The 72089-nt window shown below is 42.8% G+C and overlaps 1 protein-coding gene across 2 annotated transcripts; it reads left to right on the forward strand.

Moving 5' to 3' along the window:
• Nucleotides 1–21045: 21045 nt before the first annotated feature.
• BTBD3 (BTB domain containing 3) lies at nucleotides 21046–45761 on the forward strand. 2 transcript variants are annotated; one of them, XM_077485904.1, is made up of 5 exons: nucleotides 21046–21202; nucleotides 34022–34286; nucleotides 34439–34529; nucleotides 34953–35071; nucleotides 37603–45761. In XM_077485904.1, the coding sequence occupies exons 2-5, from the start codon at nucleotides 34144–34146 to the stop codon at nucleotides 38633–38635; spliced, it is 1386 nt and encodes a 461-aa protein (XP_077342030.1). In that variant the 5' UTR covers nucleotides 21046–21202; nucleotides 34022–34143; the 3' UTR covers nucleotides 38636–45761. The 2 variants fall into 2 exon arrangements, with proteins under 2 accessions (XP_077342030.1, XP_077342029.1); XM_077485903.1 differs by lacking the exon at nucleotides 21046–21202 and having other exon boundaries at nucleotides 33538–34286.
• Nucleotides 45762–72089: the final 26328 nt, after the last annotated feature.

The raw sequence follows: 72089 nt of genomic DNA on the forward strand, positions 1-72089 counted from the left end.
TAGCAATGAAATGGTAACGTTATATTTCTCTGGTCACAGTGTGTTAAAAAATAATAATAAAAAAAATAAAAAATGTAATAAAACATTTAGAAAAAATAATATTTTCTTTCTTACTGTCACCAGTCAGTGTTCCTGATCAATGCCACACCAGTTATATGATGATGCTGTACTGCACTGGTGACAGTATGTAAAAATAATAATAATAATAATAATAATAATAATAATATTTAAAAAACAAAAAATTTCATTTTCCAAAAAATGATGACAAAAAATTACAACTGCAAAAAACTTGCTATGCCTCTTACTAAATACCTTGGACTTTCTGCTTTACAAAAGGGGGTAATTTTTGGTTATTTATTCTGTCCTGGTGTTTCAGGCCTCAAGAAATGAGATAGACAATCAGTACATCAGGATTTATACATTTTCTGATCTATACCATAGTTTGTGGACTGTATAATTTTCCTACAGACTAAATAATTCACACTGATTTGAGTTATTTTCATTAAAGAAATGCAGAATACAATTTTGGCCTAAATTTATGAAGAACAATTATTTATTTGCAAAATCTTATAACAACAGTGAAGAAAAATTTGTTTTTTTTGTTTTTTTTTCATTTATTTAACAAAAAAAAAAAACCCCCAGTGGTGATTAAATACCACCAAAAGTAAGTTCTAGTTGTGTGAACAAAATGATAAAAATCTAGTTTGGATACAGTGTTGCATGACTGCGCAATTGTCATTCAAAGTTTGAGAGCCCTGAAATCTAAAAATTGACCTGGGCAGGAAGGGGGTAAAAGTGCCCAGTATTGAAGTGGTTAAATATTCTATTTGCTAAATGATTATTACAAAAATTGAGGACCAAGTACACTGCATAAGAAATTCTAGGCGATATGAATATTTTATTGCCAAGTGTTTAGTTCTACTTTAATAATAACATAAGTAATCTCTGACTCAATAGGTCATAGCAGAAATGTAAATGCTGCTCTGGTCCATAGGGTGAGAGAGCTAAAGTAGTTAATATTTAAGGCGTACAGCAATAAATGTAAATAAACAATCACAGAATTCCTTAGCGTACCAGCGTCTAACAGGACTGGAAAAAGTGCAGGGAAATTCAGCTCTAAATCTACCCAAGGAAAGACGCTATAACATTCGTACTAAAATTATAAAACTGCGAAATCAGTGGCTGAACCTCGAACACGGGACCTGCTGAGAAACAGCAGAAACTAGCACCCTCATCTCTGTACATTGGCCTGGCCTGCCAATATGGCATCCAGTTCCTGGTAAAATCTCCTAGGCCCTAACCAAGCTTTGGCTTCCCTGTTCTCTGGCCATTCTTATAGGATTTTATTTACACTTAATGCTCAAGCCCTGAAGAAAGGGGAGCTTTTTTTCCCCCAGAAAAGCATTTGTTGATCTTTACCATTAAATATTTCACAAAATCCTCCAAGTGGGATGAACTTTTGTACCAGGCACTCCTCAGTACACATCCAAAAATTTACCATAGGACAAGAACTTGTTTATGTCGCTGTCAAAGAGATAGAGATCCTAGGACCAGAACAGGGTCTACCTATACCATATTTGAAGGAAAAATCAACTTACGGTAGATGCGTTGAAACCAAATTTTACTTTTATAAGTCCATTGCTATCACACACACACACACGCATCAGGCTGTTTGCGCACCATATAAATGGGTAGAGTGACACCACACCAGCAGACTGGCCTATGTATACAACTTCTGAAATTTAATTGTGAGTAGACATTATGGGGTTGATTTACTAAAAGTGGAGAGTAAAAAATCTAGTGTAGCTCTGCATGGTAGCCAATCAGATTCTAACTTCAGCTTGTTCAGTTAAGCATTGACAAAAAAATAAAAAATAAAAGCTGATTGGTTTCTATGCAGAGCTGCTCCAGATTTTGCACTTTCCAGTTTTAATAAATTAAGCCCTATGTTTTAATAAAAGTGTGAAATCTGCTAATCACATGGTAACCCTGCACTCCTGTTCCTACTGCGGAGTCTGGGACATGAAGGGAGTTGGTGGGAGATTTACTAAAACTGGTGCACTCAGAATCTGGTGCAGCTGTGCATGGTAGCCAATCAGCTTCTAACCTCAGCTTGTTTAATTAAACTGTATCGGTACCCCCATAGGGGCTGCTAATGGCCCACCTGTCACCCTGCCCAGCCTGGAATTCACTTCCCAATACCTTGGAGACATGAACAGTCCATATGTTTGTTTGTGGTATTTTATTGAGGGAATTTAACTGAGATGCCCAGTGGAATGAACGATGGACTGACTGTAAAGCAACCAGTTGGGATGACTATATACATTTGGTTACTCCAGTCTCCTCCAGCACATCACTTGCCTTCAGACTGTTACTCTCCTTCTCTTCAGCACATCAGCTACTTCTCAGGCACAGCTAGCACTTGTTTAAGCCTGACACTGGCTCAGCCAGGCCTAAGCAACTTGCCCTTTGCAGGCAGGGACCCTGGGCCCTTCTAATGTAACAGAAATGGAAATAGGAAGTCTTTAGTGCTATCTGTCCTAGGTGGACTACTGCTCCCAGTAATTCCTCTTCAGTCCCTGCCAGCCCTCCTAGCTGCAGCTGCCCGACTTCACTCCCCGTGACATTGCAATGCTCACTGGCTCCACATCCAGCCCTGACTGTTTCCTCCTAGTCCTCTCTGGCATGCCTCTCTTTTGTCCTCCCGACTGCCCATGTCACTCACCAGCCCTCCTGGCTGCTACCGGTGGTTCCCTTCTGAAAATTTGCCTGGCAATACTAGCTCCAGCTGTCATCTCTGACTACTCTCTGTGCTTCCTGTTCAGATCCTTCTCAATTTCTTGAAAGACTCCGTCCTGCACCCGAGTCCCAGGCCCAAGGTCACCCCCCCCCCCCCAGACTGGGGAGCTCCCTCCAAGGCACTGACAGCCTAGTACTCCATCTACAGTTCTTCCACCCGACAACTCCCCCCACCTGGGCAGACCCTGTATACTTCAAGGAGGCCTGCCCGTGTCAATCCTAGTTGGGTATTGGTCAGGGCTCCCTAAGATACCCCAAACAGCTCCAGCACTCTTCCCCTCCTCTTCTTCTAGAATCCTCTTTAAGCAAGAGGGAGGTAACCATGGACTGATGCTGTCTGTGAGTCACAGCTGCTACTCTGAGCCACTCCCAGCCCACACAGATCAAAACAAACAGGCCTAGCTTCCAACCTAGGCCTGCCTAAATTTACCTGCACTTACAAAAAATCCTAATCTCTAGCACCTACCTAAGTAGGTAGGTGCTAAAACTTTGGCAATACAACCTGGAGGCTGATTGGTTTCTGTAGAGAGCTGCACCAGATTTTCACTCTCCAGTTTTAATAAATAACCCCCACAATGATGTTCTTGCAGCAGTCTGTCAGTTGGTAAAACCATAGTACCTTGCTAAAATTCAACTTGAATGCAGGACTTTATAAAAGTGAGACATTTTGAATTATTACTAACTTTATGTGACTGTCATGAGGTATATGCGCAATAAAATATCACAAAGCCTCACATTTAGCTAGAGTAGTGGAATGGTGTAGGCTTAAAAAAGAAAAACCTTGGATACAGACAGAACAAGCAGCGACAGATATCCCACTGGAAGGACTAGTGTGGATCCCAGATACAGAGGTGCCAATAGGAGTGAGAAAACATCCAACAATAGGTGAGACATTACGAATGATTAAAAAAGTATTTAGAAAAACATCTATCTCGAGAAATCCTAGTCCGCTCCTCCCAATCCTGGGTACTCCGACATTTCAACCCGGGAATAACGGATCCAAAATTCAAAACAATACGAGATAGAGGTGTTAGTAGAATCTGTCATTTCTCGGTAGAAAATCGGTTAACGACAAAAAAAGACATTGAAAGAGAAATAACATCAGAGTTAGATCCTTTCAGAATGAGGCAATTAGAAGCCTTTATTAGATCAAAATCAAAAGTATGTAGAAATATCGGCACTGACTGAGTTTGAAGAGATTTGTTTAAAAGGAGATGTACTGAGACATTTGATGTCCTATTTTTATAGTATGCTAATAGAATTGGAGACTCCACAAGAATCTTCAGTTTTTTCAGGCCTGGGAAAGAGACTTAGGGATTATGTTCTCCCCAGAACAAAAGGATAAGATGTTGCTGTTCAATCAAAAGGCCTCGATGGCAAGCAGATATCAAGAAGGGGGATATAAGATCCTTACTAGGTGGTATAGAACATGGCAATAGAAAGATTCAAAAACTCTTTGCTGAGACATTTGTTGATAGCAGCAAGGGCATGTATTCCGGTTCTGTGGAAAAAAGGTAACCCTCCAGCTAGAGCACAATGGTTTATGAGAATTGCAGAAATTCAACAAATGGAAAATTTGACAATGACAATGAAAGATCAAGATGAGAAAATATCAGAAGATATGGGCTCCCTATTTAAACTATAGACAAAGTATGATGTAAAATATTTGAAATATGGATAATTAGAGCTGGTGGATCGTGGGGGGGGGGCAAGGGGGAGATTATTATAATTTAGTTTTTGTTTTGTTTTGTTTTTTTTTGAGGGAGGGGTAAGGGATAAAGAAAGTCATATGGAACTAAGGTATAAAGTGGAAACATTGTAAGATATAGTTGATAAAGATGTTGTAGATGTATAATGAATTGTAATGTGAAATTTATGGAAGAAAAAAAGAGGGAAAAATAAAGAATTTATAAAAAAAAAGAAGAGGTATATGCTCTCTGTTTTATGTTTTTATACAGAAATAAATAAAATACATTTTACTCATCCTTATCTGGAGTAGTTAGACTAACTAGTTGCGGCAGGGACCTGTATTATATAAGATAGTGTCTCTATCTTTCACCCAGCATGGTACATTAGATGTTATGATTCCACTCTTTATACTACACTCAACTAAGGTTTTCTATCTTTAGGCCAGTCCTCCAGAGCATAGTTACAAATATTTGGCATGTAAATACAGGCCACTCCAAAAATTATGTCTTGACAATCCTGGGTTCCAGGACAGTTTCAAGCTCCCACTCCCACCGCTGGCCACAGCTAGAAGGCCTTTCCTGGATTGGACATTGGTGAACAACTCTCGGCCACAGGCTGTCACTTTGCAGATACTTTTTTTTATTTAATTCATTAAAATTAACTAGATAATCAGCTGTGCTTTGTTTTTTGTAGAGATTGTCAAAACTTCCCAGACCATACATATAAATGGAGCTGCAAGATGGTGGCAGTATCTATTATGAATTTTTCCCTGGGTCTTGGATTCTTTTTTTAATTTTTCACTTAAAGTTTAAGTGTACATCTGTGCTCGGAATTATTCTTGTTTTGCACTCCCAAAAATATTTACTTACATACAGTATATAAGTACAGTATGTATTTCAATGAATATTTCAATAGTCTTCCAAATTTTCCTATAGGTTTTAATGTCATATTTTGGATTTAATTTAAGAACATGATATCAAAGCAAACAGGAAGAATCCAAATCAATGCAGTCTTGGTAGAAAGCCAGCTGCAACTGCTGATACTTTTACATAAAATTAAACGTTCTGAATAATTTCTTATTTGACTTTACCATCTTGGGTTACTTAATTGTTACCATTTATTAAATACTGAATTGACGCCATCCACCCATGCAAGAAAAATTATCCTCTGTATAGGGTCGCCTTAAAACTGCCCGCAGTTACATGCAATGCATGTGTTTGCGCCACGTTGGTGCTGGGTTTAAGGGGCTAAAACAGATAGTGTGGCGGCAATATAGCACGGATGGCAGTTCAAAGGGCATCACATGTATAAATGAGGCCTAAATCTCAGCTGTGGTTTTTATTTTACACTTTTCTATAGACCTTGAAATTAATGTTAACCAATTGCCGCCTGCCAATAGGCAAATGACGGCGGCAAAGTGGTTTCAAAATCCTGACATCATAGGACGTCCTCAGGATTTTGAGCCGCTGCGCACCTCCGGGGGCACGTATCGCGGCGATCGTTGTTGTGGTGTGTCAGTCTGACACCCCCCAACTACAATCTTGGTAAAGAGTCTCCGACGGAGACTCTTTACCACGTGATCAGCCGTGTCCAATAACGGCTGATCACAGTGTAAATAGGAAGAGCCATGATCGGCTTTTCCTCACTCGCGTCTGTCAGACGCGAGTAGAGGAGAGCCGATCGGCTGCCTCTTCTGACAGGGGGTCTGTGCTGATCGATTATCAGTGCAGCCACCCTGAGGATGCCCACACTGGACCACCAGGGACGCCACCAGACCACCAGGGATGCGCAACACCAGGTATGCCACCCTAGACCACCAGGGATGCCAGTCAGTGCCCACAATGGATGCCAATCAGTGCCCACAATGGGCATCACTGATTGGCATGCATTATAGTTTGGCACTGATTGGCATCCATCAGTACAATGCCGCCTATCAGTGCCCATCCGTGCCGCCTATCAGTGCCGCCTATCAGTGCCCATCCGTGCCGCCTATCAGTGCCCATCCGTTCCGCCTATCAGTGCCCATCCGCGCCACCTATCAGTGCCCATCCATGCCCATCTGTACCGCCTAGCCATGCCCATCTGTGCCACCTATCTATGCCCATTCGTGCCGCCTATCCATGCCAATCTGTGCCAGCTATCCATGCCAATCCATACCAGCTATCAGTGCCAATTTGTGCCACCTATCAGTGTACATCCGTGTCGTCCATCAGTGCCACCTATCAGTGCCCATCAGTGCCGCCTATCAGTGCGACATATCAGTGCCCATCAATGCCACCTCATCAGTGCCGCCTTATCAGTGCCCGTCAGTGCCGCCCCACCAGTGAAGGAGAAAACTTACTTATTTACAATGTTTTGAAACTGAAACAAAAAACAATTTTTTTTTCAAAATTTGTTTTTTTATTTGTTTAGCAAAAAATAAAAACCGTAGAGATGATCAAATTCCACCAAAAGAAAGCTCTATTTGTGGGGAAAAAAATAATAAAAAATAATAATTTGGGCACAGTGTAGCATGACTGCTGTGCCTGCCAATCTATCCCTTCTTTGTCTGCCCCCCCCCCCCCCAACTTGCACCCACTGCTGTGAAAGGGTTTGCTATGGAGGTAGCAGATTTAATTAGGCCAGGATAGACCAGCCTGTAGCCATAATTTGTGAATGTAGGTATGATGAAGACCTCCTCTCTCTCTCATCCCCCCTTTCTCTCCACCCCCACACTCTTACCTCCCTCTCTCTATGTATGTGTATATATATATATATATATATATATATATATATATATATATATATATATGACTTTAAAATATACAAATATTTAAAGGCATAAACACAACATGTGACAGATATATACAGTATCTCACAAAAGTAATCCATGTCCTTAGTCTGCTTGTCTTCAGCAAACTGTTTGCGGGCTTTCTTGTGCATCATCTTTAAAATAAGCTTCCTTCTAGGACAAAGCCATGCAGACCAGTTTGATGCAGTGGGTGGCGTATCTTCTGTGCACTGACAGGTTGACCTCTCACCCCTTCAACCTCTGAAGCAATGCTGGCAGCACTCATACGTCTATATCCCAAAGACAACCTCTGGATATGGCGCGGAGCACATGCAGTCAACTTCTTTGGTCAACCATGGTGAGGCCTGTTCTGAGTGGAACCTGTCCTGTTAAACCGCTGTCTGGTCTTGGCCACCGTGCTGCAACTCAGTTTCAAGGTCTTGGCAATCTTCTTATAGCCTAGGCCATCTTTATGTAGAGCAACAATTCTTTTTTTCGCATCGTCCGTCCGAGAGATCTTTGCCATGAGGTGCCATGTTGAACTTCCAGTGACCAGTATGAGAGAGTGAAAGCGAGAACACCAAAATGCAACACACCTGCTCCCCATTCACACCTGAGACCTTGTAACACCAGCGAGTCACATGACACCTGGGAGGGAAAATGGCTAATTGGACATTTTCACTTAGGGGTGTGCTTTTGTTGCTAGTGGTTTAGACATTAATGGCTGTGTGTTGAGTTATTTTGAGGGGACAGCATCTTTACACTGTTATACAAGCTGTACACTCACTACTTTACATTGTAGTAAAGTGTAATTTCTTTTGTGATATACTGATATATTTATATATATATTGTGAGGGGTTAGCTCGGCAGCAGGTGTGTGTGACCCCCTGGATGGGTTCACAACACAAAATCAGGCACAGCAGACAGCGTTGTAGGTGCAAAAAACAAAAGATGCGGTTTATTTATGCTACATGCAGTGATACATATAACAGCCAAACAAAAATAAAACATGAAAATAAATCCTGGTCAGCTTGACCTCTAACTACACACTTAGATTCCCTGTCTAACAACTGAGTGCAGCCTTGTGCTGCACCAGTCCCTGTCTCTGTTGTAGAGGTTTGCCACACAGGCGTTAACTCACCGCACAGAACAGATATCACACTCCCCAGTCTATACAACACAAAACTGGTTCCAGGATGGAGCATCTCCCTAAGCATGCTGGGGTTTTTTGTAGAGGTCTTAATGAGCCCACTTACTTCAGCTGGGCTCATTAACTCTTCCCCTCTAATTGTAAAGGTCTGCATAAAGCCTGAATCTAGGGCACACATATTTCCCATCCTGGATACAACCAGGTGACTTTACCTGCATGCTGCCACATACCCCCCCCCCCCTCTTGTTTCAACCTTGGGGTTGTAACACAAGAAGTCAGACACGCATGTATCCGAGACAAAGCATCCACATTCCCCATTTTAACACCAGGGCGATGCTTAACTGTAAAGTTAAATTCTTGTAGGGCCAAGAACCACCTATTTACCCTTCTATTGGTCTCCTTGTTCTGAGCCATCCACTTTAAAGGAGCGTGATCAGTCACCAGGTCAAAGTGCCTACCTAGCAGATAGTACCGAAGGGAATCTAGAGCCCACTTCACTGCTAAACATTCCTTCTCAATCGTGGCGTAATTTACCTCATGGGACTTCAACTTCCTGCTGAGGTAAATGACTGGGTGCTCTTCCCCGTTCCAGACCTGGGATAACACTGCTCCTAACCCAACGTCTGATGCATCAGTTTGTACAACGAAGTCCTTAGAGAAGTCTGGTGAGTACAACACTGGCTGGCTACATAAGGCTGTTTTTAAGGACTGAAATGCTTCTTCAGCCTCTGGGGACCATTTAACCATGAAAGACTCTTTCCCTTTTGTCAGGTTGGTGAGGGGCACAGCCTGAGAAGCAAAATGGGGAATGAATCGTTGATAATAGCCAGCGATTCCCAGAAAGGCTCGTACCTGTTTCTTGCTGTTGGGACGTGGCCAACTCTGTATGGCCTCGACTTTATTGACTTGGGGTTTTATCACCCCCCTCCCAATAGTGTACCCAAGATATTTGGCCTCCTCCTGTCCAATGGTACACTTCTTTGGATTGGCCGTAAACCCAGCTTTCCGGATAGAGTCTAGGACTGCTTGTACTTTTGGCAAATGTGAGACCCAGTCTGTGCTATGGATAATCACATCATCCAGGTAAGCTGCAGCATATTTCTGATGGGGCTTCAGAATCTTATCCATTTCCCGCTGGAATGTTGCCGGTGCATTCTGTAACCCAAACGGCATTCTCTTATATTGGAATGCCCCATCTGGGGTTACAAACGCAGTTTTCTCCTTGGCCGACTCGGCCAGGGGAATTTGCCAATACCCTTTGGTGAGATCAAGAGTTGTCATATATCGGGCTGTTCCCAGCCGGTCAATCAACTCATCTATACGCGGCATGGGGTAGGTGTCAAATTTTGTAACTTTATTTAATTGTCGAAAATCGTTACAAAACCGCCAGCTCCCATCAGGTTTGGGCACTAGTACGATAGGACTGGACCAGTCACTCTGGGACTCCTCTATCACACCCAATTTCAGCATCCTTTGAACCTCCCCACGTATTGCCTCCCGTCGGGCCTCTGGTATTCTATAAGGTTTTAGTTTTACCCTTTCTCCTGGCGGGGTGATAATGTCATGCTCTACGCCAGATGTTTGTCCCGGAAGCTCAGAGAAAATCTCTTTGTTACGAAGTACAAACTCTTTAACCTCCTGTTGTTGGGGTTTCGATAAGGTGTCTGCTATTCCAACCTCAGGAACTAAGCAATCAGGCTGTACTTGTGACAAAGTCTCTGCGACTAGGGATTCCCTATCCCTCCAGGCTTTCAGCAGATTGACGTGATAGATCTGCTCCGGCTTTCGCCTTCCTGGCTGTCTAACCCTGTAGTTCACCTCACTAATTTTTTGAATTACTTCATATGGACCTTGCCATTTGGCCAGAAATTAGCTTTCAACCGTAGGGACTAGCACCAAGACCCTATCCCCCGGGGAAAAAGTACGGGTCTTGGCCCCACGGTTGTACACTCTCTGCTGTGCTAACTGCGCTTGGGTTAAATGTTCCTTTACAATTGGCATTACCTGTGCAATTCTATCTTGCATCAGGGCGACATGCTCAATCACACTCCTGTGAGGAGAACTCTCATTTTCCCAAGTTTCCTTGGCGATATCCAGCAGCCCTCTTGGGTGTCTCCCATAGAGCAATTTGAAGGGTGAGAAACCCGTAGAGGATTGGGGTACCTCCCTAATGGCAAACATTAGATAGGGTATTAGACAGTCCCAATTCTTTCCATCTCTATCCACCACCTTCTTTAACATTTGTTGAATCTTTTAACCAACCCATCTGTTTGGGGGTGATACACAGATGTACGCAATTGCGTCACTTTGTACAACTTGCATAATTCTTTCATAACCCGGGACATAAAGGGTGTACCTTGGTCCGTAAGCAGTTCCTTACAAATACCCAAAACAAGAGATAGCTCTTTGGCTATGGTTTTGGCCGAGGTATTTCGGAGAGGAATTGCTTTGGGATAACGGGTGGCATAGTCCAATATAACCAAAATGTACTGATGCCCCCTGGCGGACTTCATTATCGGACCTACCAAATCCATGGCGATCCTTTCAAAGGGGACCTCAATGATAGGAAGAGGTACCAGTGGGTTACGGAAATGTGGCATAGGTGCCGACTTCTGACACACAGGGCAGGAGGAACAATAATTTTCTATTTCCTTCATGACCCCAGGCCAATAGAATCTCTGCAATACCCTCTCTCTGGTTTTCTCTGTCCCCAGATGACCTCCCAGAATGTGCCAATGAGCCAATTCTAACACCAACTTCCTGTAAGGTTTGGGCACTACAAGTTGCTCAATGGTTTCTTCTGCCCTTTGAGACACTCGATACAGCAGGTCCCTTTCCATAGTGAAGTAAGGATAAGGGCAAGTCTTATCTGGGTTCACTAACTCGCCATCTATTTTCACCACATTTTCCCGTGCCTTTATTAGGGTGGGGTCTTTTAACTGTTCTGTGGCAAAATTTTCCCTGTGAACCTCAAGATCCGAAAACTCCACAGACAGCATGTTTTCATCTGAGGATGTTGGCTCCTCCCCAGTTTCTCGAGTTTCCCCCGCCAATACCGACAAGGGAAATTCAGGAGAGTCCTCACCACTCCCAGAGGAATTCTGGTCATCTTCCTGGTTTATAGGGGCACCAGTGGGGGGCTCAGGACAATCCCAGAGTTCCAAGAATTTTGGAAAATCCCTTCCAACAATAGCATCATGTGGTAAGTGAGACACTAACCCCACCTGATGAGAGAGGTTACCTTTGGGGGTCTCAAAAAACACTGAAGTTACAGGATACTCTCGGGTGTCCCCATGCACACAAATAACAGCCACCCTGTTCTTCCCAGAGACCTCTGTAGTAACTAATTCAGCTTTTATCAATGTTACCAGGCTACCTGAATCCAGCAACACATCAACATTTCTACCATGAATACACATTTTACATAAATGTTTCTCAGGTCCCCGAATGGCAGTGCATGCAACTGTCGCAAACAGCGACTGACGTCTCTCCCTTATAAAGTCACATTGCATAGGCTCATCCACAACGGGGCAATTGGCTGCAATATGTCCCTCTTGCCGGCAGCGGTAGCAAATAATCTTTTTAGCTGTCTCTTGCAGCATGGGCTTCCTGGGCTGCTCCCGCCAGACCTTAGGTAGAACTCCCACTCTCTCACTCTCTCCACCCTCACCCCTTGGAGTCATCTTACCCGCCACTGGGAATGATCTGGTCTTAGGGTGGAAAGTCCGTGAGTCCCTGGAAGAGGTGGTCAGGTTCTCTGTAGCCAAGTACCTCTCAACCAGATCCACAAGTTTATCTGCATTTTCTGGGTCTCCATGGCTTACCCATTTTTGGATGGCAGTAGGAAGAGCTCTCAGGAAACGATCCATAACAACACGTTCCACAATGTTTGGTGCGGTCAAAGTCTCTGGCTGCAGCCACTTCCTGCTCAGGTGAATGAGATCATACATTTGAGACCTGGGGGGTTTTCCAACCTGAAAAGTCCAATTATGCACACGCTGAGCCCGGACGGCCAAGGTGACACCCAGCCGTGCCAATATTTCTGTTTTTAGCACCACATAGTCTTTTGCTTGGTCAGGCTCTAGGTCATAATAAGCTTTCTGAGATTCCCCAGTTAACAGAGGGGCCACCAGTCCAGCCCATTGCTCCTTAGGCCACTTTTCCCTTTCAGCAGTCCTTTCAAATGTGGTCAAAAACACCTCCGGATCATCCTCTCCAGTCATTTTTGTCAATAAACGGCTCACACCAAAGGATGCGGTATTATTGTAACCACTTGCTTCATTGGTCTGCGGACGTTGCTGTATTAATGTCTCTATTTTCTGTTGAAAACTCTGCTCTTGCTTCTGCAACAGGTCTATAAAGCGGGCTTCAGATTGCTGCTGTGCTTGTTGCTGAGCTTCCAGACTCTGCAGATGAGCTTTCTGCTGGGCTGCAAGGCTCTTTTGTAAAGCCGCATTTGTTTGCTGCTGATTTGCATTTGCTAGAGCCAGCTGTCTCAGTATCTCCTCCATGCTGGCCTTTAAAAAAAATTGAAAAAAAACTGCCAAAATTCTCCACCAACTGTGAGGGGTTAGCTCGGCAGCAGGTGTGTGTGACCCCCTGGATGGGTTCACAACACAAAATCAGGCACAGCAGACAGCGTTGTAGGTGCAAAAAACAAAAGATGTGGTTTATTTATGCTACATGCAGTGATACATATAACAGCCAAACAAAAATAAAACATGAAAATAAATCCTGGTCAGCTTGACCTCTAACTACACACTTAGATTCCCTGTCTAACAACTGAGTGCAGCCTTGTGCTGCACCAGTCCCTGTCTCTGTTGTAGAGGTTTGCCACACAGGCGTTAACTCACCGCACAGAACAGATATCACACTCCCCAGTCTATACAACACAAAACTGGTTCCAGGATGGAGCATCTCCCTAAGCATGCTGGGGTTTTTTGTAGAGGTCTTAATGAGCCCACTTACTGCAGCTGGGCTCATTAACTCTTCCCCTCTAATTGTAAAGGTCTGCATAAAGCCTGAATCTAGGGCACACATATTTCCCATCCTGGATACAACCAGGTGACTTTACCTGCGTGCTGCCACAATATATATATATATATATATATATATATATATATATATATATATATATATATATATATATATATATATATAATGTTACCCTTGACAGGGTATTCCACGAAGAGGAGACTTGGCACCCTTGAATGTGATCTTTATTGATTTTATGGGAATTTTTTTCTGTGGCTGATTTACTAAAGGAGTAAAGCATTTTCACGTTGCAAGAGACTTGTTACTTTGCTTAGTGAATGAGTTGAATCCCTGCTGATTTATACCATTGCATCAAGTTCAAGCAAAAATCCTTTTTTTTTTTGCATTCATTGTTTCATCTGTGCTCCTTCTGATCTTGAATACCTAGCCACAGTGGTTGTCTTCTGGATTTGGGTAAGCCCTTTTGGCCACTCTCATAAACAGCCTCTTCCCTTGTATCTCCATTTTGAAATTCACTTCAACACAATGGGATGTATGCCACCAAGTATGTAAAATATATTACAGCCAGCGGAGAACATTGTGTATAGACATTTTAAATCCTCAATTTTGTATCTGGAATAATTTTGTCTTTTATATTTTTATAATAAACTTTGATATTTTAAAAGTTGCTTATTTATATATGATATTTTTGGGGTACCAAGAAAATCCAAGATTTTTACTGCTTTCTTTATATACAGTATCTATAGCATGTAGTGCCCAACCTCCCTCTTTTTACCAAATGGCACATTGTTAAAATACATATATGCCAAATTAAATTATTCCAGGAATAGAACAGTGACAATAATGTCTATTGTCATGACATCATCATGCTGCTATTAGTATCTTCAGGACCGAGTCAGAACCCTTCAATGGACAGCCAAATGGAAATATCCACCTCAATAGGCAGTGATTTGGACAAATTATGATTTCCGCAAACCCCCCACCTGGGAGTGGGAAAACATATATTAAAATTTAATTTTCAATGTGTCTTATCTGGACTAAAACAACGCTAGTATTAAGATGCAAAAAACTTGATTACAATATTAAAATGTTAAAAACATACCCCAAAGTACACGAGATGCCAAATCATTTCAAGTGTAGGAAACACATGTCCAAATTGGCATGATGGATCAACGCAATTTTTAAAAAAAATAATGCTTCCTCTGGATCCATGCCACTGTAATAGATGCTATACAGAACACTGGAAAAGATCATAATAGAACACATGAATATTACAATAAATTATTAAAACTGTTTTCTCCAGTGTCTAGAAAAAAGGAGAAAAGAAAAAAAAAAAAAAGAAAAAGAAGAAAAAAAATATATCTATCACCCCCTCCCCACAATACCTACCCCCTTTTCTTCCATTACATCCCATCCCTCCCCATGACCCAAGTGCACAAGGCCATGGGAGACAAAACAGACTTGGACCTGGCAAAACCACTCTTACCTCAATAGTCCTCTAATAGCAGGGCATACAAAGAGGGAAAACTTCCTATCAAAAGATTTCTACCTGGCCCGGGCAAATTATGTGAAAAGTGTCACTCTAAGGCCGCGTACACACGCGCGGACTGTTCGCCCAACTTTGTCCGTCCAACAGTTTCAGCAAACAGTCCGCTCAAAATTAGCATGGACGGACATGCCCACACACGACGAACGAACAGTTTGCTGAAACCGTGCGCGATGACGTGAACAGCACGTACGACGGGACGAAAAATACGACGTCCTATACACTGCATTATAGCTTTCGGCGTGAAAATCCTTTCTGAGCATGCGCGCAACTTTGTTTGACGAACAAGCCTACACACGAGCGGGCTGTTCGCTGAAACAAGGTTTCAGCGGACAGTTTTTCGGAATTTCCGAAAAACCTTGTCCATCCAACTGTCCGCTGAAACTGTCCGCTGAAAGCCCACACACGAGCGGACTGTCCGCCCAAACACTGTTCAGCGGACAAAGTTGGGCGAACAGTCCGCCCGTGTGTACGCGGCCTAAGAAAAAGAAGTGAATGTCTGTAAATAACCAACATGGAAATATCTCAGACTTTTTAAAGTAACCAAAACTGGGATTTACAAAAACATCAATATATATCCATATACTTTGAACTTTGCAAGCTCTTTCTGATGTCTCACAATCACAAAAAGTATACGAAACAGACCATCCACATAGCCAGAAATTGTTCTAAGGAAAAAAAAAATCTTCCATCTGGAAAAGAGACTACCCTACCCTACCCTCCAGCAGCCCACATGTATGGGTATAATCCTTACTAGTCCCTCATAGGTCACATTTCTTGTTATGCATGCTCATGACATATATGAGAATGGTGTACCACACGCCAAGTCATTCCCTGTAGAGGAAACGCCATGCTCAGGTCTGCCACCCACATCCCACACCCCATCCAACATGTCATTGATGTGGGCATTACAGAGGGGAACTCCATCCCACTGATGCACTTCCAAGAAAACCCAGAAGTGATTTAATCTCAAATGCATCATGCCCACCGCCTGGATTGGAGCTGGAAGTGGCGCAAACAAAGGTAGCACCATCCGTCTGCCGACAGAGCTAGGCGCAGTGCGGGGGGCACAGAAATAAGAAAACCATCTGCAACATAAAAATAACATAAACAAAACTAGACGTAGGGCACCATCAACCACAACAGTACAACATCTACATTGATCTATAATATACAAGGCGGAGGTTCAGCAGGCACCAGCTGAATTTCAACCTGTATGTAGCCCTCTGTATTTCGATCTGTATGTAGCATGGAATTGCTGGAAAACCTTATTCATTCAGCATGTATGGATTTCCTCTCACTTCTTGTTTTTGTATGGGTTAGAACCCTCCCTTGCTCTATCCAAAATGAGAAAAAAAAATTATGAAAAAAAAATTATGAAGCAATAAACTGTACGCTTAACTAGTAGCTGACCGCCGGGCGTCAAATGACGGCCAGGCGGCGCACCTATTGTGGCGGGAGGCCGTCATATGACGGCCTCCTGTTTAAACAGGATGCGCGCGATCGTGCACGCGCATCCCTGTTTCTTCGGTGGCGGCGTGTCACGGAGACACCGCTCGCCACCGAAGGGGGTGAACAGCCATTCGTTATGGCTGTTTACCACATGATCGGCCGTGATGAAGTCACGGCGGATCACAGATGGTCACACCCCGAACGTGCACGGCACATGCGCGCGATCACGCTGCGCGTGCACGTCGGTGGCGGCGTGTTCCCCGGGAACACTGCTCGTCACCGACGCTGGTAAACAGCCATTGGCCGGCTGTTTACCCACGTGATCGGCTGTGATCCTTTCACAGCCGATCACTAAAATGTAAACAAACCGCGGTAACGTGATGTCACCGGGTTCTCCTCCTCACACACCGATCGTGTGTGAGGAGGAGATTGCGGTAACATCTCGTTACCGCATACAGTGTACACCAAACATACTGATTGCCCCCCCCCCAATAAAGAGGACCTGTCACCACCCCTCATAGTACCTGTCAATCACAGTCCATCAGAGTACCTGTCACAGTCCATCAGAGTATTTGAGTACCTGTCCCAGCCCATCAGAGTACCCGAGTACCTGTCCCAGCCCATCAGAGTACCCGAGTACCTGTCCCAGCCCATCAGAGTACCCGAGTACCTGTCCCAGCCCATCAGAGTACCCGAGTACCTGTCCCAGCCCATCAGAGTACCCGAGTACCTGTCCCAGCCCATCAGAGTACCCGAGTACCTGTCCCAGCCCATCAGAGTACCCGAGTACCTGTCCCGGCCCATCAGAGTACCCGAGTACCTGTCACGGCCCATCAGAGTACCCGAGTACCTGTCACGGCACATCAGAGTACCCGAGTACCTGTCACGGCACATCAGAGTACCCGAGTACCTGTCACGGCACATCAGAGTACCTGTCACGGCACATCAGAGTACCCGAGTACCTGTCACGGCACATCAGGGTACCCGAGTACCTGTCACGGCACATCAGGGTACCCGAGTACCTGTCACGGCACATCAGGGTACCCGAGTACCTGTCACGGCCCATCAGGGTACCCCAGTACCTGTCGCGGCCCATCAGGGTACCCGAGTACCTGTCACGGCCCATCAGGGTACCCGAGTACCTGTCACAGTCCATTAGAGTACCGAGTACCTGTCACAGTCCATTAGAGTACCTAGTACCTGTCACAGTCCATTAGAGTACCGAGTACCTGTCACAGTCCATTAGAGTACCGAGTACCTGTCACAGCCCATCTGAGTACCTGTCACAGTCCATCTGAGTACCCGAGTACCTGTCACAGTTCATCTGAGTACCCGAGTACCTGTCACAGTCCATATGAGTACCTGTCACCGCCCTTCAGAGTACCCAAATACCAGTCACCAAACCATCAGAGTACCTGTCACCAGGCCATCAGAGTACCTGAGTACTTGTCACCAGGCCATCAGAGTACCCGAGTACCTGTCACCAGGCCATCTGAGTACCTGAGTACCTGTCACCAGGCCATCTGAGTACCTGAGTACCTGTCACCAGGCCATCAGAGTACCCGAGTACCTGTCACCAGGCCATCAGAGTACCCGAGTACCTGTCACCAGGCCATCAGAGTACCCGAGTACCTGTCACCAGGCCATCAGAGTACCCGAGTACCTGTCACCAGGCCATCAGAGTACTCGAGTACCTGTCACCAGGCCATCAGAGTACCCGAAAATATTCCAAAATGAGCGTGACGTCATAGATCCCTTCCTGTTTTGTGATGGGACAGGAAGTGAAGGGAAATCCCCCCAAATTAAGACAGAAAAAAACATACTTTATCCAATATGAAAAAAAATATTTCCCTGATGCCAAATATGTGGTTCTTTTGGGCTCTCGGGACATTCACAAGGTTCTTAGTAGGGATGCACCGAATGGGTTTTTTGGTGCCAAAACCGATACCGAAAATGAAAAATACACTAGGCCGAAAACCGAAACCGAAACAGCACCGATACCGAAAATGACTGTTTTTAAAAAATATTTTTATACAGGAGGTGGTCAGAGACTGGGGACATGGTACAGGAGGTGGTCAGAGACTGGGGACATGGTACAGGAGGTGGTCAGAGACTGGGGACATGGTACAGGAGGTGGTCAGAGACTGGGGACATGGTACAGGAGATGGTCAGAGACTGTGGACATGGTACAGGAGATGGTCAGAGACTGTGGACATGGTACAGGAGATGGACAGAGACTGGGGACATGGTACAGGAGATGGTCAGAGACTGGGGACATGGTACAGGAGATGGTCAGAGACTGGGGACATGGTACAGGAGATGGTCAGAGACTGGGGACATGGTACAGGAGATGGTCAGAGACTGGGGACATGGTACAGGAGATGGTCAGAGACTGGGGACATGGTACAGGAGGTGGTCAGAGACTGGGGACATGGTACAGGAGGTGGTCAGAGACTGCATGCATGGTACAGGAGGTGGTCAGAGACTGCATGCATGGTACAGGAGGTGGTCAGAGACTGGAGACACGGTACAGGAGATGGTCCGAGACAGGGGACACGGTACAGGAGATGGTCAGACTGGGGACACGGTATAGGAGATGGTCAGAGACAGAGGACGTGGTACAGGAGGCATCCCCCATTGCAGCCAGTGTGCCCCATTGCATCCAGTGTGCCCCATTGCAGCCAGTGTGCCCCATTGCAGCCAATTGCAGCCAGTGTGTCCCATTGCAGCCTGTGTGCCATTTTGCAGCCAGCCTGTGCACTGTGTGCAGGGAAGAGAGCCGCCTCCGCCGCCTGTTTGATCACAGCGCCGGGAACATCACAGCTTTCATTTCAATAGCTGTGTGTTCCCGGCCACGCGCCGTCACACGCAGCCCCTCCCCCTTGTCCGGGCACTTTGATAGACAGATCATCCGTTCAATCCTGTGGATGATCTGTCTATCTAAGTGCCCAGACAAGGGGGAGGGGCTGCGTGTGACGGCGCGCGGCCGGGAACACACAGCTATTGAAATGAAAGCTGTGATGTTCCCGGCGCTGTGATCAAACAGGCGGCGGAGGCGGCTCTCCTGCGCTATACACCCCCCGTGATGGGCGTCACCAGGGGCGGGGGCGGAGCCCTGCCCCCACCCAGGCCACACCCCATTTTCGGCTCCATTATCGGTCATTTTTCTCTTTCGGCAAATTGCCGAAAAGGGCATTTTCGGCCGATATGTTTCGGCGGCCGAAATTTCGGTGCATCACTAGTTCTTAGTGCAATAGATGTCCCAGTTTCCTGTCCCGTTTTTGTCTATTCAGTGACTTTTAATAATCGGTCACTCACCTGTCCCAGGGTCCAGCAATGCAGGCGTACAAAGCCCCCTCCCCTCCATGGCGTCAGCGTTGTGACTGTGGGTACCTGTGGCTTCAGAGCCGGGCACTCACTGCGCATGCGCTGCGGATGACCAGCCAATCTTCTGTAGCGCCGGACTCCTGAAGAGCACGCGCTATGTTTTTGTAAATTTAGTTTTTCCTAAGACCATAGTTGGGTTTTAGGGTTAAATTTAGTAAATTATGGTCTCGGCATCAGTTTGGCTGGACTGTATTGTGTTCTGCCTGGTCATAGGTGTGGGTGTCACCTTTGGCAGGCATTGGAGCGTAGTTTGGTTGGACGCATTGGGTACCAATCTCTCTCTCTGAGCCAATCAGTGGGTGCGTGTTCTCGCTGTGTATTCCGGGAGAGGGTACTTAGGGTGCTGAGGTCACGTGATTCCAGGCTGCGGTCCAGAAGTATGTTTTGACTCCCTGGTCCTCCTAACCAGCCCCCAGAGGCCCTCATGGCTTGGGGTGCGGATCCATCTGTTTACGAGTCTGGGGACTGGCTAGCCCGAGGCACAGTAACTGACAGGAGGGTTCTAAGGTGGTCCGGTGCTGTCTCGGGTTTGGAGAGGCCCAGCAACTGAAAACGCAACCAGGGGAGGACTCTTCAGAAGAGGGCCACGCACAGGGCTGGCTGCTCGGTAAGAGCCATGAAGCTAAGCTGAAAGGAAACCAAGTAAATCCGCATTCTTACGGTATCGCTGGACAAGATACTGGTACTGTTAGAGAGTTCATCATTTCATCCATCGGTAACAACTACATTTCTGTGAGAGACTTTCTGTTCTATTCTAAAGTTCTACAATCAAGTCTGTGGCAGAGACTTTGCTATACTTAAAATCACTTATCGGTTGCTAAATTCTCACCAAAAAGGGATTCATGGAGCAGACGAGCACGAGGTGGAGAAGGGAACGGTAAGCCCAGCAAAACCAGCCGCTCCTTCGGGGGTCAGTGCTACATTTCTGTGACCTGTGACGTGTCCTAGAAGATTGCAGAGAGGGGTGACCTTCCTTCCAGCTACGCGGAGCCCCCCGAGAGGAAGTGGAAGTTGGGTGCCTCTAAAAAGATGGTATTCATTCCCCCGAAAAATGACATGCCAAATGTTTTATGTCAGGGGACACCAGCGGAAGTTCCATGTTTGGGTGGAGCTCCGCTTTAAGTCTTAGTTCCCTCCGGACTACTCAAGCAGTTCTCCTCTCTCCTTCCCCATACATAGAAAAGAACGCGCCGTACGCCGGCTGCCACCCCTCAGCCAATCACCGCTCTCTTTTCAGGCATCACACACCCTACGCACACAAAGGTTGTGCTATCGTTGGCTGTATAACGCTTCTAGCCAGTCTATTGGAGCAACCAAGAGTAGTGGGCGTGGCTACCTGAAGAGGTTGTTTTTGCCTGTGTTGCGGTGTCTCCGCTTCCGGTACAGCGAGACGTCCGTCCCCGGGAGAGCGGAGGTGAGTGTGTGTCCTCCGAGGGGTTTCTGTGACGGGGCCGCTCCTTAGTGCGGGGTGTGTAATGAAGTCCGGACAGGCTGCGGCTTGTAGTCCCGGGGAGGAGGTCAGTCATGTGTCGGGACTTCCCGGCTCTCACCCGCTGCTGTGCTGCAGAGCCCCCCTCACCCCCCCATATCCGTGGCGGTGTCTCCATCCTTCACAGGGAGTTCCCGGTACACTCCCCCTCCCCCAACATGACGTCACATCACTATAGAGGGCATTCCGGTGTCACCTCTCCATCCGCTGACACCGTCCAATCAAAGCTTGTGTGACCCCCCCAATACACTCCAATCTTTGAAGAATTTAAAGCAGTCTCCCCCATAAAGTGACAAGCAGGCCTCATTCTCATTCGGTGCACTCCTCGTTCACAGGCAGTGCACTCCTCGTTCGGTGCACTCCTCGTTCACAGGCAGTGCACTCCTCGTTCGGTGCACTCCTCGTTCACAGGCAGTGCACTCCTCGTTCGGTGCACTCCTCGTTCACAGGCAGTGCACTCCTCGTTCGGTGCACTCCTCGTTCACAGGCAGTGCACTCCTCGTTCACAGGCAGTGTACTCCTCGTTCGGTGCACTGCTCGTTCACAGGCAGTGTACTCCTCGTTCGGTGCACTGCTCGTTCACAGGCAGTGTACTCCTCGTTCGGTGCACTGCTCGTTCACAGGCAGTGTACTCCTCGTTCGGTGCACTCCTCTTTCACAGGCAGTGTACTCTTTCACAGGCAGTGTACTCTTTCACAGGCAGTGCACTCCTCGTTCATTGCACTCCTCATTCATTGCACTCCTCATTCATTGCACTCCTCGGTCACAGGCAGTGCACTCCATGGTCACAGGCAGTGTACTCCTCATTGTCTCCATCCTTCACAGGGAGTTCCCGGTACACTCCCCCTCCCCCAACATGACGTCACATCACTATAGAGGGCATTCCGGTGTCACCTCTCCATCCGCTGACACTGTCCAATCAAAGCTTGTGTGACCCCCCCAATACACTCCAATCTTTGAAGAATTTAAAGCAGTCTCCCCCATAAAGTGACACCCAGGCCTCATTCTCATTCGGTGCACTCCTCGTTCGGTGCACTGCTCGTTCACAGGCAGTGTACTCCTCGTTCGGTGCACTGCTCGTTCACAGGCAGTGTACTCCTCGTTCGGTGCACTGCTCGTTCACAGGCAGTGTACTCCTCGTTCGGTGCACTGCTCATTCACAGGCAGTGTACTCCTCGTTCGGTGCACTGCTCGTTCACAGGCAGTGTACTCCTCGTTCGGTGCACTGCTCGTTCACAGGCAGTGTACTCCTCGTTCGGTGCACTGCTCGTTCACAGGCAGTGTACTCCTCGTTCGGTGCACTGCTCGTTCACAGGCAGTGTACTCCTCGTTCGGTGCACTGCTCGTTCACAGGCAGTGTACTCCTCGTTCGGTGCACTGCTCGTTCACAGGCAGTGTACTCTTGGTTCGGTGCACTGCTCGTTCACAGGCAGTGTACTCTTTCACAGGCAGTGCACTCCTCGTTCACAGGCAGTGCACTCCTCATTCATTGCACTCCTCATTCATTGCACTCCTCGGTCACAGGCAGTGCACTCCATGGTCACAGGCAGTGTACTCCTCATTCAGTGCACTCCTCGGTCACAGGCAGTGTATTCTTTCACAGGCAGTGCACTCTTCGTTCACAGGCAGTGTACTCCTCATTCAGTGTACTCTTCGTTCACAGGCAGTGTACTCCTCATTAGAGGTTGACCGATATGGGTTTTTCTCTGGCCGATGCCGATATTTAGAAATCATGATGCCGATTTTTTTTTTTTTTTTTTTTTTTTTTTTTTTTGGCCCGATAGGTTAGGCCGATTTTTTTATTTTTTTTATCCCCCTTCATCTCATAAAACCTAACAGACACCTTTCCCACTGGGACGATTTTTTTTTTTTTTTTAGGCGCTTTTGGGCTAAAAATAGCGCTTGTAAAGTGCCTGCAAAACAGCTCCCCTGCAGTCTGTGAAAGACAGAGTGCTTTCACACTGAGGCGATGTGCTGGCAGGATGTTAGAAAAAAAAAAAAGTCCTGCAAGCAGCACATTTGGAGTGGTGTACACCACTTCTCCACCACTCCTGCCCATTGATATTAATGGGCACCACTGCCCAAGCGCATGCAATGCAATTTGGCAGCGGTGCTTCACGGGCGCATTTAACCTCTTCTTCGGCCGCTAGCTGGATTATATGCGCCCCACTAGCACCTGAATAGCACCGCTAAAATGATGGTAAAGCGCTACTAAAACTAGCAACATTTTACCATCAACGCCTGCACGCTCCAGTGTGCAAGCAGCCTATAAAATAAAAACAAGTACTCAAAACTTTTGGACGAAAAAAAAAAAAAATGGACTAACTTTACTGTTTTAGTGTTGTGTTTTTTTTTTTTTTTTTTTTTTTTTTTTTTTTTATCATTTAGTGTATTCCCCCCCAAAAATGCATTTGAAAGACCTCTGCGCAAATGCCGTGTGACATAAAATGTTACAACAACCGCTATTTTATTCCCTAGGATCTCTGCTAAAAAAATATATATACTTTTTGGGGGGTCTAAGTGATTTTCTGGCAGAAAATGCAGAACTTTTACTTGTAAGCAACAAGTGTCAGAAAAGATTTAGTCTTTAAATGGTTAAACTGAGAACTTCTACACACAGGGATAACTTCATTCATTCAAGTGTAAACATTGTATCTGTCTGTTCTTTTCTTGGCAGCCTGCCCAGAGAGGAGGCAACTTACACTGACTTCTATTACAGAAGTCATTTCCAAGTCCCGCTGTTCTAAATCGGCCTTTTTATCAGCTCAATCGGCCAATGCGGATTAATTAAAAAACGGCAAATATCGGCCGATATATGGGTCGGCCGATATATCGGTCGACCTCTACTCCTCATTCAGTGTACTCTTCGTTCACAGGCAGTATACTCCTCATTCAGTGTACTCTTTGTTCACAGGCAGTGTACGCTTTCTCATTCAGTGTACCCCTCATTAGCAGGCAGTGTACCCGGCATTCAGTGTATCCCGCATTCCTGTCTGCATTGTTGGTACGTTTTTGCTTTCCCTTTGAATGGGCTGCTCTGTGTGCAACAAACGCTAAATAAGCCACTATAGCTCCTAAAGGAGATATGTATTTATTTTTTTATTGCGTTTTAGTGTAAATATGAGATTGGAGGTCTTTTTGACCCCAGATCTTATATTTAAGAGGTCCTGTCATGTAATAGAAAAAAAAAACGAGATATTTACTTTTTTTTTAATTTATTTTACTGTCAAAAAAGTAAAATAAATAAGAATTTTTTTTTCTTTTTTTTTTTTAAAGTGCCCTGTCCTGACGAGATCATGCGCAGAAGCGAACGCATACTTGAGTAGCGCTCACATATGGAAATGGTGTTCAAACCATACATATGAGGTATTGCCGCGATGGTTAGAGTGAGAGCAATAATTCTAGCCCTAGACCTCCTCTAGTAACCTATAGAAATTTTTAAACATTGCCTATGGAGATTTTTAAGGGTAAAAGTTTGTTGCCATGCCACGAGCGGGTGCAATTTTGAAGCATGACATGTTGGGTATCAGTTTACTCAGCGTAAAATTATCTTTTCACACTTTACTGTTCTTATTTTTTTTTTTAATAAAAAAAAAAATTATATATATATATATATATATATATATATAATCGTCAAACCCCGGGCGCCAGGTCACATTTGCGACTGGAATTAGCGACCTGGTACCTGGGGTATCCTGTCTCCATGCGCACACATCCGAGCGTGATCGCGTTGGGCTGCGACACCCGGCAATTGAGGCCGTGGCTTTGCGGCCTTCTGCAGTCCCAGGGTTCCTTCTGGAATCTGGCGCCTTCTTCTGGTGGCCATTGGAATGACATCCAGCAATGCTAACTGCATGTTTTCACTGCCCCACCCATCTCCTTCCCTTTACTTAGAACCCCCAAACATATGTATTTTTATTCTAAAACCCTAGAGAATAAAATGGTTGTTGCAATACTTTCTGTCACACCGTATGTGCGCAGTGGACTTAAAAGGGCACTTTTTTGGGGAAAAAATACTTAAAAATTGGGCTGTTGTCTTATTTTTTAAATTTATTTTTTATATTGGGAAAGATAATGTTACGCCAAGTAAATGGATTCCCAACATGTCACGCTTCAAAATTGCGTCCGCTCGTGGAATGGCGACAAACTTGTACCCTTTAAAATCTCCATAGGCGACGTTTAAAAAATTCTACGAGTTTCATGTTTTGAGTTGCAGAGGAGGTCCAGGGCTAGAATTATTGCTCTCGCTCTACCAATCACGACGATACCTCACATGTGTGGTTTGAACATCACTTTCATATGCGGGCTCTACTCATGTATGCGTTCGCTTCTGCATGCAAGCTCGATGAGACGGGGCGCGTTATTCTATTTTTTTTTCACTGTTCTTTTGAGGAAAAAAAATGTCACTTTTATTCCTATTACAAGGAGTGTAAAAATCCCTTGTAATAGAAAAAAAGCATGACAGGTCCTCTTAAATATGAGATACGGGGTCAAAAAGGCCCCTTTCACACGGCTGTTTGATCAGGTTCGCCTGTCAGTTTTTCAGGTGGACCTGATCGGACCCTTGGCGGGGGATATGGTGGCCTTGTGTCCCTTTTTTCTAGAAAAAAAAACGAATTTTAACTTGTAAAAAAAAAAGGCTCAGGGCTGAAGTGGTTATAATAATCAAATATGGTCTAAATATAAGAGTTGTGTGTTCTTCCTTGAATCTCGGTGTGCTTTGTGTATTTCTTCTGTATTTGTGCAGTAATCCAGTGTGACACTTTACCTCTGTGCCAGGAGCTTCCATTTACACTCTTCATGCTGTATATGTGGCTTTTTGGTGGGTGGGCGTTAAAGTAGAGAGGCTGTATATGAGGGGCCCTCAAACCCAGCACAGTTATCAGCAAGGTTCAAAAAGCACCCAATGCATACTTGCGATCAGGAGCTTTCCTATCATGTGACTGCCAATCGCAACGGTCGCATGACCCGAATGCCCATTACGTAGTTGGAAAAAAAGCTGATATTTGTAGGCACCTTCCCCCATCAGTGGTAAATGCTCTCTAACTGCCACTTTGAACAGCTTGGCCTGTTAATGGACGTTGAAAAAATAGCTGGATCACCAGGTAAAAATAAAGGAAAGAAGCCCAAAAAAAAAACATTGCAGCTGCCAAATCTAATTAACTGCTTGAGATCCGCGCTATAGCGAATGACGGCTACAGAGCGGACCTGCTTTGCCGGGACTACGTCTATTGACGTTGTCCCGTGCACGAGCGGCCTGCGCGCCCCCTCGGGGGCGTGTGTGGTGCCCTCTGTGATCAGCGGGTCTATGAGACTCGCCTGATCACAGATTGGAGCAAGAGATCGATCCCGACCCCTTACCACATGATCAGCTGTCAGCCAATGACAGCTGATCATGTGATAACAGAGCCGGTAATCGGTTATTTTTCCTCCTCGCGCTATCAGGGAAAAAAAAGCAGATCACCGGTGGTCATGAGAGGGACTTCAGTCCCAATCAAGGCAGCTGGGGCCAGCTCATCAGTGCCACCTAAGTATAAGAAAAAGTGCCACCCATTAGTGCCCATAGTGCCACCTATCAGTGCCCACAATATGCCTCAACAACAGTGCTGCACATACCAGTCTCCATCAGTGTCATCTACCAGTGCCCATCAGTGCCGTCCAGCAGTGCCCATCAGTCCCATCTATCAGTGGTACCTATCGGTGCCCATTCATGCCACCCATTCGTGCCATCTTATCTGTGCCCATCTTTGCCTATCGGTGCCACCTTAACTGTGCCTATCGGTGCCCACCAGTGCAGCCTATCAGTGCCGCCTCATCAGCGCATTTCAATGAAGGAGAAAAATGACGTGTTTGTTATAAAATTTTCCAAACTATTAAACATGATTTTTTTTTTTTTTCTTTTGCATCTTTTTTTGTTTGTTTAGCAAAAAATAAAACTCCTAGCTGTAATTAAATACCACCAAAAGAAAGCTCTATTTGTGGGGGAAAAAAAATGATAAAAATTTGGGTACAGTGTTGTATGGCCGCGCAATTGTCATTCAAAGTGCATCAGCGCTGAAAGCTGACATATGGTCTGGGCAGGAGGGGGGTTTAAGTGCCCAGTAAGCAAGTGGTTAAAGACTTAGTTCACCTTTCTTGCAATGTTTTATGTCCATCCATATTTAGGATGTAACATGAAACTTTGTCACAATAACCTTGTAGACCTCTGCATTAACATTTTCTATAGCCCACAGAGCTGTGTCAGAAATTCATAGGTGAAGGCACTCAAATCCAAGTGTAGAACAATTGTTGTGATGTCCTGACATTTGTCTGATATCTCATTCAGCCCTTTTAAGCCTGTCATAGCCCTTGTACACACGATCGGAGATTCCGACGGAATGTGTCCGATCGGCGCGTTTTGTCGGATATTCCGACTGTGTGTGGTCTGCATCGGACTGTTTCCGTCTGAATATCCGTCGGACCAACTTTTCCAACTTGCCGGAAATATTTTCCGACAAAATGCGTAGAGAATTCCGATCGGACAAAGTGCCAGGCATGCTCAGATCAAATTCCTACATCAAAGCTATTGGCTACTAGCTTGAACGTAGTCCCATCGTAACGAAATTACGTCATCACGTTCTGAAAGATCAGATTTTCCGACAACTTTGTCCGACCGTGTGTATGCAACAGTTTCGCACAAAACTCGATGGACAAAATCCGACGGATTTGGTTGTCGGAATCTCCGACCGTGTGTACAAGGGCCTAGACAAATCAAATTCTGATAGTGGTACAGGCTAGTTGTACTGAAGTCAATCTGTTCCTTTGACCCCTGACAGCGTCTATAGCCACGAGTAGTAATCATTGTACAGCCATGGTCAAATGTTTTGAGAATGACAAATATTATTTTTCACAAAATCTGCTACCTCGGTTTTTATGATGGCAGTTTGCATCTACTCTGCATGTTATGAAAAGTGATCAAATGAATTGCAAAGTCCCTCTTTGCAATGAAAATGAACTTAATCCTGTAAAAAAACATTCTACTGCATTTGTGAAGCGCGCTTCAGGGCACCCAATAGAGTCCAGCAATCGCCAGGACCGTCCTCTACAGTTGAGTCACCTGCAGGATCAGGGCACCACTAGTGCAGAGCTTGCTCAGGAATGGAAGCAGGCAGATGTGAGTAGATCTGAGCGTACAGTGAGGAGTAGACTTTTAGAGGATGGCTTGGTGTTAAGAAGAGCAGAAAAGAAGCCACTTTTCTCCAGTAAAAACATCAGGGACAGACTGATATTCTGTAAACGGTACAGGGATTGGACTACTGAGGATTGGGATAAAGTCATTTTCTCTGATGAATCCCCTTTCTGATTGGGGCACCTGGGGAAAAAAAAAAAAACCTTGTCCAGAGAAGAAAAGGTGAGTGCTACCATTAGTCCTTTGTCATGCCAACAGTATTCTGAGACCATTCATGTGTGAGGTTGCTTCTCAGCCAAGGCAGTGGGCTCACTCCCAATTTTTCCTAAGAACACAGCCATGAATAAAGAATGGCACAAAAACATCCTCTGAGAGCAACTTCTCCCAACCATCCAAGAACAGTTTGGTGCCAAACAATGCCTTTTCCAGTATGATGGTGCACCTTGCCATAAGTGATAACTAAGTGGCTTGGGGGACAAAACATCAAATATTTTGGCCAATGGCTAGGAAACCTCCCAGACCTTAATCCCATCAAGGACTTGTGGTCACTCTTTAGGAAGCAGGTGAACAAAAAAAACCCCAACCCCAGAATGGGCTGCCATCAGTCAGGATGTGACCAAGAAGTTGATTGACAGCATGTCGGGGGAACTGGAGAGGTCCTGAAAAAGAAGGGTCAACAGTGCAAATATCAACTCATGCATAAATTTCATGTAATTCTCAATAAAAGCTTTTGCCACTTATGAAATACTTGTAATTATACTTCTCTATACCGTAGTAACATCTGAAAAAAGATCTAAAAACACTGAAGCTGCAGACTATGTGAAAATTAATATTGGTGTGATTCTAAAGTTTTGGCCACGACTGTATTCTGATGGCCGGATAACCTCCCACTGTCAGAATACAATGGCACAGCAGGAGGGATTCCCCCATCAACACTGACTGTTGATGGGGGAATGGAGCCATGTTCTTTCCTTTAACCCGTGGTATTGTATGGTCTGCCTTACCGAAGGTCATACCTATGAATGTGCCTGGATTGTACTCCGACGTAAAAGTTTGACATCTTTAGTCTTCTTCTTTCAAGGAGTTTTGCACAAAATGAATTCATGTCTGAAATAATAGATGTTGGTAATATAAATGTCAGGCACCCCATATCTCCTCTGTGAGGTATCTGGGGCTGGGCTGCTTCGCTGCCTTACTAAAGGCAAATTCACTTGGCACTGCAAGTGCACTTGGAAGTACAGTTGCTGTAGATCTGAGGGGGACATGCAAGGAAAATAATATAAAAACAGCATTTTAGCTTGTACATGATTGGATGATAAAATCAGCAGAGCTTCCCCTTATTTCAGATCTAAAGCGACCGCATTTGCAGTGCACTTGTAGTGCAAAGTGTATTTTCCTTTAGTAAATCAACCCCACTGTCTCCACCATGTGTTCTGGAAATTGCAGCACACCATATCCAGATAAGAGGTGGGTACACACGACAGCAGCCCAGAGAGGTATGGTGTAACTATAATTTGTTTCCTGAGAAGAATGTGATTTCATGCCACCTCTTGTATAAAGTGCACCTTTAGGATCATGGCAAACAGTGAGACGTTTTTTATTTAACCACTTGCTGACCGTCTAACTGTAAACGTACGTCACGTTTTTTACATAAAATACCTGGGTTATGGGTGGCTGCTACTAGATGCCATAACCCCGGTATTTTTTTTTTTTTTTTTATTAGGCGGACAGCTTTCCAACTTTTAAAAGTGATCCCAGCGCAGATTTGCTGCAAGGTCACTTTTATTTTCTTTTGGGAGCCATTTGTTAAGCCTGGAAACGATCTAATGCGGTCTTTTGCTGAGCTCCTATGCCCTTGGAGGACCAGAGCCGCCTCTGACATCACTTCCGATTCTGGGGAATAAACAAAGCATTTGTGTTTTCCCTTAACCACTTCAGCCCTGGAAGATTTTACCCCCTTTCTGACCAGATCACATTTTGCTATTCGGCACTGCGTCTCTTTAAAGCGGAGGTCCACCCTAAAGTGGACCTTCTGCTCATTGGAACCCCCCCCCCCCCTCCGGCGCCACAATTGGCACCTTTCAGGGGGGAGGGGGGTGCAGGTACCTGTACAGGTATCTGCACCCACTTCCGGCGTAGATTCTGCAGAAGGTACGCCCCTTTCCGCAGAATCTACGCCCCTTTCCGAAGGTCCCCAGCTGCCTGCTGGGAAACACACGGATCCCAGCGACAGCGGGGACCATCCTTATTGCGCGACTCGCGCATGCGCAGTAGGGAACCAGGAAATTAAGCCGAAAAGCCTCCACTTCCTGATTCCCATACCCAAGATGGCGGCGGCAGCACCCGAGAGACGATTGAGAGATCGCCTTCGGGTGCCGACATCGCGGGCGCGCTGGACAGGTAAGTATCATTATTTTAAAAGTCAGCAGCTGCAGTATTTGTAGCTGCTGGCTTTAAAAAAAAAAAAAAAAAACGGCGGACTCCCGCTTTAAAGCATAAAAAAATATATATATTTATATAATATATTTTTATGCTTTTAAAGGTAACTGAGAGGTCTGGAGTCTTTTTGACCACAGATTTCTCAATAAAGAGGACCTGTCATTCTTATAAAGGCTGTTCTTACATTCTTTGTAATTTGAATAAAATTGATAAAAAAATAAAGGAACAGTGTAAAAATAAAGTAAAATGAGAAAAAATTTAGTGCACTCCGAGCTCGGGTGCAGAGGCAAATGCATACGTAAGTTGTGCCTACATATGTAAACGTTGTTCAAACCACACATGTGAGGTATCATTGGAGCGAGAGCAATAATTCTAGCGCAAGACCTTCTCTGTTACTCTAAACAGATAATCTGTGTAAAATAAAAAAAAAAATAAAAAAAAAAAGACGTTGCCTATGGAGATTTTTAAGTGCCATAGTCTGTTGCCATTCCACAAGTGTGCACAATTTTAAAGCATGACATAAGTATCTATTTACTTTATGTAACATATTTTTTCACATTATACAAAAAAATTGGTAACTGTTGTGTTTTCGTTTTTATTTTTTTTGTTTGTTTTGTTTTGTTTTTTGGTATTTTTTCCAAAAACTTGGCACTTGAAAGATCGCTGCACAAATACAGTGTGACCTAAAATATTGCAACAACCACCATTTTATTCTCTAAGGTCTCTGCTTAAAAAAAAAAAAAAAAAAAAGTGTATGTATGTGTTTGGGGGTTCTAAGTAATTTTCTAGCACAAAAAAATGATTGCAACAAATGTCAGAAAAAGTCTGTCAGCAAGTGGTTAAAATATTTGCACATTCTATTGCCACTGACTGTATATGTATCTGTATATCAGATTGCAGTTGGCTTCCTTGTTGAGTGACTGCACAGCTAATAGGATAAGTTGTATATTTATTGGTCCATGATAGTGTCTTTCTTTGTCTTTGACCACTTCAGCCCCGGAAGGATTTACCCCCTTCCTGACCAGAGCACTTTTTACTATTCGGCACTACGACGCTTTAACTGACATTTATGCGGTCGTGCAAAGAAATATACTTATTTTTTTCCCCACAAATAGAGCTTTCTTTTGGTGGTATTTGATCACCTGCGGTTTTTATTTTTTGCGATATAAACAAAAACGTGCGACAATTTTGAAAAAAACACTTTTTTTTTTTTTTATCGTGACTGCAACATTATTGCGCATACATTGGACAATTTTGACACATTTTTCTCTATAAAATTGCATTTTTTACTGTAAAAATGTCACTGTTAGTGAAGGGGTTAACCACTAGGGGGCGGGGGGTGTTAAGTGTGTCCTAGGCGAGTGTTTTTAACTGTCTGGGGGATGGGCTGTGTGTGACGTGACACTGATCGCGGCTCCCGATGACGGAGCAGACGATCAGTGTGCTGTCATTAGGCAAACGGGTAGATGCTGTTTACATCGGCATCTCCCTGTTCTTCAGCTCCGTGACACGATCGTGGGTATCACTGTGGGGCCCGCCGGCATGGTCACAGAGCTCGCGGCAGGCATGCTCACGGCGGGAAATTCAAAGTAACCTACGGGTAGGTTACTTTGCCCAGCTGTGCCATTCTGCCAACGTATATATGCCGACAGCGGTCGGAAAGTGGTTAAATTGATCCCTCTGCGCTTGTGGACCCCCTTGGATTCTAAGCCCCCAGGTCTCGACTTTCTTCAAGCTGAGGTCGCAGTTGTTGATCTCTTTTTAGTGTATGTTTGATGGGTTGTTGTGCAGCCTTTTGTAAAATAAGCTTTTAATATAAAAAGAGCCAGTGCATTCAGAGAAATCTCTCATAATAAAAGCAGTTGGCCTTTGTTAAATTAACATTACATGAGATGTTATGCAACGCTGGCTGGCATTCCTGGGATTAGGGGGAATACAGTGGTTTATAATAAATGCATTAAACAGTTAATGTGATGGCACATGATTCATTGTGAGTGCTAGTGCTCCCCTGAGACTGATTCTATTGGAGAGTTGGAGCCTCCGAAGCAAGTTCGGCAATGATGCATAAGCATTAGGTTAATCAGGGTTATCTGTGTTCGGGTTTGCACTAAAGCTAACAACATTTAATGACATGGTGACATTTTTCTGTTCCTCCTCTGCTTCTTACTTTCTCACTATTTGTCGTACAAAAGCTGGCTTCTCTGCTACAGCAACTGGCCTAATTAGCACAGTTTAGTAATTTGGAACTGCTGTCAGAGACCATTATGTTAGTTGGAAACAGAGTGGATTAAATGAAATGCAGTGACCTCATCTCCTTTTTACGAGGCAGTGCATTTCAGTACAAAAACTATAGACCCGTCTTTCGTCTACTAACTTCAAACAGCCTGTTCCTGGAAAATGTTATTTTGCCAAGGTAGTGGAGTGAGAGCCCGGCTTCTTTTCTGTCCTGTGTGCAGCATGTTCGGTGCACGCTGCATATGTATGTTCAATACCAATGCTGTTTTTTAAATGAGCACCTACAGTATATCATTTCCCCTTTAACAGAGAGACGATGTATATTGCTAACACTCTTGCTGTGATGCTTGGTCCAATCATTATCTTTGGCTTCAGCTATTGGCTCAGAGCTATTGACTGCCTGACACCATCTGCAAAGCTGCAATCTCTACTCTTCAGATCCATTCAACACACGACTTGAGTCAGCGAACGGACTATCTCTGCTTTAAGCAGAATCCGATCTTGTTAACCTAATTTAGAATAAGTGATGCAGACAGCTCCATGCACTCTCTTTTCCGTTCTTGCACATTAGGTGGCCCAGCTGTGCTGCTCGTGAAAGAAACAAAATAGGAGACATGTTTGGAATATCTTTATTACATCAAGTGCTGGATCAAACTTGAAGCCAATATTTTTAATTCTGCAAATTAAAAAAAAAAAAGGTTAAGAAAGGAAAGGGGGAAAAACAGGTCACCTTGCTACTTCCAATGCTGGGTTTTAGCTCTGAGTAGAAACTACATTTTGGATTTATATTTTGCAGAGTGTCTTGTTCTACTTGGGCTGCTCAGCTGCATGAACTAAAATACTGATGGTAGATGCCAAAGGAAAAAACATGAAATGTCTTACTTTTTTCTTGATGCTTCCAGAATCTGTCAAGAACCGGTCTAAAAAGGGCCCGAAAAAAGCGAGTTCCAGTAGCAGCAGCAGCAGCAAGTTGCCCCCAGTTTGCTATGAAATAATTACATTAAAAACCAGAAAGAAGAAGAAGATGGCTGCTGAGATTTTTCCTAGCAAGAAGCCAGCAAACAGCAATTCTAACTCTGTACAGCAATATCACCAGCAAAATCTCACTAACAATAACACTATCCCTTCCCCGAACTGGCAAGGACTGTATGGGACCATCAGAGAAAGGTAAGATTTGTAAAGTTTGTGTGCATTTGGTTGCCGTCCTGCAAGGAGCTGTGGTGTGATTAAACAAATTGTGTCTAGATCGTGTTTTATTTATTTTTGTTATTTTATTTCTTTGGGAAAGAGTTCCTTTTGAAATAATTTTACTTCTACAGAAATGCAGTTATGTTCAACAATGAGTTGATGGCAGATGTGCACTTTGTGGTTGGGTCATCTGGAGAAACGCAACGCTTGCCCGGGCATAAGGTAAAATTTATTTGTGATTTATAAGTTGCATGTTTTTTTTTTTGTTTTGTTTTTTGCCTTCATAAACTTGTAGTATTTGTAGTACCAAAAAGCAGTCTACGTTATATATGTAGATTATATATTTGGTAAGACATGGTACTCCTAGGAACCAGTGTTGGAGTTTTTTTTTTTTTTCCTGGATTGACTGCAGTAAACTGAAATTTGGTTGCTAAGAGTTACTGCTTATGCACTGCTGCATTATAAAGTGAAATATAATTATGTAACTTTAAGGCAGGACTCTTGTTTTTCTTCTTATTACAGTATTTACTTGTATGTTATGTAATATTCCCAAAGCAAAGGTTGATGCTATATAAATAGAATAATACTAGCAAAGCTTATGTCACATGGATGTGTAACTTTCCTTTTGTGCTTCCCCTTTGCCAGTATGTTCTAGCTGTCGGCAGTTCGGTATTCCATGCAATGTTTTATGGAGAGCTTGCTGAGGACAAAGATGAAATCCGTATACCAGATGTTGAACCTGCTGCTTTCCTTGCAATGCTGAAGTAAGCATTATCTCTGCATTATAATAATTTGTCTAGTTACATCAGTGCAAACTGCAGCATTCATTGACCGGATACAGCCTGCTTGATTTTCAAGTAGACTTGCTGTTTATAGCAAGTTAATGCCGGTATAAGTCTGGGTATGGGGGGGTTTAGTAATGATGTACTAAATAAGCATTTATTAAATAAAATAAAAATGTAAACATGTAATACATTTGTAAAAGTAAGTCCGATTTATATGAGAGCAGTTTGGTCTGGCATTTCTGGTCTGATGTTTAGCGGTTTTCAAAAAAGAGTTTTTTTTTTTTTTTTTTTTTTTTTTTAAAGTTTCAAATGACAAGTAGAATCTGTGCAGCTTTGTAAATCAAATATTGATGGTGGCAGCCCTGCAGTATGCTTTTTCATCACCTTCTGTGGCTGTCAGATGGCATATAATTTATTGGTCAAGTGATAACCAATAGAGATGAGTGGACTGATCTACAAATTGGCAATTACCTTATTCTGCATATTTATTATTTCAATTCCTATTTGCAGAATCTGCCTACGCATCATTATTGCAAATGCAGGGGGATTGCAGGAGTGATTCGGTGACCAATTTATCAAAAACTGGATTTATTTTTCAGATAGCTACCAGTGTGCTGGCTATCTTCTGTAAGACTCTATTGCTGTACAGTCATAAACAGTGTTGGGAATGAGGGTCTAACATCTATTCCTAGAAGCTTGATCTGGTCATCATACAGATAACCATTAATGATTAGGACTACTCTTCCTTCCTCTTCCCCCCCCCCCCCCTTTTTTTTTTCTTTCTTTATTTTGTTGAGATCGCACCACCATTAACCCCCTAGTACAACTCTGTGCTTTCTTTATTGGTATTCATGGAGACTATTCTGCATTTATCCCCGAATGTTAAGTGTTTTGGTCAACAGATAAATATTTCTAGCTCAAGTATCAATGTAGAGCTGTTGGAAGCAGCTCAATATACAAATGTGAAAGTGCAATGAAATGGTGCATGAAACTAGATCCCTGAGCACAGAGCATGCAGAAGGGAAGCCAAGGCAGAGCTGCAGTTCAAAGGGTGAGCCTTGCAATACAAATCAGTTCTCACTTCAGTTGTGAAAGCGTGGCAGAAATCCTTGCATCGTTTGTCAAACGCACCACTTTCTTCTACCACAGTTGCGATGAAGCAGGAGAGCTGCAAAGCTTAAGGGTTTTGTTGGAAGGTCATTGCTGTACGTCAAGGAGAGAACTTTGTCTTGGTCCTGCATGTTCTAGGTAGTGCAAAGAGCAGTGATGATGCCTAAAATAGAATATCCTGGAGCAAGTAATTGGATCTCAATTTTTTTTTTTTTTTTTTTTTTTTTTTTTTTTTTTGTAGTCCGAAGAGGGAAAGGTCAAATCTAATTAAACATGCAGACCAGTAGCCTAGGTTAGATGCAGGCTATATGTGAAATACTTGACTTGTGGTTGTGCCAAGTTCACCATCAATGCATTCTGCAATATTCAGCTTTAATATAAAAAAAAATTCTATCTAGTATTTTTATTTCTTAGGAAAAAAAATCCTGCTTTCTGTTTGTGTGCTAATAAGCATTTTATTCTGTGTTGTGTCCCTCCATTTGGTAGGTTTACCAGGTTTGAAAATTCTTATTTTAAAGGTCAGTCTGCCCAAAATTAAAAACAGTTTCTGATCGATGCGGGCGGGTTGAATTGTCCACCAGCTTCTACTATCTCTCTAATCTACAATGTACTGTCCATGCTTACGGGCTCCCCTTATCTTGGGAGTCTTCCTCTATTATTTGCAGTACTAAGTAAATGAAACAGAGGAACCAAACTCTTTTCCATTCACTATTGGCATCCCTGTGAGATAGGGGCATTTTTAAGCTCCCACCCAAAACTGAAATTTAACTGTGTGTGTGTGTGTGTGTGTGTGTGTATATATATATATATATATATTTATGGAAAATCTCTAACCTAAGGCTTATGACCAGATATGTCTGCAGCACTTGACTCACTAATAGCTTGATCATCCCAAAGCATTCGTTTGGGGCAGCACGGTGGCTAAGTGGTTAGCACTTCTACCTGGAAGCACTAGGGTAGTCAGTTTGAAGCCAAGGCACCACCTGCCTGGAGTTTGCATGCTCTCCCTGTGCCTGTGGGGGTTTCCCCTGGGTACTCCTGTTTCCTCCCACACTCCAAAGACATAATGATAGTTAAATTGGCCCGTGTGTGTGTGTGTGTGTGTGTGTGTATGTATGTATGTATGTATGTATGTATGTATGTATGTATGTATATATATATATGTGAGTTAGGGACCTTAGATTGTAAGCTCCTTACGGGTAGGGACTGATGTGAATGTACAATATATGTGTAAATTGACAGTGATATAATTACCTGTAGTAAATAAAAAAATCATGTTATATATGCAAGTGTATAATGTGCATAAAGCTTAGAGAGAGATATCAAGTATTCATAAATGCAGTCTTCTTTTTTCTATGTGATATTTTACCTTATTTTTGTATTTTATTTTTCCCCCATAGATACTTGTATTGCGATGAGATAGATTTGGCTGCTGACACCGTCCTGGCAACTCTGTATGCTGCTAAAAAATATATCGTCCCGCATCTAGCCAGAGCATGTGTTAACTTCCTAGAGACCAGTTTAAGTGCTAAGAATGCCTGTGTTCTCCTGTCTCAAAGCTGCTTGTTTGAAGAACCCGATCTGACCCAGAGGTGCTGGGAAGTGATTGATGCACAAGCAGAACTGGCTTTGAAAAGTGAAGGCTTTTGTGACATTGACTTCCAGACACTTGAAAGTATCCTTAAAAGAGAGACTTTAAATGCCAAAGAAATTTTTGTCTTTGAGGCAGCGCTCTGTTGGGCAGAAGTAGAATGTCAGCGCCAAGATCTACCTCCCACCATAGAGAACAAGAGGAAGGTTTTGGGCAAAGCTCTTTACTTAATTCGAATCCCAACCATGGCACTGGATGACTTTGCCAATGGCGCTGCCCAGTCTGGAGTGTTGACTTTAAATGAGACTAATGATATCTTTCTCTGGTATACAGCTGCTAAGAAACCTGAACTAGAGTTTGTAAGCAATCCCAGGAAGGGGCTTGTCCCTCAGAGATGCCATCGCTTCCAGTCCTGTGCCTATCGCAGCAATCAGTGGCGGTACCGAGGTCGATGCGACAGCATCCAGTTTGCTGTTGATAAAAGAGTATTTATTGCAGGATTCGGCCTTTATGGCTCCAGCTGCGGCTCAGCAGAGTACAGCGCCAAGATTGAACTTAAGCGCCAGGGTGTGATCTTGGGGCAGAACCTAAGTAAATATTTTTCGGATGGATCAAGCAATACATTCCCCGTTTGGTTTGAATATCCAGTGCAGATTGAACCAGATACTTTCTACACAGCCAGTGTGGTCTTGGATGGCAATGAATTGAGTTACTTTGGACAGGAAGGAATGACTGAAGTGCAGTGCGGAAAAGTAACTGTACAGTTTCAGTGTTCCTCAGACAGCACAAACGGCACTGGGGTGCAAGGAGGACAGATACCCGAACTTATTTTCTATGCCTAACCGCATACTTTTTAGGGCCTGGCGGACAGCGTGCAGTAGCTTATGGGAACATACGGAATGTGGTTTACATATATATCTGTGAGAATGCTGTCTGCATCTAGGTTTCTAGTTTGACATAGATTACTGCTGTATAGAAAGACTGTAAATGATGGCACTTTCTAAAATAGTTTATAAAAAAAAGTCATTAACGTAAATTCTGCTTAATACAGAAGATAAGATATTTTGCTAAATACATCATAAATGAAGCCTGTAAGAGTTTATATCAGATGTATCTTTTTATCTTATATCCTAAAAAAAAATTATATCTATATGATGATTTGTAAAGATCAGTAATTCACAGCAACCACCCAGATTTCACTTTAAAGTGCACCTGTCAATAAGTAAGCATAAGCTATTCAAAAAGGAGAAGACACCAGCAGGTATCAGTGTGAACTTCCTAGGCTTGGCTACTGTGTCCCACAGCGCAGTTGAATTAAGTTGTTTGGTGGGGGTGTGTTTAAGCACAGCATGTAAACCAGAAAGTCAGATGATGAAGTTTGGGACTTTCATGGTGGAGGATAGAGGAATATTAAAGCGATTGTTTACAATCACATTATAAAGGCAAACATTTTGTTTATAGATATAACATTTAGAAGTACATTATTATATTTTTCAATCCCCCCCCTCTCTGTTCTCAACTACATATGAGCTAGGGGAGGAAAAGCAACAGCACTCTGAGCTTCCCAGTGAATGGCTGTGCAGCGGGGGCGTGTCAGGACAAGTGTGATCATTGAAGGAGAGCAGCCTGAGTTCCCAGCATAGCTACAGAACTGACCCCATGCTGAGCTCTCCTGCCTAGTGTGGTTAGTTTTACTAGGAAAGCAGAGGGACTGGCAGGAATACTAAGGTTTCACACAAATTAAGCAATACAGAGAACAGGATATTTTTTCATACGAGTAAATGGTACAGCAGGCACATATCAGGAATTTGAAATGCTGGGTTAACAAACACATTAAAGCTTAACTATAGGCAATTGGCTAACCACACCTACCAACGCAGTTATGGGAGCTGTTTTACCAAAGGATTCGTTTGTCTGACCAGCCAGTTCTGAGATTTCACATTCAAAAACAACTTTTGAGGGCTGGTTTACACCACAAGCACACGCTCCAAATCCTTTCTGGATGCATTCCAGATGGTTTTATAAATTTTTTTCCACTGCACTGGGTTCTGATGCGTTCCAGTGCAGAAAAAAATACAGCAGGTCCTACTTCTCTTTTTTTTTTTTTTTTTTTTTTTTGTCTGGAACTGACTGCAGAAAAAAAGAAAACTCACTGGACTGTATGTGGTGTGAACTGGCTCTGAGGGAAAAATAAATAAATGATGAAATTGGCATTACAAAATAAAGGGGGAAGAGAAAACTCAAATATGCCAATCATGTGGTCAATAAAACTTTTAGTGGTGTAAAATGGCTCTATACCAACGCATCAATCATAGGTTAGTACATTTGTATGCAAGCAAGACATTGCTTGGGAACAACAAATGAAGGGGGGGGGGGATTAGTCAGTGGTATATAACATGGACTTCAAGATTCCTCACCCAAATGTATCGGCTTGTACTAGCCAATTCCAGGCATTATTGTATTTGGTAGGGCAACCTGTATGTACATCTTATTTTTTTTTTAATAAGGTAGGGTATGCGTTCACCTCCCGTACCCAGGTCTCAATCTTTGGTTGTGTGCAATCACTTTTTTTTTTAGCAGGGAAGAGTGTTTTGTGCAACAAAAATGTTCAAAAATGTGTCCATGGCCCTGTTTGGAAAAAAACAGAACAAACAGGTTTTGGGATCTAGAGATAAAGGAGAACCCGTATGGTCATGTAAAAAACTATGCCATCTGAACTATTGAACAGGACCATATAAGGTGAAAAAAGTGCCCGCATGTTGACCACAGAGAGGACATAGGGGTCTATAGGTGGCTTTATAGCAAGGGACACAAACTAGTCAGATAAGCCTTGTGAAAAATCTACATCTAGGTCAAACGATCAGCCAGTTCTGAGATTTACACAACTCTGCGGCACACCCAACTCTGAAAGAAGACCTAATTTTCTTTAATGCAGGTAACTAGAACCTACAGGACTTGTCCCTCTCCTTGCCTGTGAATGCACATTTTTTATTTTTTTTGGCCATTCCTACATACAGTATCGGCATGTTCCTTGTTAACACGTGAGTGCTGCAGCACAACTGGTCTGAGCTCTGCTGTACAGGGATTTCAAGAGGCTGATAACAGGTCAGATGAGGGTACATAAAATTCTGGTGTTTGGAAAAATATTTATAGTAATGCATTCATTTTTATGCTTTTTATTTTCAATTTTTTTTCCCCTGATCCTGCCTTTTTATCTGAGCTTTGTGCTAGTAAAGCTATACAAAAAGACATAATGGTGGCAGCTTACGTATCAATGAAGTGATGTATGCACTTTAATGCAGTAGAGCAGGTGCAAGAGGCTTTCTGGTTGCTATTTGTTACTGAACTTTGGGCATTGTTCCTCGCTTTGCAGAAGTAGTCTTACTGGCTTACCTGAAAACATTTACACATTCCCATGCTGTAATGGAGTAGGTACATGGGTAGGCAACCTCTGCACTACAGATCCCATCATGCCTGTATTTGTCAGGGTCTTGCAATGTCTCATGGGACTTGTAGTTTTACCACAGCTGGAGGGTAGCGGTTGCCTACCCTTGAAGTAGGAGATATTTTACCTCCTGTAAATTTATCTTATGACGTGCAACATCAATTGTGTTCCTTTTTTTTTTATCCATTTCAGACTAAATGGAGCCTAAAGAAAGTGACTGAAGTGTTTTTTTGATAGGACTAGTGACAGGATGTCGGCTGTGTGCCTCAAAATCTCTCTTCCCCAGAGTCACAACACTGGGAAATATTTGCAGCTCTCATAAGCTTCGGCTAGATTTGGAAATGTCTGTAAATGTTGTTCAGGTTTGTTGATCCTTCAAAACATAAAATGCCTAGCAGACAAAACGATGAACAACCCAAATTTACTGACTGAACAAAACTTAGTGGAGCATTTTTTACTTTGTATTTTCAGTGTGCGCGCTTATCCCATACTGTTTTAATTTTTAACACCACGGTCGATCATGCTGTGTAAGACTGCATTATGAAAGTTGTTTGGATTTTAGTTTACATTTCCATCTCTATGCTGACTGTTAATAGTCTGACTTGAAATTGAGACTGACAGGGAAAATAAGTCATGGGTTCCATTTTGTATATAACACTAACTAAATGCAAAGGGCAAAGTTAACTACATACATATTAACCCTTTTCATGTGTATTTCTCCAGTCACGTTACCATCAATCTGATTACTCCACTGAGCCCATGTGTACACCTAAGGCATAGGCAGGCTGGGTCAGCTGGAGAATGTACAATAGCAGATCTGCACACGATTGCTTATCAGTTGCCATTACAGTGGGTCATGAAATATCGCTAAACAAATTCATTACTTGGAATTTCATCCCTCTGACAGGTTCATTCATATATGGAAATCCTTTGGAACATCTATTGAAGCATGTCAGGGGGAGATTAACATAAAAACATATGCCGTACTTGCATGCACGTACGTACATGCAATGCATGCACATCTGTGTTATCACTTTAAAGTGGTTGTAAAGCCTAAACGGGTTTTACTTTGCATTCCTTGCATTAGAGTAAAAAAAAATTCAGGTAAAAGTATTGCAGGGATCGAGCCCACAGGTGTGCTATGATAGGAAGCGGCTTCCTATGGTGGCACACCAAGAAGAGGAAGAGCCAGGAGCACCTGCTGGGGACCTGAGAAGAGGAGGTTTGGAGCCCTAGAAGAGGAATCTGAGGAGGACCAGTTTTAAGTGTCAAAGTCCCATGTAGGAGTTGGCAGACACTTCTAAAAGAGCAAAGAACTATAGGCATTAATGTACAACACTAGAAAGTGCTCAGTTATGTGCTAGTAATATTATTTTGGGCACGCTGCCTGTCTGGTTCCCTAGATTTGTGCACATCTTTACTAACCTCCACTATAAATTATTTTAGGACTATTTGAATTTGAGTAAACATAACAATTGTTCTTGTGTATTACAGATTTCAAATGCTTTTCATCTGTTAATTATATTGCCTTTTTTTTTTTAACTTGTTCTCACCTAGTAACAACAGTGAGTTAAGAATAAAATTGCATAAATTGATCCTTTTGTGTTAAGCTGCGGAAGAAGAATAAAATGTGTGAGATAACACTAACAACCCTTAACCTGCTACTATACTGATTTTTTTCTTTCCTTTTGCAAACAGCTTATTCTTTTTCCTTCAGTGTAGAGCAGTAGTTTGCTAAAGATCTTTCTAATGCTCTTGGGTGTTTTTACAACTTTTCCAGTATCATTGAATGGACCATCAGTCACTGCTAGACTTAAAGGGGAGCTTCAGGTGCACCCCCTCCCCCCCCAAAAAAATTTTTTAGTCAGCTGCCACAAAAACTGTAGCTGTTGAATTTTAGTAGGGCACTTATCTGTCCAGGGATCCAGCGATGTCCTCAGCCAAGCTGATTCTTCAATCTGCTTCGGGTGCAGGCATCGGCATCTCAAATAAAGAAAGCAGGTAGTGAAGCCTTGCAGCTTCACAGCTGGTTTCCTACTGCACACGCGTGAGCCTCATGAATGGTTCCATGGTCTTCTGGAACTTACAGGGAATCTGAACTTCTGTCTCAGATCACTGCATATATCTGAGCCAAAAGTGGGAGCTGGTATCTGTCAAAACCAATTACCCCCCCCCCCCCGTGCTAAATGTGGCAGTGAAGGGGGAGGGTGCAAACAAGCAGAATTTATGTATGGGCAAGCTGATTGTACCCACTATTGATCGACTTGTGTACAACCAGCATGTCATATTTTTCATGCAATTTATTGCTAGCAGCTCTAGCTGCTAGCATTAATCATTGTGCGTTCTCTCATCTAGGAGGGATCCCCGCTGGGAGAACACAGTAGTTGTGTAGGAGGAATTTCCCCCATGAGCACTGACTGACTGTGTTGATGGTGGAATGAAACGCTATTCTTCGCACTCTATGGCCAGCTTTAGCTGGCATTTCATTTTCCTTTTACATACAGGTTAAATTAAACCACACAATATTTTAGATTGCGATAGAGCCGAATTCTAGACAGATAACACACAGTGCAAATACACATGCATAAAATATACCCGCTTAAGCATTTGCAACTCTGTTCAACTACCCTACTGATCAGAGAGAACGCACCCAGGGAAGTGATGCCATTTGTCCTATTCCGGTAAACAATTCAGCTTGTTTAAAGACCCACCCCCAACCTGTCGATTGGACAATGAAGTAGAAAATGCACACAGATTGGGCCACCCCTGTGCTCTCTCCTCCTGTCAGCATGCTCTGTGTTAGTTAAAGCACTGTGCAGTGCAGTAAAGCCTCCTCTCTTTCCAAGTAGGGCTTTGTAGAAGATGGTAGGCAGCTAATATAAGGACATCCCAATATAGTTACATAGTAAGGTTGAATAAAGACACCAGTCCATCTTGCGTGAGTGTTTACAATTGTCCCTATCCCTGTACATTGCACACTCACATCAGTCCCTACCCTCAAGGAGCCCACAATCCAAGGTCCCCATTCATATACTAGGGTCAATTTTTGGACTGAAGCCAATTAACCTGCCTGCATGTCTTTGGAGTGTGGGAGGAAACCGGAGTACCCAGAGGAAACCCACACAGGCACAGGGAGAACATGCTAACTCCAGGCAGGTAGTGTTGTGGTTGGGATTTTAACCAGCGACGCTTTTTACTGCTAGGCAAGAGTGGTAACCACTACACCACTGTGCTGCCCACAATATTTATGATTTAAATATGTGCTTCAGCAGTTTTCAAAGGCATATTCAGTTGGCTATATGGACTAATTGGTGTGCAAACTAATCTAACTGGGTTTGAATATTACTATGCATGATAACTGATGAGCCTGCCATAATTCCTAATATAAGTGACAGATCAATAGCATTGTCTGACCTAAACCATGGATTGGGTTTCGGCCACTTAGCATTCTGTATGTTATATCATTTTTGGTTAACCTATGCAAAATATTCCATTATGCTTGTATTTAATCACTACACTCCAATAACATTTGTGCTGACTGACAGATAAGTGACTGGATTATGTCCACTGTATTTGTGGACGCTATTAAGATATTTGTTTTAATAACTGGAATATCTGGCTGTTTTTAAAGGATCATTAAAACATGTGCTTAAACATGGAGACCTGCTGCCTTTCACCCACCATTCACACTACCATAGCAAGTTGCATGTGTATGTTTTTGCACATATGACAGCCATTTATTCATTGTCCATGCATTCACCAAAGCAGCTCAGGTATCCTTTTGAGCTTTGCACGTTTTAACGGTGCATTTGCTGCATGTTCTTTGCACATAGAACCATGTGTCTTGCTGTGTTTGGCGTGCCATTAAGGATGAGTGGTGCCACAAGCATGTCATGCATTTTTTTTTTTCTTTTGTGTGTATTTCGTGAATGTATTTGCGTGTGTTCACATACTACACAATTGTGAATGCAGGCTCTGCCTCCTCCCAGTTTGCACTCGCTGATTTGGTTTCTTATGTATAACATGTTTTTGTTCCTGTGCATCACTTTTAACAAATTTCCCTGCTATGTTAACATCCAAAATCACAGAAATTTATTTTACCTTTTTGCACTTTATAGTTTATAGCATATTCAGAAACATTCAATGTTTTGAAATGTATCACTAAGTTTAGTGGGCATAAATTCTAATATAATTTTTCTTTATGCCTGTATTCGGTTCAATCCCTCTCCTTTTTAATGACATGTTTAATGCTTGTCTGTGTATTTGTAACAGGCTGATAGTAACCTTTACAAAACTATACCTTTTTTGTAGTTGTGCTAATGCCATCTTGTTTTAATGCCTGTTAAAGCAGTGTATTGTAATATTGATCTGGTGTATAAAATGTTAACCAGCTAAAATTGAGTGTTTTGTAGAAGGTAACACTGCTTGTTTCCAACAAAATATGACTTCAAGCATTTTTCTCCTTTTAATTTAAATGTATTTTTTTTTCTTTCTTTTTTTAAATAAAAGTGACTTTTTTATTATATTGTGTTCTTTCAGGTTTACATCAGAAATGTCTTTTCACATTAGGTGCACGCATGTTAATAATTTGTAAGTGTTACAGTACACTTCTGGGGGTTTATGTTTAAAGAAAATTTCCAGTGCAATAGTTGCTACATGTGAGATTGCAAAAAGACAAGTCTATGAAGTCCAACCTATGTGTGTGATTTATGTCAGTATTACATTGTATATCCCTGTATGTTGTGGTCTTTCAGGTGTTTATGTAATAGTTTTTTGAAACTATCGATGTTCCCCGCTGAAACCACCACCTGTGGAAGGGAATTACACATCCTTGCCACTCTTACAGTAAAGAACCCTCTACATAGTTTAAGGTTAAACCTCTTTTCTTATTTTAATGTGTGGCCATATGTCTTATTAAACTACCTTCCGCGGAAAAGTTTTATCCCTATTGTGGGGTCACCAAGTATGGTATTTGTAAATTTAAATGATGTCCCCTCTCAAGCATCTCTTCTCCATAGTGAATAAGTTCAGTGCTTGTAACCTTTCATCTTAACTAATATCCTCCAGTCCCTTTTTATTAGTTTTGTTGCCCTCCTTTGTACTCGCTCCATTTCCAGCAAATCCTTCCTGAGGACTGGTGCCTAGAACTGGACAGCATATTCCAGGTGAGGCTGGACCAGAGTCTTGTAGAGTGGGAGACTTTTCGCTTTATCTCTGGAGTTAATCACCTTTTTAATGTGTGCCAATATTCTGTTTGCTTTGAAAGCAGCAGCTTGGCATTGCATGCTATTACTGAACCTATCATCTACTAGGACCCCCAGGTCCTTTTCCATCCTAGATTCCCCCAAAGTTCCCCCCCCCCCCCCCATGAGTAGATTGCATTCATATTTTTGCCACCCAAATGCATTATTTTACATTTTTACACATTAAATTTCATTTGCCATGTAGTTGCCCACCCCATTAATTTGTTCAGATCTACTTGCAAGGTTTCCACATCCTGCGGAGAAGTTATTGCCCTGCTTATCTTAGTTTCGTCTGCAAATACAGAGATTGAACTGTTTACCCCACCCTCCAGGTCGCTTATGAACAAATTAAATAGAATTGGTCCCAGCACAGAACCCTGGGGGACCCCACTTTCCACTCGTGTCTAATCTGAGTACTCCCCATTAATCACTGCCCTTGTAGCCAGTTTTCAATCCATGTACTCGTCCTATGGTTCATGCCAATGGACCTTACTTTGTACAGTAAAAGTTTATGGGGAACTGTCAAATGCTTTTGCAAAATCCAGATACCCCATATCTACCCACCTCTCCTTATCTAGATGGCAGCTCACCTCCTCATAGAAGATTAATAGATTGGTTTGGCAAGAATGATTCTTCGTGAATCCATGCTGATTACGGCTAATGATACCATTTTCATTACTAAAATCTTGTATATAGTCCCTTATCCCAAGAGCTTGCATACTATATTGATGTTAGGCTACCTGGTCTGTAATTCCCAGGGATGTATTTTGGCCCTTTTTAAATATTTGTGCTACATTGGAGAAAAGCCAATCAGCTGGTACCATTCCAGTCAGTAAAATTGGGAACAATGGTCTGGCAACTACTTGACTGAGTTCCCTAAGGACCATTGGGTGCAAGCAATCTAGTCCCGGTGACTTTTTAATGTTTAAGTTTTCCAAGTCTATTTCTAATTCTGTGATTGGTTAGCTATGAGAGTGCTTCCTGTTATGTGTCATAGTTACATAGTAAGGTTCAATAAAGACACCAGTACATTGCACACTCACTTCAAAACCAGAGTACACGGAGGAAACCCACACAGGCACAGGGAGAACATGCAAACTACAGGCAGGTAGTGTCGTTGTTGGGATTTGAACCAGTGACCCTTTTTACTGCTAGGCAAGAGTGCTAACCACTACACCACTGTACCACCCTTGTCATTAGGATAAAGACTGCAGTTTTGGTTACTGAATCACCCAGATTCCCTCGAGACGACTAACCAGAATAAATTCAATACCCTCACCATCCTAATTCCCTTCCTCATCCTTTATGGGGCCAATATAGTCTGTCCTCTCTCTTTTAAAGTTTATATACTTAAAGAATTTCTTGGGATTTTTTATTTATTTTTTGCTCTCCTCCGCTATGTGTCTTTTGTGTTCTATCTTAGCCACCCTAATTGCACCCTTACATTTCTTGTTGCATTCTTTATAAAGTCTGAATGCAGAAGATGATACCTCAACCTTTTTTGAAGGCCTTCTCTGCTTTTATATGCATGTTTACGTTTGGAGTTAAGCCAGATTGGACTTTTGTTTGCTCTTTTAAATTTATTAGTGAATGAGATGCACTGGCTGAAAGGAACTCTGGTTCTGGACGACTCCCCTGGTTAACTTCAGCAGAATACTGTTACCCCTGGTACTGTGAGAGACCCAATGAAACACGTGAAACAAGATGTGAATTCAAAGGATGTCTGTCTTTATTGAGCATGAATGCAGCTTATATTCAGTATAGAGCAAAAGGAGGAGGTAAGTTTAATGCCTAGTGTCTAGGGTTAACCAGTTTGTTACTTTTATGTGTATCTATAAACAGTTAGGACACCTGGTCATTAGTCACATATCTTAGCTGATTGCCTAAGGATAAACAGGATATACATTCTTAAACACACTTGACCACTGTTGACACAATGGGGGTGGGGGGGTGCTGTGCAGACATTCCCACACACCCCTAAACAAAATGGAGTCATAATGGTACATTTATATTATTACAATCCCCTTTTAAGTCATGGACATGGCGTGTCCCATTTCATTGTAATATACTCATCTTGTTTTTTCTAATATAAGCAGAGGTAAGCTCTATTAGCAACTGGGTCAGGGGTTTGAGTAGCCTGGGAAATTAGGTGCATAAGTTTTAAACAAGCATACAAAAAGCAACATCATAATAGCCATAGCAATGTCTTTTAACCATGTGCATATCCCACTGAGGCCAAACCATCCTATGTTAAAAGTGCTCCATGTCTTTAGCTAGATCCCTTGCTTCGACCTGTAGTTTGTTTACCTCTTTTCTGTGCTGTGCAATGATCTCATAATAATCGGGTACCTCTACACTGGTGTTATGTATACAAGGGCAACATTCATAGTCCTCAGTTATTTTGCACAGCCCAGTGAGTGCTAACTGTTTTCTGATAGCCCTTGTCTCCAGGTTTGGTTTTGAAATGTCATCAGAATTCTTGTTGAATATTTTAGAGTAGTTATTCAGGCTTTTCATCATATCAATACTCCATCCTGTCCCTGAGGGGAACCATGACCAGGCCATGTCTTTCTCTAAGAACAAATCTCTTGTGGCGGTGCTTGGGAGGGTACTTGGGGTGTATGCTAGCCTTCAGCAGGTGTCCTCCCTTATTGTTCCCCAATATACCCATTATTGGGATCAGTGATACAAGGCAACACCATCCCTGAGAGTCCATGGATGACATGTTTTCCCACAACAGATGTATATATTGTTTCCCAAGGCTAGCGGCTGAGTACTGAGGATTTGCTGTGCATCAATAGAGAGACCTGCAAGAGCTAGGAGTGCAAGCAACTTTCCCATCTCAGTGTTAGCATTAGTATTGCTCATACGGGTATCATTTAAATTGCAGTCTTTGATGGTAAAAGGTGTGAAGTCTGGGGCCAAGGAGAAGTTCATTTTAGTATGGATACATACCTCTCCACCCTGCAATGAATTTCCCAACCTAAAACGGCAATCAGGGAAGTGACTTCTGCTCTTGACTGGAAAGGTGATGGTGTTGTTTCTTAATGTTATTGTTACTTTAGTGAGGGTAATGGGAGGTGTTCCGTTCAGGAACGGGGTGATATTCAAGGGTACAGCCATAAGAGGGATACGTGCTGTGCTAGGATGTATCCAATATTTTTCATATCCTTTTCATATTCATATTCTAGGCAAAGCTATATTTAAATTTAAAGTGGAGTTTCACCCAAAAATGGAACTTCCGCTTTAATGGAAGGTGATCCCCTGACATGCCACGTTTGGCATGTATTTTTTTTTGGGGGGGGGGAGCAGATACCCTCTTTTTAGAGGGTTCCAGCTCCCACTTCCTCCTGGTGCACCGGAAGGGAGATCATCTCTCCCTCTTCCCTCTCGGCAATCATCTTCACAGGTCCCAGATGATTGCCTGGCCAGTCACGGCGTGTCTCGTGCATGCCCGGCTGTGAAGCCACAGCCAGGTGCCCACAGTGACTTCTGGCGCCGCAGAGAGGAGGGGAAGTTGAACAGGGCTTTGTTCCCCTGGACCCTGGGACAGGTACATGTGTCCGATTATTAAAAGTATTTGCTGACTTAAGTAACAACATTTTGTCTGTGAAACTATCAGTTTTAGTTCCCTCATAATCCGAATACACATCCCTTCTATGTCTAATAAGTGTATTAGTGATGTTATTGAGTATGCCACATATACCTATAAGGGCCCCCAAGTCTTCAGAATGATAAATATAGTGGGTTATGATCCACGTTGGTAGGAACACCATCAAAGTCATCAAGAACAGGAGGCCCAAAGCCAACCAAGAAGTCTGTGTTGAAATAAGCAAGGTCATCTTTTTCAGAGTCTTGACCACCTGCTTCACTCACTGTTTGTGGATTTGTATCACCTGCTTCACCTCTGTGCTTTATCTTGCTTCTTAGGTGTTTGGTTCACCTTCTTCACACGACTGGCATGGATCCAAGCCTGTTGTCCCTCTACCAGAATGGCTGTTCGGGTAACTGGGATCACTGTAGTCAGGGGTCCAAGTGGGTACTCTTGCTTCTTGTTACAATTCAGTTGCTGGACCACTACTGTGTACCCCACCTGGAAAGTGTTCCTGTGAAGAAAAAGGAGAGGTGCGAGCGAAAGGTTTTTCAACTCTAGCCAAAGTTTCAATCAATTTCTTAACATGCTACTCCTGTATGAGATCAATATCCCCTCTTTCAAACATTAGTGGCTGTCTGGCCCATGGGGTGGGGAGGGTCTGCCCATCAAGACCTCGAAAGGGGAGTGACCTGTGGTCTTCAAGAGAGTCATTCTTACCTCTGCAAGGACTGCAGGGAGCAATTTTTTCCATCCATTGAAGGTTCCCTGTGTGGCTTCCCTGATTTTATCTTTGAGTGTCCTATTCATTCTTTCAACTATCCCTGAACTCTGGGGGTGGTATGGAATGTAAAATTTCCAGTTAATCTTCAGTGTTTTCACTAAATCTTGACATACTATGGCTTTGAAGGCAGGACCATTGTCTGCCTTCTTATGAAGTGGGCAGCCCCATCTTGGGATTATTTCCTGGGTAAGGATTCTGACTGTGCATCTTCCTTTGTGGTGATGAACACTTCTGTCCATCATGAGAACATATCTACTATCACAAGTAAATATTCTTGTCTCTTGCCTAGTTTGGGCATGTGTGTAAAATAAATCTGAAGATGAGTGAAGGGTGTTGACGGGTAAACAAGGTGTTCGTGTTTTGCCTTGTGTGGATTTCTTAGATTGTTCCTGAGGCATGTAATGCATCTTTCAACAAATGATTTCACTAATGAGGGAAGATCGGGGATGAAAATTCTTTATACAATAAACCACATGTAACTTTCCAGCCTCTGTGTCCTATCCAATGATATTGTATATTGTGAGATAAATAGAGGTGCACTAGCTACAGGTATGCATGGTCTCCCTTCTTGGCAAAAGGGCTTTTCTGCACTCCTTCAATGTTCCATTTCTTAATGTCCTCGGGGGTGTCGTGGACCTGGAGGTCACATAAGGTTTGGTCTAAAGGGGCATTTCTGGAGTTAGGAAGGGCATTTGTATTGTGGCCTCCTGCCTATTAGCTGCTTCTTTTGCTATTCTATCTGCTAGTGCATTTATCTTAGCGATGTCATCCTGGGGTCCTGTGTGCTTTGCAATGGAGGATGGCTATTGATTTTGGAAGTTGTATTGCTTCTAACAGACTTGTAACTAAAGTGGAATGGGAGTTGGATTTACCATTGACCGCTATGTAAACCTTTCTTTGCCAAATGACTCAGAAATCGCGTACGACCCCGAATGCGTATTTGTAATCAGTGTATATGTTCATGTCTCGTCCCTCAAAGTGCTGACGGGCTCTTGTGAGTACTATCGGTTCTGCTGCTTGAGCTGACTGAAAGGGAACTGGGTTTGCTTCTAGTATTACATTGGGTAGTTGAACTACAGTATACCCCGTGTGATATGTGTTATCATTCGGCATTGAACAAGAGCCATCTACAAATGCATTTTGTGCATCAGGGAGGGCGGTCGAAGACATGTCAGACCTGGGAGCTGTATCTTGGTGTATGAGGTCCATGCACTCATGCTGGGGTACTACTTCATCTTCCTCACCCTTCAAGCCTAGTAAGGCATTTAGTATAGGAGGGGGACCAGAGATGGGCGATGTATATTTTATCTCGAGTTTTGGGTTCGACAACAAGATCAACCTTTGAGCCTCCATGTGTTGAGTGTGGCTGTTCTTTAACAGGACGGACACATTATGGGTAGTATGTAGTTTAGTTGCATGACCCACGGGGAAGGAAGTAGCCATCTCCACAATCATTGCACAGGATGCTAAAGCTCTGAGATGTACCGGCATAGGCACAACCCTTGAAAAAATGCAGTAGGGCAGAGTTTGCCCCCATGCTCCTGCGCTAGGACTCCTGCCATGGTTTTACAGTTGTCCATGGCAAATAAGTGAAACATCTTGCCATATTCAAGTAATCCAAGACTAGAAGCTGTGACCATTGCAGTTTTAAGTTACACAAAAGCATTACACATTTAATGATTCCATTTTACACAATCTGGCATGTCGATATTTGTGGTTTGTCTCAGGAGGTTATCATAGTAGGAACAATCAGGTATCCCTTGGTGGCAGTAACCAATCATACCAAGAAAAGACAGTATATCTTTCTTAGTAAGTGGGCGGGGCAGACCCACGAGAGCTGCAGACTGATTTTCCTCATTCCTTTAGAAAGCACAAAACTAAGGTATTCAACTGTTTCCAGACACCATTGTAGCATTTCCCTAGAAACCTTGTGACCATTATTTGCTAACCAATGTAACAGATCTAAACCATCCTCTTTTAAAAGAGACAGGTTGTGGGTAGGTAAAACTTAGTTGTTTATGGGCCTTAGGTCCTGCACAAACCTATAACTGCCATCCACCTTTTTAACTGGATTTATAGGTTTGTTGAAGGGTGAAACTGTCTCTTTTAAAATTCCCTGTTTAAGAAAGTGCTCTACCATCTGAGCAATTCCTTCCTTAACTTTAATTCATAATCCTCTTTTAACTTTGCCTTTGTCTTTCTTATTGCTTCCTCATAATCCTTTTCTGTACTTGGGTATTTGGTTTCCTGTCTATGTCAGTACTAGACATAGGTGCAGGATTTCTGCATGGCTTTTGCTGCTTGGCATGGTGTCCAGCCAGCAGGTGTACATCTTCTTTTGTGAGACTGGGATAGATTTTTTTGTGTATGGTGGAGGGTTGAATGGGAGGGGAGGGGCAGTTGGATCTGGTCTCTTTTTCTCTGCCCCATCCTTCTGTTTCTTATCAGTATCCTATCTATTTAGGTCTTTAGAGTGCTTCTTTTGTTTCTTACTATTTCTCTGAATCCAATAAGGGACATATTTTAACCAGTTCCCCCCTTTTCTCATGTACTCAATGTCCCATTGGAGATCACCGGAATACCATGAGAAGGCTTTCTAGTCTCCACCATATCCATGTGAAATTCATCATTATCTCCTTCTTGAGGAAATGGATCATTACTGTGCATACTTTCTGTTAACCCAGTTAGATACACAGCGGTTTATAAACTCATAGTCAGTTCCACATACTCTGGCTACGTAATCTTTACAATTTCCCCCGGCGTTTGGAGGAGGTGGAAGATCCTTTCTCTGCAACAGACCCATTATCACAGCGAGAGAAAGACTGCCTTACTTTGCAGTTTCAGTTCACACAACAAGTTATTTTATACTTCTATGAGATAGATAAGAAAAGCAAGACACAGTTATGGGCCCCGGTGGTAATTGCCTTATTAACACCAACACCTTTTCTCCTTCCCAAAATTAGTGTAGTACTACTTATTTAAACTTTACAAAGTCCTTCCTGTGGACAGGTCTACCTAATACCGCTTTATCACTTATAAGGTGTAGTCTGTCTCCTGTCTAATAAATTTATCGGTTCCGAGGCAAGAGAACAATTCGTCAAAATAAGACAAAATTTACTTACCACGGCTGAGTGCTTTATCCCAGACGAGCCCCCATTTGAAAGGAAATCTAGACGACCACCCTGGTTAATTTTGGCAGACCACTGTGACCCCCGCTACCGTGAGAGACCCAATGAAACAAAATGTGAATTCAAAGGATGTCTGTCTTTATTGAGTATGAATGCATCTTATTTTCAGTATTGAACAAAAGGAGGGGGAGTGGTAAGTTTTTAATGCCTAGGGTTAAACCAGTTTGTTATTTTGTGTTATCTATAAACAGTTAGGACACCTGGTTATTAGTCACATATCTTAGCTGATTGCCTAAGGCTAAACAGGATATACATTCTTAAACAGGGTTGACCACAGTTAGCACAATAGGGGAGGGGGTAGGTTGCTGTGCAAACATTCCCACACACTCATACACAAAATGGAGTCATGATGGTTCATTTATATTATTACACTGGCTAATGCCCTTATTTAATATGCTCTTAAAGTGAACCCATCTCTCATCCGTGTTCTTTGTTCCTGAGATTTTATCCCAATGTATATCTTCTAGCAAGGTTTGTAGTTTAGGGAAGTTGGCCCTTTTGAAATTCAGTGTCTTTGTATTCCCCTTATGTTTCCTATTCGTGTGATTTCTGCTGAAGCCAATTGACCTGTGATCGCTGTTTCCTAAATTGCCCCGTATTTCCACATCCGTGATTAGGTCTGTATTGGTAATCAGTAGATCTAGTAACTGTTTTTTTCTAGTTGGTGCCTTTACCATCTGACCCATGAAATTGTCCTGCAAGGAACTAAGGAGCCTTAGACAAATGCGTGGTTCCCTCTGCTCAGTCTATGTTTGAATAATTAAAATCCCCCATTATAATGACACTTGCACATACAATGCACATGAAAAAACACCTTTTTTGAAGACATGCTAAAGTTGATCAGGAATCTTCAAACTATGGCTCTCCAGCTGTTGTGGAACTACACATCCCAGGAAGCATTGTGAAACTCTGACATTCACAGAGGCATGATGGGAATTATAGTTCCTGAACAACTGAAGCACCTTTGTTTGAAGACACCTGTGCTAGACCATCATTATGCCTCCAGAATTGGGACTGTGGCATCTACCCCCAACTTCTCTGCTAGCGGACACTAGGGATGAGCCGAACACCCCCCTCCCCATTCGGTTCGCACCAGAACATGGGAATAGGGGACATGTATCAATGCAAGTTTTAAAAACTGCTAAAAAAACTACTAGATTTACTCTGCCTGTAAAGTGGTGCATCTGTAAAGTGGTGTATCCAAAATTATTTTTCAAAGATGTGTACGGCTTTAGAGAACTTACAAATCTACAAGATTTTAACCCAAAACAAAAAATAGCCTGCACCCCCCCAATACATACAAGGTAATTTGTGCCCGTTAAGGCTTAAAATGAGAACCCCCGACATGGAAAATACCACCCAAACTAAAAAAATATTGTGCCCCTCCCACACACTAACAAACCCCTAGCCACACACAGCAAACCAGCCCATTAAAGGGGGGTGGATATTTGGGGGCAGGAGGGGCTCGGGCACCCCAAAAGTCAACCACCTTGTTCCCATATTCACGCACTAACAAACCCCTAGCCAAACACAGTAAACCAGCCCATGAAAGGGGGTGGATGTTTGGGGGCAGGAGGGGTTTGGGCACCCCAAAAGTCAACCACCTTGTTCCCATATTCACACACTAACAACCCCCTAGCCAAGCACACAGCAAACCAGCCCATGAAAGGGGGGTGGATGTTTGGGTACAGGAGGGGTTCGGGCACCCCAAAAGTCAACCACCTTGTTCCCATATTCACACACACACATATTCAGGGGGCCAAGGGCCTCTTCCACACAACCCTATGCTGGGGTAATGGGGGGCTGCAGACAGGGGGCTTTATGGAATGTGGAAAGCCCCTTTAAACTATTGGGTACCATGTGCTTTGTGGTTGGTATTGGGCTGAGCCCAACAAGCCCCAAAGGCAGCCAGTTATGTTGAGTGCATGTGGCCTTGTATGGTTCAGCAGGGGTTGGGTGATCGCTCTTCTTGCCCCTTTCCTAGCTGGCCTTGTTGTATACTCTGAAAAAGGTTGTGGTTTGGATTGGGGAAGGCAGCTCACAGCCTTTTGAGAATGGAGTGGAGTTCCCCTTTAAAAGCAAAAGTTAACCCATGGAAATCCAAGGGATTAGAGGGGGGAGACAAGAGCATTGGAGAATGGAGTGTGGAGTTCCCCGTTTAAAAGCAAAAGCTAGCCCAAGGAAATCATATGCAATAGAGGGGGAAGGTTAAATGCCCTTTTAGGAGGAGCAAGAGTCTTTTTCCATAATTTTAACAAAGTACATGTCACATGTTGTCAACATTAAATGCTAACATGACCTATGTGCAAATCTCCTTAAAAAAATACATAGAGGTGAACCAGCGTAAAAAAAAAAAAAAAAAAAATTGTCAAGTTTACAGGTGCTCCCGTTCATCCCATGCAATTGCATGTACATTGCTTAACATTTACTAAGATTTTGGCCGCGCAGTGAACAAATGCATGTAAACGAGCGCAAGAGCCGCTTGCGCATGCGCACTGCTTACATTGATCCCACGCACTTTGTTACTAAAGTTCCTCACATCACCCCATAATATTGGCACCTCCATCTTCTGTCAATATTGATTTGGGGTTTGTTGTGCACCATGTCCATAGTGGCACACAGATTGCATTCTCCTGTGTGCTGAGATCACTATAGTAAATGTGGGCTTCGCGTTCTGTTCCGGCGCACCAGTTAGTAAATAAGGAAATGTGTGGATGGCGCACGGCTTTCGTAAATCACCTCCTTTGTGACAACTAACTGCCACAGACGATATCTGTGACATTATTACAGTGATTAGTGCCAATAATATGCACAGTCACTGTACTAATGACACTGGGCAGGTAGGGGTTAACATCTAGGGCGATCAAGGGGTTAAATGTATGCCTAACAAGTGTTGTGTGTAATATGTGCTGCTTCTACTGGGTATTTAGTTGTTTTCATTCCGTGCTTAGTAGGGAAATGAAAGACCAACTAGATTTCCTGTCACTGAACACAACTCTGTGCTGTTTAGGCTCCATGCATACTAACATTCTTCATAAGCTCAAAAAATGCTAGATGAAAAATGCTGATAATAGCATTTTTGTGCCGGATGGTAGTAGCATTTTAGGAGCATTAGTTTCTTAGCGCTTTTTAATGTACATGAAGGGATAAAAAAATGCACTGCTTGAAAAAAGCTTTTAGGAGTGTTTAACGTGGGTTTTGTTTTTTTGTTTTTTTGTTTTTCCTTTCTGCTGGGAAAATGCTCCTAAAAACTTTACAAAAAATATTTTTTTCTGCTCTTAAACGCTGAAGCTTGAAAAAACTGTTCACAATAGCTTCTAGTGTTCCCTGAAGCTCAGAACAGATCGCTGGCTGCAAGTGGGCAATCACTGGCTGTGATCCGGTGACAACATGTGCTGTGAGGCACAGCTGGACGGGGATGCAGGATGATGTAATTATACATAATTCTGCACAGCCGGCCCTCACAATGTCACAGTAAATGTACAGTGCGCATTTGGCAAATTTTTAATATATATAGCTTTTACAAAAAAAACTAATTCTATGTATTACTGTTGCTGTATATTGTGGCATGCCAGAAATGTATACATACAGGAATGTGCATGTTGCTGAAAGGCCTGTTTTCACATTTAAAAACCACCTTGTATCATTTATATTCTTATATAGATTATTATATACACACACACATTTCTATAGCAGTGATGGCGAACCTTGGCACCCCACATGTTTTGAAACTACATTTCCCATAATGCTCATGCACTTTGCAGTGTAGTTGAGCATCATGAGAAATGTAGTTCTAAAACATCTGGGGTGCCAAGGTTCGCCATCACTGCTCTATAGGGAGGCCTTTCAGAAGAGGACGTTGTGCAGAGGATGATACATTCATAGAGCAGACATGTTGCATTGTATCATGTGATACCTTAAAGTGGAATTACAACATAACACTATTGTTAAAGTGGTTGTAAACCCTTACAACACACTTTGACCTACAGGTAAGCCTAGATTAAGGCTTACCTGTAGGTCCAAGAAATATCTCCTAAACTGTGCCGAAAGACAAGCAGCGCTGTCTACGGCCCATGCGCCTCCCGTGGCGGCTCCCGTGCGCATGCGTGGGAGTGACGTCATCGCGGCTTCGCCAAATGACAGCAGCGGAGCGGCGAGACCCACGAGAAGATGGATGCGCCGGACTACAGGGGACAGCGGTGACTTCGCTGGCTCCTGTGTCAGGTAAGTGACACATAATGGACTACTATGCGATGCATAGTAGTCCATTATGCTTTACCTTTGCAGGGAATGAAAGAGGAAGTAAACCCATCAGGGTTTACTTCCTCTTTAAAGCGGACCTTCAGTCATTTTTTTCACCTTTCCATCTCGTAAATATTCTGCCTTTGTTTTAACTTTGGAAAGTAAAACATTATTTTTCTGCCGATAAATACCTTATCCCGCTTGCTTCCTCTTTCTTTGCCTGGTAATTCGTCTAGGCTTATGACATCATGCACACCTCTCTCTTTCTCACTATTGCGAGAGTTTGCCAGCAAGTACAGAATCACAGTATATATATATATATATATAATATAATATGCAAAGTGGTTTAAAGGAAGCCTTACAATTTCAAAGAGGTTTTTAATACATATTATGTGAGCAAACTTCAGTACCTCTTTAAATGTTCTATCCCTCCTCTTGCTATCTATCCTGCCTAACCTATGTAAAAAGATCTGTATACTTACCTATATTTAGTCTGCTCCAGCCTTGTGTTGGTGAGCGACAGCTGCAGGGGAGAGGACTGAATGCCGATAATGGCTGGAATTCCAAGCCGTTGTTGAGCTCTCCCTCCTCTCCCCTTCAGCCACCACTCACTGTGTCATAAGATGCGCATGGGTAAAGCGCTCTGGCGCACAGTTGTGTGCAATAGGAATGCACACAAGCACACACACAGGGTGTGACCCCTAGCTGGCCTATAAAGGAAGTGAGGTCATCCAAACAAACTGCTGGTTCGTCTTCAGCTTCCTGTGATTCTCACATCTGCTCTTGTGATCTGTATTACCCATTGTGACCCGGATTGCCTCATCGACCTCGCTGATCTTCTCCTGACCCGACCTCTGGCTTGACCTTGGACTCCCGCTTTCTGAACGTGTTTGACCCTCAGCCTGCACCTGGACTTACCTGCTATCTTCTGTGTTCGACCCCTGGCTTGTCTTTGGATTACCCTTCTGTCTCAGCGTTCCTGGTACTTGTTGTCTTCTGATCTGGACTGTATTTGACCCCTGGCCTGCCTCCTGGATTCTGCCTTTGCTACTATTGCTTCTGGACCTTCCCACGGGACATCACCTTTCAGCTCTGCTCAAGCTACCTGCTGATCTACTAGCAAGTGACTGTCCTACTGGTAGCTTGTGCCTCTTGGTGCAACCACCCTCTGTGCCACCTTCAGGGGTGGTCTGCGCCGAGTCGCAACAGTGACCGCTCTCGGCATCTTGGCCTTGGTGAGTACATTTATATGATACACTGACACAGGGGATTATGTGGCCAGACCAGAGTGGGCTAATAATACTGTCGGTAAGTATACACAAATATTATGTTCCCGTAAAGAAAGTGAAAATCTCTGATAACTGTACATAAAACTGCTGCCCCTTTAAGTGTAAACCACACAAAAGAAAATGCTTTTAAATAATAAAGTCTGGGGCTGTGTTTAAATTTAATGTGTCCATCAAAAATTTGTGAATACTTCCCAATATCTCAAAAAACTTTTTACTCAAACTCACTCAAAATTGTGCAAAAAATTTCAATGTGAATTGTATAAATGGCAATAATACTATTATTATGTATAAATATTTTGAAATATGGTGCTCAAAAATATAACAAATTATTGTGTGTATAAATGATTCAAAACTTGTTTTATATCAATGAATCCCATCTGCACGAATAAGCATAAAAAACATGAAAATGATACTGTAATCAAAACACAACAAAAATCCAAAAAAACAACAAAACAAAAAACCCTGTTTGCTGTGGAGTAACAGTCTTTGTGACCATCCACCATGCTTTAAAGAATTTTGAACGTACTCTTATTCAAAATATCTCAAGTGCTCCACCACGTGCATGAGTGGAGTGCATTCAGTCTATTGCACATGGTTCTTGATATAATTTTAAAGAAGAGCGCATTCAAAATTCTTTAAAGCATGGCAGATGGTCACAAAATTTATTACTCCACAGCAAAGTGGATTTTTCTTTTTTTTTCATTATTTTGGATTTTTGTTGTGTGTTGATCACAGTATTATTTTCATGTTTTTTTAATGCTTCTTCGTGCAGATAGGATTCATTGATACAAAACACGTGTTTATGCACAATAATTTGTTTTATTTTTGAGCACATTATTTTAAAATATTAATACATGAATGTATTATTGTAATTTATACAATTTACTTTGGAATTTTTTTCACAACTAATAGTGGATTGGAGTAAAAGTTTTTTTGAAATATTGGGAGTATTCACAAATTGTTGGCGGACACATATTCATTTAAACATAACGGCGCCAGACTTTATTATTTAAAAAGTATACATAAATATGTTAGGCAGGATAGGTAGTAGGACAGTGGAGCGGAAATGTTTAAGCATAGTTAGGTTGGAAAAAGGCCTCTCGTTTAAAGGGCACCTGTTTCTAGACTAGGGGGATTTACAGATTCTCAACAAGCCCTCACTTACAGTCCTAGCTCCAGGCACTGTTTACTAATTAATCCTCAAAATCACAACTGAGATAATCAAGTCTAGTTTCAATTACTTTCTATCAGCATGCAGCACCTTCTCCTTTGTTTGTATTAGAAGCTTAATAAGGGGAGAACTGTGATTTTAGTGCGTATGTTAGAAGGGGGTTAAAGGGATAAAAACACCTGTGTTTCGCTTCCGAAGTGCTGCCTATTCATTTCAATGAGCAGGGCGTTTTGGAAGCACTGTATACAGCGGTCCCAAACCGCCCCAAAGATGCTGCTTGCAGGACTTTTCCTAAAGTGCCACAAGCACACCACCCCAGTGTGCAAAGACACACTGAAATGAATGTTGTATGGTTTTCAGGCGCTATTTAGAGGCTATTCCTAGTGCTAAAATGCCTAAAAACCGCCTCAGTGTGAAAGGGGTCTTAATGCTGTAGACTTTGATCCCCTCCCTGCTGATGCATTTACAAAGTAAATCAAGTAGCAGAGGTCTAATTATTCAAAGGCATGTGGTATGCTATTAGACTGCCTGCGTTCTGGGCCTTGCTCATTGGTGACTTGTACAGACAGTAATAACAGAGGGTTGGTGCATATATGCAGTATTGGGGGTGCTACAAAGTATAATTGACTTCAGATCACGTCAAGTAACATGGAGTGATGTGGAGGGACCTTGGAGAGCTGTTTGGCACCCAAAGAAGAGTAAATGTAACTGTCTATTACAACCCTGGTATCTAGGCAGCAGTCAATCCCTTACCTTTGCTGCCACACCACATAAATGTGTCACCATACACAATAGTAATAACTGGCCCAGGAATACGGATGCAAATGTTTCCATTCTTAATTTCAGTTTCCTGTGTTGAGATGTTTTGAAAATCAATAATGATCCATAACTTGTGCAGATCATCACTTTTGAAAATAAAATGGAATTTCTCCAAAGTGCGATGATGTTTATTAATTGCAGTAAGCTTTTAGACAGAGAAGAAAAGCTAAATCCCAGCAGCAGAAGGATGTGTGATCAGGTTTTCCTTTTTGATGGAAAATGTCCTGAATACCTTACAGATTTTTATGGAATCTTAGTGTAAGGGTGACCTTCAAGGTATTCACACTTCAAACATTACCCACTCCACTGATCCCTTGCTGTTACCCTTTAAAGGTATGCTTCAGCTAAGCATGAACATTATGCATTTTGACCAACATGCTTATTATTTTTCATCTTTGAATTTTTCTTCGCCTGGCAGGCCTGCTAGCTAAGCCATTTGATATTAGGCGTTGCTTGGATTTACTCATTACTAGATTCAAGAGGCCTTCAAGTCCAGTCTGGTTGTGTCCTTGTCTACCTTTTATAAGATGTTAAAGATTTTCCTATAGGCATTTGTTAGCATCAGAATCTATTAAAAGCATAAAAACATGCTGAAGCACTGGCTATGGATGTCACGTACATTAGCTTTATATATAATTGTAAGTAATACACTACGAACCTTCCTACTTCTTCACCCCCTCAATTTCCTATGTATGTGAATGGGGCAGCGTTGTAACTCGGAGGCAAACACATGAATATAAAGGGTTTACTATGCTACCGACTGAAACAACAATGACAAATATAAAAGTGCTGTGATAGTCACATATTGTGAACATTCAGTATCAAAAGAAAAAAAAAATATTAAAGTGATGATAATGAAGTCCATGATGTAAACAAAGTAGGTATTCAGTAACAAAAGTAGAAATTCAAATATATGAAGATACTGTAATAATTCCAATGTTTAAAGAAACACTGCTGTGATGCCAGAAACTGATGTGCTGAGCCAGGACTTGTGACCACCCTGGTGAGACGCCACAACCACAAGAATTGGACTCTGACCAGAGCAAAAGAACCCTACTGCAGTCTCAAATCTTCTTGTAGTTGATATCTCGTCATTAAAACCTTGATAGGCACCCCTTGGTTAGAGTTTCACACTGTCTCCAGCTTTTCAGCATACATTTTTGTCAGTGTCCTTCATATACTCCACAGAAATTGCCATTAAATTAAGATGGGGAAACCCATATAACGTAAAACAGTATCAAATTTTATTAAAGCTCAAAATGTATAAAACTACTCACACTTTCAAGATAAATATGCACCTAATATGAGAGACATTCCTGGGCAATGTTAAAAGCAATCCAAACATTCAGATCTGTATAGCAACGTCGCATGCGTTAGCCCCGCCCTACACATTTCTTCATAACTGATGTCTTTGGGGGCATAAATGCCAAGTGAGCCTCCATGCTATATAAATACTCCATCTAATGGGGGATAAGCTCCTAAATTGCAGATCAAATCAAGCTTCATTTTTGTTCTAAAATGGCAACTGGACTAGTCAGCATCATTTTCATATTAAGATGGTCGGTGGAGCCGTGGCTCACAAGAAAGCCAAGCCTCATTTTCATATTGAAGATGTTTGAAAGAGAAGGGTTTTGAGACTTTAAATGAAGCTGTGACCTGATAAGGTCATACACCGCAATCCCTATCTAAATGAAAAAAGAAGAGGGGGGGGGACTTTAACTGAAGCACGCAGTTGAATAAAAAGGTCAAAATTGAAAGTATATTGCAGTGTATCAAAGTCTAATTGGTAATATATAATAATAATGATCAGTATCCCAATACAATTCCTGTATATACATACATATAAACATGATACCACATAACAGTTGAAGGAGTTGTGAATACGCAACCTATTGAATCCTCTGTTAAGTATCAAATACTGTTGAGTGTAAATAGCACAGTTACAAAAAATTCATGCAGGATCTTAAAACCACAAGTCTCTAGGTAACTTACAAAACAAGGTGTGGCAGTGAAATACATATCAATATTTTTCACAGAAGTCCTTTTATGAAGGTTCTGTCAACATTCCTTGTCACTCATGGGGAATCGCCATTCTATGGATATCTGTCCTCCTTGGATGTAGCCTTGTGTTGGGCTGTGCATGCAGTTCACACTGCCACAGCTCCTGGAAATGATGCCCCTAGGGGGTCCCCAGTTCGTAGTGGAGGCGTTGAGCTTTTTCATATGCCGTGTTTCAATCCATCATGTGTTTACTAGATTTATATAAAAAGGAGAAACAAGCAGCAGCGCAACCTAAGTGCAGTAATATAACACACGTTTTATTGATTGTAGTCAAAATGCACTCACTCTGTGTTAATTAAAAACAGGCACATCTTAATGGTGAAGTCCAGGTGGGCAATATAATGGGTGATTGGGCTCCAGAGAGGGTGACCACTTTGTGCTGTGCAGTCCCGTCTGGCGGCGCCGGTGGATTCCAGTGTCCCAGGCTGAGGTCGGCAAGGAGCAGCGGGGATCGTCATTCTGTGGGGGCCAGGTCGCGTTGCAATGATGTATTTCTCTTCAAGGTGTCTTCTGCATGCTGCCTCCTGCCCCATGCTAGCAACTTTAATTACATCAAGAGTCATTATATTTTTTTAAATAACTGATCACTGACCTATTGCTGTCATTTTTAAACAGTATCCTATTCCTGGAGATTTTTAACCCCCTCCTTCCCATTTTTTAAATACATCTATGCACTAAGTTGTTGTCTTTAGCGCAACAAAAAATTGTTGTTACTAGATTTATATGCAATCTCTCATTATATCAGGCATGTGGTTTTAAGATACTACATGAATTTTTAGTAACTATGCTATTTACACTCAACAAATTTTGATACTTAACAGAGGATTCAACAGGTTGGGTATACACAACTCCTTCAACTGTCATGTGGTATCATGTTTTATATGTATGTATATACATGAATTGTATTGGGATACTAATCATCATCATTATTATTATAATTATATATTACTAACTTTACTTTGATACACTGCAATATACATATGATTTTGATCTTTTTATTCAACTTCGTGCTTCATTTAAAGTACCACTCCCTCTTCTTTTTTCATATAAAAGATGCCCGATGGAGCCGTGGCTCGCAAGGAAATCAAGCCTCGGGTAAAATGGGCAGACTTCTCTGCCTCATTTTGATAAACAAAATGGCCGACTGGCCGAACTGTGTTTTGCAGACAAACCAAGCCTCAATTTCATTTAAAGATGGCCGACCACAATCTTTCCAATCAACTCAAGATTCAATCTGATATGTCTTATAAATCAGATCCCCAAACAAATATCTGATTCTCTATAGGAAAATATACATTGACATCAACCAGAGTCGAATGTACAGGTGCATCTCAAAAAGTTAGAATATCAAAAAGTTACTTTATTTTAGTAATTCAATTCAAAAAGTGAAACTCTTATATATTATATAGATTCATTACACATAGAGTGATATATTTCAATCATTTTTATTTAAATTTTAATGATTATGGCTTATAGCTAGTGAAAACCCCAAATTCAGTGTCTCAGAAAATTTAAGTATTACATAAGACCGATAAAAGAAAGGATTTCTAATTAAACAAACATTAATATCTCTATCCAAAAATGTTAAAAGCATAAAAAGATTTTGTTAAACAACAAAACAAATTATATATAAAAATATTATATAGAACAAAAAATATAAAACATTTATAAAAAAGATAGCTAACCTAGACAATCAATCCCTCATTAGATGGATCACAAAAGGGAAGAGCGTACATAGAGCCAAACATCTGGCTTGTAGTTGTGCCAATGTCCTACAGGAAATTGCCTTTTGGCAAAAAAAGAAAAGAAAAGAGGCTTCAGGAGTTGGTAGCATCACCTGCTAACCTCTTTTCACCGCCCTCCGAAAAAAGGTCTGCCACGGTTTGCTTTTAAGGGGGCGGTAAATAATACCGCTAGTGTGAAAGAGCCTTAAAGAGACTGTTATTGAAGGAAAGGAAATGGATTTCCATTTCATTGCAGCCCCTGTGCATAACTGTAGCAGCCACCCAAAACTATTTTGTCACAGCTTTATCTCAAGTTGTTCTGACAGGGAAAGATTCAACACTTTCTGATAGTGACACTTGCCCTTTCCTTCATGCCTCCATGCTCCTATTGGCCTAAGAGTCTACCCGTCATAGTAATAGTGATTTGCCACTGGATGGCTCTGTAAGCTTTGATACTTCTTGGGGCTGTCAAAGCTTTGTTTCTCAAAACAGTCCGGCATTAGGCTTTGACAGAAAGGTTTGGGGGCAGAGGGGGGGGGGGGGGGTGCAGATATCACACTAGGTGCTTGCAATTGATACCTGCCTCCCCCTACTTCAGTGCAGTGACAGAGGGGTTGATTTACTAAAGGCAAATAGACTGTGCAATTGCTCCAGAGCTTAGTAGATGAAGTAAAGCTTCAATTTGCAAAGAATATCAAATCATGTGCAAGGAAAATAAAAACAAAATTTTTCCTTGCATATGATTGAATGATGGAAGTCAGTAGAGCTTTTGCTCATATTTACTAACATCTGGGGCAACTGCTCTTGCACAGTCTATTCCCCTTTAGTAAATCAACCCGCAAATATTTATGGGCCCATTAGCACCTATTGTATATGCTATAGAAAAAAAAATTGGACAGGTTCCGTACAGTAGCAGATAAGACATCTGAACTGCAGTACACTACTATGTACATTGTGGTGTGCTGAGTTTAAAAATAAGACCCATGTGTGTTTTTGACAATGTTGTGGTGCATTGACAGCCCATTTCAAATGAATGAAAATGCAATAATGCAAAGTTAAGGGCCCTTTTACACAATGCTCCTCCACTCTGTTCATCCCCTGCTGAACCAGAACTGAGTGGGATGGATGTTTTTTTTTTTTTTTTACATTTGCATTTGCACAGCACATAGGGGCAGACCCATGAGGGCTCCATGGGCGGACATAGATGGATTTGTGTCTGCATTGACTACCTCCAATCCATCTAATTTAGATCTGGAAAAATGGAGGAGGATGCAGTCCTTCCTGTTGTTTTCCAGACCTGAATAGACTAAAAGGTAGGCGGATGTACATGGACACAAGTCTGTTTACATCATCCTGCCCATAGATCCATATGGAGCTTCAGTCGGGTCCACCTGAAAAATGGACAGGTGGGCTGGATCGAAAAGTCTGTGTAATAGGACCCTAAAGCATAACTACATTTTTTAAAATACATTTGACCCTTTATGGGTCTAGGGACAGCAAGCACTGTAAATATTGCCCAAACATTTACTTCCCCTTTGCTTTGAAAGCTGATTCCACAGGTCCTCTCTATCTGCAGTCTCCACTCTACACTATAAATATGACTTGCAGACTGAGAACAAGGAAGGCAATCAATCATTCTAGATATGCATTTTCTATAACTGCCTGCCTTGAATCACATGGGATAAGCAGCTACATTTTCGCCTTCCTCCTGCAGTTTGGGACATTTTTCCTGTGAGAGCAACAGAGAAGTCAAGTCATTGGGCATAAGTGGTATGTTGAGCACGTGTCTTTCTTGATGTTCTCAGTCTTAATCTGCAAATGTGCTTTTCTATAGTTTTTAGTGGTGGGGCTGGTAGGTGTGTAGCGTTATCCTAAATATCACTGCCAGTGACCAGCAATGCAAGGGGGTGGGCACTGGCAGTAGAGCTGCATGAGTAATCGTTAAAAAAAATGGTGATCTCGATTCAACACCCCCTCACGATCTTAATGCTACATTAATTTCCACAATTCATTCATTTAAGAAGTGCAGAGCCGTTCTCTGCTCACTCACAGCTGTCGAAAAAAAACAACCATCCAGCAAATGTTTATCAACATTGCTCAGTGCTGGGAGATAAAAAGAAACATTGTAACATTTTGTTCTTTTAGATCAAAAGGATGGACTTCGGTGTGATTCTCATTTTATCCAGAATCGTGCAGCTCTAATGCCCCATACACACTGTCGGACATTCCGACTACAAAAGCCGTCTGATTTTTTCCAATGGATTTTGGCCGAAACTTGTGTTGCATACACATGGCCGCACAAAGTTTTCGGAAAATCCGATCGTTCTGAACGAGGTGACGTCAAACACGTATGTCGGGACTATAAACAGGCCAGTAGCAAATAGCTTTCGTCTCTTAGTTTATTCTGAGCATGCATGGCACTTTGTCCATCGGAATTGTCTACACACGATCGGAATTTATGCGATCGGATTTTGTTGTTTAGATCCTGCTCTCAAATTTTGTGCGTCAGAAAATTTTGATGGAAAAAATCAGATGGAGCCCACACATGGTCGGATTTTCCAACAACATCCGTCGGAAAATCCGACCGTGTGTATGGGGCATAACTGGCAGTAACCAGCAATGCGGAGAAGGGTTAAATATCACTGCCAGTGACCAGCAATGTTTGGGGGGTTTAACTCTCACTGCCGATGACCATCAATGTAGGGGGGATTAAGTTTTCACTGCCACTGACAACCAATGGGGGGGGGGGGTAAAGGGAGGTAAAATTAGACTGCCACTAACCACCACTGCCACCAGTGCTGGGGTTATTATTATGGTCACTGACATCAGTGCTGATGGTTATTATTGCACTCACTGACACCAATGCCGGGGTTAATATTATGTACACTGACACCAATGCTGAGGTTATTATTACACTCGCTGACTCCAATAATGGGGGTTATTATTCTCTAATTTCAGTCTACCTTGCTATATCCTTCAACAAATACAGCACAACCATATTTTTGGGCACTGAGGTGCAAAAAATGCTCTGCTATTGTGTGTCCCTCTGGAGGTGTCAAGGGCTTCACTTGAGGCCTTCTATAATTTTCAGGTTGACTACCACTGGTTTACTTGCACAGGGATGAACAGGGGTGTTCTATGCATCTCTATGCAGGTATTCATATTGGCCTCAAACACAGACTCTGTGTTCGTACAGTCTGTGTGTCTCAATTGACATCAATGGGACTGCCTGATTGGAAATGCACAGAATACCTGTACATCCCATGCGGGTAAACACAGTCCTCGCATGGGCGTACAATGTGAACGAGGTATTTCATTAAACTCGAAACAGCAGTTAACTGCATACATATTGGCTTATTTAACTGCATGCCGCTCACCCACCATCAAATGATGGACAACTTCATATGAAGTTCTTCCAGAACATCCACTGGGGGCGCCCCAATCTCTGTAAAGAGCAGCAACAGTGGCTCTTTAACCATGTGATCGGCTGTGTCCAATCACAGCCAGGCACATGTAAACATGGAAAATGCCAGTAACCGGCTCTCATCACCTCACACTAACAGAGTATGTGGCGAGGAGACCTGTTCAGCGGCATCTACTGGCAGGGGACATCGAGACATGTAATCAGGGAGCTGATTATCAGTGTCCTGATTACAATAAAGCACAACGAGTGCTAACAATCAGTGCCCACAATTGCCACCAATCAGTGACCATTAGTTATGCCAGTCAGTGCTGCCTATCCGTGCTGCCCATCAGTGCCACCCATCAATGCCTATCCGTGCCGCCTATCAGTGCTCGTCAATGCCACATGTCAGTGCCCATAAGTGCGGCATATTAGTGCCTCCTCATCAGTGCTACCTAATCAGTGCCCATAAGTGCCGCCTATCAGTGCCCATCAGTGCTGCCTCATCAGCGCACATCAGTGAAGAAGAAAAATTACTTATTTACAAAATTTGCTGACAGAAACTAAGAAAAATGTTTTTTTTTGCAAGATTTTCTTTTGTGTCTTTTCTTTTTTGTAAAAAATAAAAAACCCAGCAGTGATTAAATACCACCAAAAGAAAGCTCTATTTGTGTGAAGAAAATGATAAAAAAAAATTCACATGGTTACAGTGTAGCATGACTGTGCCATTGTCATTCAAAGTGTGACAGTGCTAAAAGCTGAAAATTGGCCTGGGCAGGAAGGGGGTAAAAGTGCCCTGTAGGCAAGTGGTTGAAAGGGCAGTTCAGAAAGTTATGACAATATGCAAAACTCATACAGCAGCCAATAAAATGTCACATTTCTTTAAATAAGGGCAGTTGATGAAAAATGATTGCTAATTGGTTGCAAGGGTTACAGCATTTTTACACTTTGTCTCACATTCCCTGACATATACTTGTCACTGAAAACATATTGTATGTTTAAGGGACTACAATGTATATTCACTCGCAGATTGTTCCTGGAGAATGGGAAACGCAAGAACAAGAATCCCTCAAGGGCAAAAACAGAAAAAATTCTTTCTATATAATGATGTAGGAGCAGGAAAGTAGAGGTCAGCAGGCTGAGCTGTACAGTGTAGTGAATGGAGACAGATTTAACATGAAACATGCAAATATACATGAACAGACCCAGAAGAGGGTCTGACATTATTTTCAGCCTGAAGATTTTATTACTAGGAAAGGCATCCTCTTTAGCTGTAATTTATTGGTTTTATCCTTGCTTTGCATTGCTCATGTTTCTGTACTATTTGCTTACAAATAGAAGGAACACTTTGATTTCCTACATTTGTTTTTTTATTTTTTATTCCCATGTTCATGTAGCCCCAACACATTGCTTGGTGCTTTGAAGGTCACCAATCAGGAACATCCCTGTTCAAAAGCATTTATTTTTTGTTTACTTGCGATTTGGAGCTTTTTGATCATGTGACTGCTGTGACAGCCAATCACAGCGTTCACATGTCCCAAAATTCCCACCTCCGCCTCCCAGCTGTGCAAAATCTTAAAGGACTGGGAGGCGGTCGGCATGAAGAGGTTAAACTTTGTCTATGACCACCGTCACAGATTTCCTTTTTCGGGCAGCCCTGTTGTCTAATGGAGCCACCCTTGCATGCACGAACTAGACTTGTGCCTTTCTATGCTGTGTGCATCAATAGAGACATGGGCCCCATAACCTGGAATGTGAAGGCACTACCCTACTCCTTCAATCTCCTCCATAATTCAAACTAACAGGCTGACTCGAGATGGCACTGTTCACTGTTAACTCTTTCCTGTGAAGACTGCCTTTCCTGTGAAGACTGCCTCCTGAAGTTTAGGAGAGCAGAAGCCAGCAGCATTGAAATCTGTAAACTGCAGGTGCTTGGGTAAGAATGTAACCACTTTCCTACTGGGCACTTTCACCCCCTTCCTGGCCAAGCCAATTTCAGCACTGTCACACTTTGAATGACAATTGCATGGGCATGCAAGACTGTATCCAAACAAAAATGTAATTTTTTTTGCACAAATAGAGCTTTCTTTTGGTGGTAATCACCACTGGGTTTTTTTTTTTAGTTTTTTAGTTTTTTTTGATAAATAAACAAATAAAGACCAAAAATTATGAAAAACAAAAACATTTTTATAGTTTGTTATAAAATATTGCAAACGGGTAATTGATGAGACTGCACTGAGGGGCACTGGTAGGAGGCAGCGATAGGTGACACTGATGAGGAGGCACTGATGGGAACTGATTGGCAGCACTGATGGCCACTGATTGGCAGAACTTGTGGGCACTGTTTGGCAGCACTGTTGGGACTGCAGTGATAATCAGTGCCCTGATTATCAGTGTACATTCCCTTTTACACCAGCTGGTTATCGGCTGTCTTCTCTGATAACAGACTTCTGTTTATATCCTTAATCAGTTGTGTTTGGACACAGCTGAACACGTGGCAAAGAGCCGCTGATTTGCTCTTTACCTCAATCTGTTAGAGAGGAAGCCAGGAAAAACATGATGCCTCTTTGGCTTCCTGGGTCACTGGGGAAGTGATCAGAATGGATGCTTCCACCCCATGTGACTCTGGCGACCATCTTGGGTCAGACAAAACCATTTTAAGGCACTAGCTCTCTGGTTTGGCATGCTTTTGGCGAGTTGGGAGAATAGAGGGACAGGGTCTCCACCTATGAGGGACAGTACTAGTGCTAGGGAAAAGTTCCTGACGAGGAGGGAAATGCGTAAGGTCGAATCTCTTCTGGACACCTTCCTGATTAGGCACAAGACAGACAGGCCACATTCTGCCCCCTCTCAACAGACGCTGTCAGCTCGGCTGGAATCTGTTTCCTGGAAACTGAGTGCACCTGGCTGGGAAGCTTTTCCGCCGGGGTTTGTTGTGAACTGTTGCTACATTACAAGTTTTTCACTACACCTGAATGTGTGAATTGTTCTCACTGCACTTGCTTTACCCTACCTACATGCCATGCTGTGTAGCCTATTGAAATGTGAAACAACCCCAAGGAGTGCCAGTGAGTGTTGCCCCAAATAGAACAGAAAAACTTGTTATAGCCAGCAGCTCCTCTAGTGGGTAGCATGGCATATACAATAGCCTTGCAGATTGCTATTGGCAGGGAGTTAACCCAGAATCGCAATGAGACAGGATAAGGATGCTAACTATTCAACCACCATACTACTCAGCCTACCCAGCTAATCTCAGTTATAGCTCTAAGGGTAGGCAATGCCTAAGTTCAATTTTATGCTGTGCTAGGTGCCCCATGTTCAGGGCTGTATTTATA

The sequence above is a fragment of the Lithobates pipiens genome, unplaced genomic scaffold (assembly GCF_037356315.1).
Source record: "Lithobates pipiens isolate NorthernLeopardFrog02 unplaced genomic scaffold, aLitPip1_a1.2 Scaffold_18, whole genome shotgun sequence".
Classification (NCBI taxonomy): Eukaryota; Metazoa; Chordata; class Amphibia; order Anura; family Ranidae; genus Lithobates; species Lithobates pipiens.

Bases quoted from the DNA above. Each gene is read 5' to 3' on its own strand.
- BTBD3 (XM_077485903.1), top strand. From the start codon at position 33,964: ATGGTAGATGCCAAAGGAAAAAACATGAAATGTCTTACTTTTTTCTTG. The intron at 34,287-34,438 runs GTAAGATTTGTA...TTACTTCTACAG, and splicing joins TATGGGACCATCAGAGAAAG to AAATGCAGTTATGTTCAACA. The intron at 34,530-34,952 runs GTAAAATTTATT...CCCCTTTGCCAG, and splicing joins AACGCTTGCCCGGGCATAAG to TATGTTCTAGCTGTCGGCAG.